The 70453-nt window shown below is 45.7% G+C and overlaps 3 protein-coding genes across 3 annotated transcripts; 2 read left to right on the forward strand and 1 right to left on the reverse strand.

Moving 5' to 3' along the window:
* Positions 1-9165: 9165 nt before the first annotated feature.
* Positions 9166-23484, forward strand: Vdac2 (voltage-dependent anion channel 2). The gene is made up of 10 exons (NM_011695.2): positions 9166-9272; positions 9456-9514; positions 10489-10557; positions 11406-11455; positions 15349-15501; positions 15596-15648; positions 15996-16223; positions 18024-18174; positions 21487-21544; positions 22751-23484. The coding sequence occupies exons 2-10, from the start codon at positions 9481-9483 to the stop codon at positions 22840-22842; spliced, it is 888 nt and encodes a 295-aa protein (NP_035825.1). The 5' UTR covers positions 9166-9272; positions 9456-9480; the 3' UTR covers positions 22843-23484.
* On the reverse strand, positions 23466-26515 carry Comtd1 (catechol-O-methyltransferase domain containing 1). Its single transcript, NM_026965.2, has 7 exons — positions 26384-26515; positions 26146-26273; positions 25815-25920; positions 25607-25725; positions 25478-25532; positions 25219-25352; positions 23466-25032 (listed from the first exon to the last, which is right to left on the reverse strand). The coding sequence occupies exons 1-7, from the start codon at positions 26475-26477 to the stop codon at positions 24880-24882; spliced, it is 789 nt and encodes a 262-aa protein (NP_081241.1). The 5' UTR covers positions 26478-26515; the 3' UTR covers positions 23466-24879.
* Positions 25183-34531, forward strand: A430057M04Rik (RIKEN cDNA A430057M04 gene). The gene is made up of 3 exons (NM_176925.3): positions 25183-26684; positions 27239-27342; positions 31439-34531. The coding sequence occupies exons 1-3, from the start codon at positions 26476-26478 to the stop codon at positions 31600-31602; spliced, it is 477 nt and encodes a 158-aa protein (NP_795899.2). The 5' UTR covers positions 25183-26475; the 3' UTR covers positions 31603-34531.
* The last annotated feature ends 35922 nt before the right edge of the window (positions 34532-70453 follow it).

Below are 70453 nucleotides of genomic sequence, written 5' to 3' on the forward strand. Positions count from 1 at the left end.
ACGCCTGCTGGCAACTCCGAGAAAATCCATGCTATTTGGAAGGGGTGAGGGATTTATCTCCAGTCCACTCTGACCACACCGGGGCCTCATGACTCTCATGTACTTTTAAGTTACATTTAAGATGGAAACCCTCAGGCTGGAGAGATGGCTCAGCGGTTAAGAGCACTGACTGCTCTTCTAGAGGTCTTGAGTTCAATGCCCAGCAAGCACATAGTGGCCCACCTTCTGTAATGGGATCTGATGCCTTCTTCTGGTGTGTCTGAAGACAGCTATAGTGTACTTATATACATAAAATAAATAAATCTTTTTTAAAAAGTAAAATGGAAACCCATACTCTTTGCTCCTACAATAAGGTGGGTTTCTTGAAACCCTACATCCTGCAGGGACTATATCACCAATGGCAGCTTTAGCAACTGAAGCTCAATGTGGGCTGGTGGGAGGGATGTCAGGTCACCTACTCCAAAGTGACCAGTCACCCACAGCTAGAAATAATGGCCCATTGTCCCTCTGCTTCCTCCTTCGTTTTGCTCTGTATGGATGTCCAGGCAGCCTGCCAAACTGCCCTTGTGACTTCCTGGGGCCCAGAATTCTCCCTCATCTTCCTTCCACTGCCTCCCACACCAACTGGAGAGACACAGGGCAGCCACAGGCAGCAGATACCGAAAGGCGTGGGCTGCAAGTCATAAGGCAGGCTCAGCAGTGAGCCAGTGAGGCCGGCTCTTGCTCCCTGCTTCATTTCTGTGGAGGTTCAGGCCTTCACCCAAAACTCAGAAGGAACGGTTAGGTAGGCAGCTATCTGTCAGAGGGCAAAAGCTACAGCTGGCCGAAAGCAGTCGACTTGTTTCTTTCTTATCAGTCTTCTCCAGTGGGTAAGGCTTTGAGTGTAGGTCACAGAGTGACTGGTGGTTAGGATAGTCTGCCTGACTCTAACAGAACTTGGCTAAGCTGTGTCTCCCTGACTTAGTGCACTCAGACCTGGGGACTTACGTTCTCTGAGGGCTGCTGTCAGAATGTAATGAAGAATCGGAACCTCTGAGAGCGAAGGAAGTGCCTGGCATGTGTTAATCACCATTGTTTTCATTATGTTCATAATTGATGTCTGTGTCAGGATTGCTACATATTGGCTGGGTGGGTGTAGCTGAGAAAGAAATAGCTCTCACAGCTAGAGAGCCGAATCTTTAAAAAGTCATATAGGTAAACTTTAATTGAAAAACACTTCTAAGTTAATATCAAACTTTAAAAAAAAATCTATTTTTTTAAGTACACTATAGCTGACTTCAGACACACCAGAAGAGGGTATCAGATCCTATGACAGATGGTTGTGAGCCACCATGTGGTTGCTGGGATTTGAACTCAGGACCTCCGGAGGAACAGTCAGTACTCTTAATCACCGAAGCATCTCTCCAGCCCCTAATATCAAACTCTTAATAATATGTCCACTATCTACTTAATCATCACAAACTAGACACTAAGCTAGTGTGGTAGTTTGAATGTAATTGGCCCCGGTAGGCCCATAAGGAGTGGCATTATTAGGAGGCATGGCCTTGCTAGAGTAGGTTCAGCCGGAAGTGTTTCACTCTGGGAATGGGCTTTGTAGTCTACCACATCTGGACAGCTTTCCTGAGCTTGGCACAAAATGGGGCTTTCTTAGTGGGGCTTTTTCTCTGCCTGATCTGGGGAGTCCAACCCCCACATCTATGTGAGGAATGTCACATAGTCTCTGGCAAAATTACAGGCTCAGCCTCCTCCCTCCAGATAAGAGCCTGCTCAGCAAGCGTCCGGGATTCCTGGGATGTCTTTCCACGTACATGAGGCATTACCAGGAAGTTAAGGTCCAGCCAGTGACTTACCTTCACCCTGAAGACCCCTTTTCCCACTGTCCACGGTTCAGAGCAGCCGTGTTGAACCCGAGTGAAGAGCACACGCTGTTTCATGAATATAGTCTAAGAGAGTCGTTTTACTAAGTACTATCTGAAAGAGATGTACCCCTAAAATCCTTGGAGAAGACCTTCTTTCCCTAGAACTCACTGCTGGACCAAGATCCTGCTGACCACCCCACTGTGCAGTCGTGCCTGAACACTCCAAGGGAGGAAGCTGACCACGGAACCAGAGTCTCCTTCTGCTACCTGTGGATCAAGATGTAGAACTCTCAGCTCCTTCTCCAGCACTGTGTCTGCCTGCCCACCACCATGCCCTACCATGATGATAATGGACTAAATCTCTGAAACTGTTGGCCCCAGTTACATCGTTTCTGTACGAGTTGCTGTGGTCGTGGTGTCTCTTCACAGCAACAGAAATCCTAAGACAGCTAGGAAGGGCCCAGCTCTGTTCTGATCTGGAAAGCTAAAGAACGATTGCCTTTCCTTAATTTGCCTTTGGAATGTGCCTGTCTCCATCAGTGCTTTTCATGCTGTAGTGTGCTTAAAAAACAAACAAACAAACAAACAAACAAACAAACCCCAGCATCCTGAGATTATAGACCTTAAACAAATCCATGCACGTTGTTCTACATGCACAACAGGAGTGGTTGTCACTGACTGAACTTTGGAGACCAGTTATTTCCAGCATATCCTTCACAGCTGACTGTAGGCATTAATGTCCTCAAATACAAGTGCCTGTGTGCATTTCCATCCTTCCCAGCTGTGCTGGCTAGTCTTCTGTCAGCTAGATACACAACTAAAGTCATCTGAAAGAAGGGAATCTCAACTGAGAAGATGCCTCCATAAGATCCAGCTGTAAGTTATTGTCTTAACTAGTGATTGATGTGGGGGGAGGGCCCAGCCCATGGTGGGTGGTGCCATCCCTGGGTTCTATAAGAAAGCAGACTGAGCAAGCCATGGGAAGCAAGACATTAAGAAAAACCCCTCCATGGCCCCTGCGTCAGCCTCCAGGTTCTTGCCGTGCTTGGGTTCCTGTCCTGACTTCTTTCAGTAATGAACAGTGATGTGGAAGTGTAAGCCAAACAAATCCTTTCCTCCTGTTGTAGTTAGGGTTTCTACTGCTGTGATAACCTTGACACTATTTTGTAGAGGAAAACATTTAATTTGGGCCTGGCTTGCAATTTCAGAGACTTAGCTCATTATCATTGTGGTGGCATGCAGCCCAACATGGTGCTGGAGAAGGAGCTGAGGGTTCTACCTCTTGACCTAAAGGCAGCAGCAGGAGACTGTGTGCCACACTGAATGTAGCTTGAGCATAGGAGACCTCAAATTCCACTCCCAGAGTGACACACTTTCTCCAACAAGGTCACCTTTACTCCAACAAGGCCACACTTCTTAATAGTGCCACTCTCTCTGGGCCAAGCATTCAAAGACATGAGCCTATGGGGGCCATTCCTATTCAAACCACCACATCTCCCCAACTTGCTTTTTGGTCCTGGTGTTTTGTCCCAGCAGCAGAAACCCTACCTAAGACACTAGCTTCCCACGCTGTCTGTGCTTCCTCCTCCTTGGTTTGAACTCCTACTATGGCCTCCCTGCCAAAGTATGCTCTATGCTCTCTGTGCTTTCTAAAACCTACACTGTGGCTGGAAACAAACGACCCGAGTCTTCAGCCGCTCCACTGAACGCTTTTCTTGTCCCCTCTCCCAGTCTCTACTCAATTTGTCATCGTGCCAACCCCCAGCCTGGCCTGTGGATGGAAGAGCACTTGATTTCCTCACACACAGTCCTACCAGACTGAGTTTATGCCGTCAGCTAGAGCATCTTCAACCTGTTCACCTACTTTTGTTTTTGCATGTGGTGCTGGGAGAGGATGAAGTCCAGGTCTTGCACATACCAGGCAATATCCTACAGCTGGACCACACCCTGAATTCAATTTTTTTATGACCCATTTGCCGATCACTCCTATTTAGTCACTGAGGACTTTGGCACCTGACTCAGGGTTGTCCTCGCCACTATCTATCTTATAACTCCCAGGTTACTCCAGTGTCTCTGCCAACAGCTTGTGCCAGTCCCACTACTGTGTGAGATGTGGAGATGCAGCTCACTCCAAAGTCCTGGCCTTACTCAGCCAGTGAGCTTCATAGGTTAGACTCTCCCCAGTAACTAAAGTAGCTCACTGTAATCCTAGTAGCCCTCTCCCTTGTTCTCTTTCTCACTCCCTCTAAGTTCTCAACTTCTATATTTTCCCCAACACCCATCCCACTTTGAAAACTACTGACCCCATTTGAATCCTTCTCAGCATGCCCATCCCTAAGAAAAATGGTATCTCAGGCCACAGTCTCCATATTTAGACCCTCTTCTATGCAGAAGCTTTCAGACGGGAGCTTCCGTTGAGCCTTCCCGAGCCTGCTGCTAGGTCTCAGTTTGTTTGTCCTGAGGATGATTGCGTTGCCAGTGTCACATCCATAAGCCCATGAAATAGCCAAGGGTCATGTAAATGTGAGAGGACAGAGCTTGAGTGTGGGCTGGGCTGGCCCTCTTCCACTGTGTCAGAGCCAGTGGCAGGAAGAGAAAGAGAGTGTGTAGGGCCAGCTCTTCTGACAGAACCTTTCTGAGCCCATGCAGGAGTAAGACTGACTTTACAGGGCTGGATTTCAGAATTGCTGTGGACCAAGGACTCTCGTTTCCCATCGTTTTGAGCAAGAATGTCCTTAAAACACTCCTGTGCATATTTCACTGTTACATGCTGGATGGGGGAAGGGCAGAGATACATTTACAGGAACTGTAGTCAGGGAATTAACAGCCTCAGTAGCCCTTCTCCGGTATGAAGATTAGATGGCTGGGGCTGTGTGTCTTTGAAGGGAGTAAACACACTTGCATACAAGAGTGTAAATGACTCTATGAGCAAATCAGGACTGTGGAGATTTAAAATATCCACATATTTACTGACACTTCTTTTGTAAGATGTAGTCTAACCCTCCACCCCCTATCCCTGCCCCTTGGTATAATTCGGTCTGAGCAATTAACTAGCTTTTAAGAAAAAAAGAGTCTAAAGTCAGGTGGTATGCCTTTAATCTCAGCACTCAGGAGACAAAGACAGGTGGGATCTCTGTAGATTCAAGGCCAGCCTGGTCTACAGAGCGAGTCCCAGGACAGCCAGGGCTACACAGAGAAACCCTGCATAAACAAACAAACAAACAAACAAACAAACAAACAGAGCCTAAGTTACCTAGGATGGTCTTCAGACTTTTGGTCCTTCTGCTTCTGCCTCCCAAATGCCAGGGTTATAGGTGTGTTCTGCCTTGCTCAGTTTAGTCACTTGGGTCTAGCAGAATAAGGCACACACACTACAAAGCGTTTTCTAAGACTAGATAAGTCACTGCAGCTTCAGTAGTCTTGTCAGACGTTTTTGTTGTTGTTTTCAATATCCTGGATTCAATATCATGCTTGTTGGAACAGGTTCTTCTGTAGCCCAGGCTGGCATCAAATCCCTGTGTGGCTGAGGATGACGCCTCACTGAGTCTCCTGCCTTCACTTTTCAAGTGCCGGGTTTTGGGGAGTGTGCCATCACTCTAAAGGAGTTTGAATATGGATACTCAGGTGGATTCACTAAATCCTGCTCAAAATGAAGGCCTTGAAACAGAGTTTCTCTTTGAACTGATCCTGCCCTGTCTTTGTTCTCCACCCAAGGAAAGCCAAGAAATTAGATTTTTTTTTAATCAGAAGCAAGTCATAGAAAAGTAAAACCCACTCCTCCTGCCCCCAAAGCCTCAAAGCTAAAAACACTCACTTTACCCTGCCATAAAGACATTCTCTGACCTGCCTTGATTAACAGATCATCAGACCTCTATTCTATCAGTTAATTGTGTGTGTATGCATATTGTATGCATATGCATTATCTGTGGTATATGTAGAGGGGGCCAAAGGAAGCCCTGGGTGAATGAAGTTCTGAGAGAATGCCTATTTTGACATGGGTACCACTATGTCAAGAATCCCAAGGCCTCCAACCCATGGGGCAGTTGGCAAAGCTGTTACCCATGTGGATCAGGCTCAAGAGCAGTGGTGGCGCTTCTCTTGGGAGGTATGAATGTTTGTAGAAGATTGATTGTTGCAAACCTAGCAACTGCAGCTTCTTCCTCCTGGATGTTCACAGTCTGAGGCTGCTGCCTACAGACACTTTCTACCAAGCTGGCAACCCCCCTACCTTTCTGTTGTACTTAATAAACACCTTGAGATTCTGGGTTGCTGTGGTAGCAATTAGAGAACCCTACCCGATCTCCCTTCTCTGTATGGGTGACTGTCTTTTCTTCATTCCTTCATTGTCTGTAGCCAGGGTTCCTGGATCACAGCTATGCTGGACAAGGAAATAACATATTTTTGCATGTGGGCACGTGTACACATGTGGGCATATGCATGTGTCTTCATTGATGGCTCTCTAATTCACTGAGGCAGAATCTCTCACTGAATCCAGAGCTTGCCAATTTCACCTAATTAAGCTAGCCATCTTGCCCCAGGAATACCATGTCTGTCTCCTGAGTGCTGGGCTGCCTGAGTCCTGCTTGGGCTGCCACACCTTGCCCAGCTTTTATGTGGGTTCTGGAGATCCGAACTCCTGATTTACACAGCAAGGACTTTATTGAGCCATCTTCCCAGTTCAAGACCTCCATGTTAGTGGGGTTTGGTGGTGCAGGCCTATAATATCAGCTACTTGGGGCAGGATGGTGGTGGTGGCTGAAAGAGGAAGATGAAAAGTTCAAGGCTTTCCTGGGCAATTTAGTGAGAGACCTGGTTTTGTAGAGTTAAAAAGGGGATCGGAGTTATAGCTCAGTGGTGTAATGCTGGTCTTACATTAGTTCAATTCCCAGCATTACACCAAGAAGACCACCCCCTTCTTTTTAGAAGGAGTTCTTATCCATAGCTGGGAGGATGGGCTACCTGGACAGACCCTGTGGGATCCTTACTCATTCTGTTATAAAGATTATACTCTTTTTGTTCATTTATATTCCTATCTGGCTGTCCATGCTTCAGTCAACCTAAGCACAAAAATCAATAATTCAAAAATAAAAATCAATAATTCACCTTGGATGTTTGGGCTCTTCAGTTTGGTGGCTTGTATATCATATAAAATCATGATCAAATAAATGAATTATACATTTCTCTTGCTAACCTGCCTTTTACATAGGAGTGTCAGCTGTGTCTTTATGATGGGAAGGAGTCACCATCTTTCCCACCCCTGTAATTCTTTGCTTAGGCTGGAGTTTGTCCCCAGTGGCCATTAAGCACCACCCACATACTTTACAGAGTAAAGCTTCCGACTTTTGTGTCAGAAAATGATGTCTCTGGAGATCAAAACTTGTGACAGGTAATACAGAATAGGAATAAGCCCTGCTATAGGCAATTGAGGTAACTAATTTAGCAGGCTGAGTTTTTCTGGAAGGCAGTGCTGAGGAGGCCAAACTCTACCACAAGCATCACACAGCTGGGGCAGACTGTCTCCCGTGGGCCAGGTCCATGGCAGACCAACCTGCCTGAGCTTGGATGAAGGGATGAGTCAGGTGCTGGAGCCCGATCTCATACACACAAAGACTCTTCCCATTTCACTTTTTACAACACAATTCCAGCTGTGAGCAGGTGAGGTTGCTGGCTAGCCTTGCTCCTGGGAGAGAAACATACCAGAGTGTAACTTTAAACTTGGGTGTTGGATTGGGGGGAGCCCACCTAGCCATCTTTCCTCCGGCTTAGGAGGAGAGTGATGACTTAACAGTACTTGAGTAGAGGAAGAGTTCAGAGACGATTGAGTCATGAGTGCATATGTGTGGGTGTCTTTGCTCTCAGTCCAACTGTATGTCTATTGAAGATTATTAAACAGCATCTTAGAGATGAGGGAATTGAGGTCCACAGGCTAAATTATTTGAGTTTATTGAGCTGAAGTGTCAGTTGTCTCCATTTTAAATCTTCTGTATGGCTGACGTGTGTGTGTGTGTGTGTTTTGAACAGTGTCTACTGCTCTTCACCTTTTACAGAATTTAGAGAACACGGTTTGCAGGCCAGGTTGACAGAGCCCCCGTGACCCTCTTGTTTCTATTTCTGGAACTACTACTGGCTTTTAATGTGGGTGTTGGGTGCTGGGGATCCGAGCTCAGGTCCCCTTGCATGCACAGCAAGATAAGGGTTCTTACTCACTGAGCCTCCGATTCTATCTTTATTATCCTGTTTGCCTCACCCTGTAGTTTAGCCTCAAACTGGTCTCTATTATTATTATTTCAAGACAGGGTTTTTCTGTATTGCCCTTGCTGTCCTGGAACTCTCTCTGTAGACCAGGCTGGCCTCGAATTCAGAAATCCACCTGCCTCTGCCTCCCAAGTGCTGGGATTAAAGGTGTGCACCACCACTATCCAGCGGTCTCTTATCTTTATTAACCTTTTGCCTCACTCTGTAGTTTAGCCTCAATCTGGTGTAATTTCTCTGCCGCCCAGATCTGGGACTACAGGTATAGGCATCAGGACTGGCTGCTCCCTCCCTCTTCTGGCATATCTAAAGAACTTGAGAGCAGCATTCTAATGACTGGTCAGCATGAATCCTACAGTTATTCCCTTGTCTCTCCAGGCCTCTCAACCAGGGGAAGCTTCTCTTCCTAGAGCAGGATGTGCTTCTGCGCGTGTGTGAACCCATACCATATATGGGTGAGACGGAGGCTGCAGGAGCGCAACCCTGAGGCTCCGAGAGAAATGCCCAGAGACTGGCTCAAGTTTGTTCCTTTGGAGCCCAGCCTAGTCCCAGCAGGGGAGGACATGGCGGTGGGCGGTGAACCGAGATGGGAAGAGCATGGAGGCTGCACTTGGGGAGAGTGTTTCATCCCCCTCAACCCGGACCTTAAGTTCAGACCTCCAGGCTGGGACTCAGGGAGGAGGCTGAGAGGGTGCACGTGACCCTGCGGGGCACATCGCCCCGCCCCGTCGCGACTCGCGTGGCCACTCCCATCCTGACCGCGCGGGTGCCGTTGCGCCGCCTCCGCCGTTCCCAGGTCCTCGCCTCTGGGGCTGTCCTGGACATTGCCTAACCCGAGGCCCCGCAGCTCCTGCTCGCCCCGTCCCCGCCGGACGGTCCGAGACCGCTCACCCAAGGAGACCGCCGTGCTCTCGACCCACGTGGTCACTCCGGAGCAGGTGGGAGTGGGCAGCGGGCGGAGCGGCAAGGACAGGCGCGGTAGACAGCCCGGGCGGCCGCGGCGGGGACCTGGCTGGGGGAGGCCAGGCTTGCGGCGGGGCGCAACGGTGTCTCCTTCACTTCGCCCTCCAGCCGCGGTGGCTGCAGCGCAACTTTCAGATAGCGGAGTGGCCTCAGCTGCGAGCCGAGCGGTGGCGGCAGCGCCCCTCAGGACACCCGCAGGTACTATGGTGCCCGCCTCTTGCCGACTCTGGGGCCTTAGGGCGGGCCGGCAGCCTGAGTGAACTCAGGGCGGCCCTGGTCCCCTAAGATGGCCGCAGCGGCCCCGGCCCCTTTCTCTAATGTCCGAGCTCCCCAGGGGACCCTTTGACTGTCCCCTGACCGCACTTCTTGTCCCTTTCACAGATCACCTTTTCCCCGCGACTTCGCCATGGCTGAGTGCTGTGTACCGGTATGCCCACGGCGTAAGTAGCACAAGAGGTGTTTGCGCGATGGGGCCATGGGGGCTGTGCTGTTCCTCTTTAGAGAACCATACCTTGTTCCGCCGTGGCCCACATGATGCCTGCAAAGACTTGGAAAGTTTGCTTCTTTGCGCGCCCCCTAAGTCTTACACTGCCACTCTGTTGACGGACGTGGTGCTGGGCTGTTGGGTTGCAGATAGGGGGGCTCGCGCCTGGGGCGTTGGTCCTTGGCCGCACCCACCCTTGGCTTTTGGATATGTTACTTACAAATCCGAAAGCAAAACACTTAGTTGTTGAATTCCATCTTGGGGTTCGGGGGGGGGGGGCGGAGAGTTAGAGCAGTCACTTTGCAAGAGGAAGTAGTTCGCTGTCTGCCTGCACAGGTCGAGTGCACTACAAGGTCATTACACGTGTTCCTAAGGGCGTGGATGTGCACTGGAGAATGAATGAGCTGCTCCTGGAGCTCGGATTCCTTGCCCTTAAGCCTCACGTTGTCGGAGGACTTGGGGGACCGTAGTAATGTGTTTAAAGTGCCATTTGATATTTAGTTGCTGTAGACATAGATGGTTGTATTTTTTGCCCGTGTCTCAATTGTGCCAGTTCCCAGAGTGTTGGTTTTGATTTTGGAAGTCCTTCCCAAAGGTTTGTTAGGGGAGAACGCCTAAGCTTAAATTTTGGTTTTTATCTCCGTTAAATCAGTCACCTTGAGTTTTGGCAACTGTGTAGGCAGTAGACACTTATGTTTAGGAATTAGAAAGGCTTCCCCCATTCTTAAAACTTGGTAGAAATGTCCCAGGTTTGTATTACCACATAGCTATTTAGAAATAAGTTTTTGTTATGGGTGGCTACTTTAGAATAACATTTATTGAAGTTCTAGTGGCATCAAAACCCACTCCGGTTGAACTGCTTGAATGTAAATGTTAGCAGTAGGTCCTAGTAGTAGCTCACATTAACTGTAGAATGTTTCTTTTGACTAGCGATGTGTATCCCTCCACCCTATGCTGACCTCGGCAAAGCTGCCAGAGACATTTTCAACAAAGGATTTGGTAAGGACTTTTTTCCCTTTTAAACATAAAAGAGAAAAATATATGCTTGGACCTCTTGAAAAAAGTTAATTGCTTTGCTTTTCTAGACTGAATACCCTGCTGCACTCATGCCTCTGCCAGCTGCATGTGTACCCCACTTTCTTAGCCTTTCTTCGGTCACAATTGAAAAGCTTGTTCTTTTTATTTTGTTGTTGTTTTTTGGTTTTGTTTCAAGACAGGCTTTCTCTCTGTAGTCCTGGCTGTCCTGGAACTCACTCTGTAGACCAGGCTGGCCTTGAACTCTCAGATCTACCTGCCTCTGCCTCCCAAGTGATGGGAGGCGAGTACCACCCCACTCCCCACCCCCTAGGGAGAGGGGAAAGCCTGTACTTTATTCTTTTAAGTGACAGTTCAGACCATGGTTGGATAGAGCTGCCTAGAATTACTGTTTTATTTTTGTGGTTATGACTCTGGGTAGGTGGAAACCTTAGAGTTTTGAGTCAATTTTTGTGCTTTCTTGAAAATTGATTGTTTTGCACATACCACTACCCCTTGCTCTTTGGTGATACCCTTTTGGGATAAAAGTCCTAAGTGTGTTGCCATAAACAGTAGGCCAGTCTGAGGAACTGATTTTTAATCTAACGTTTAAAAATGGCTTGAAAAGGGTGCGGCAGGAAGTGGAGCCAGTTATAGGACACTAGGCAGCGCTACTGTCACCTTAGCAGAGCTGACTGCTTGTAAATGTTCCTTCATGTGCTGTGCATTTGTCCATTTCTGTCCCGGACTTTGGGATTATGTTCACAGTACTTTGAGTGTGGGTATACGTCTTTTCTGCAGAAGAATCATATCTTTGCCCTCTCTTTTTGAAGGCTTTGGGCTGGTGAAGCTGGATGTGAAGACGAAGTCATGCAGCGGTGTGGTAAGTTATTGATTCGTTTTCACGAAGCTGTTAATTTCATAGCCCATAAATATCTACAGCTCTTTTCCCTTAAGGAGGCAGAAGCTAATTTGTTTTGAATGATTTATGTGTAGTCTGATTTATTGGCTTTGTATGTGATTTCTGCATTTCACATGGTTTTGTTATATTCCTTTATTATGTATGTTTTACCATGATTGCATGGAGAAGTTGGGAAAGCCATTGCTTATTTGGGACTGTCTACTCAGGTAGATGACAAGCATGAAGGCCGTGACTCCTGTAACCCTTTCTCTTAGTACCTGTCAGAGTTCTGGGCTCTGAGTAGTAACTTGGTTATTTGACTACAATGACCATTTAGTATAGTGGCTACATTCTAACAGCCATCCATGGAGATGTCTGCCTGTTTATCCTGACTGGAATGTCTCTACAGAATTTGCTATTTTCATATGTGTTGATCCTTCCCGACTGTTGTTAAAGAAGGGAGAAAGTAAAGCACTGTTCTCCTTCTTCTCTAGAAGTTTTTATTGTGAGATTGGAGATGGGTGTTTAATGTTCATGCTAAACTATGATTGCTCGGTACTGTGTGCATGCTGCTCTGCATGTAACTGGTATCTATTAAGTTGTTTGTGGTGCTGTTTCTTGATGCTTAGATCTGTTGCATTTGTGGCTTTTATATTTGTCTTGTCCTGTGGTTTCTTTGGTCTGTGAAGAAGTCTTAATTATTTGGTTATGGTTGAGTGACTGACTTGGATTAATAGATTATAGAGTATTAGGTGACTGTAAGTATTTTTTCTTTACTGTTGCTGGGCCTTGCATCTCTACTACTAATCTTTATTTTCAGCCTACTGAATTTTAAATGTGTTTGTGCATGTATGTTGTTTTAAACTAAAACACACCATCTTTGTCTTTAAAACGTTTACTTTAAGACTGGGAGTGTAACTTAGCAGTAGAGTGTTTACCCAGCTATGTATGAGGTCCAGTGTTGTAAAACAAACAAAAACACCCTTTCTATTGGAAAGACAAACTGTAAGTCGAAGATAATCAGAGAATTGGATCAAGCAGTAGATTTGTAAACTAAAAATTCTTGTTGGAAAGGAAAGGCTGATGGTAAACCAGAACTAGGAACAAGTTAGGAAGTGTAAGGTCTTGAAGGACATGTAGGACCTGGATTGAAGAGGGGATGCTCTGCTTATACTTGAGTAGAGTTGAGTCGTCATAGCACTGATGGTGTACTACGCAGACCTGCCCAGAATTAAGTCCTACTAAGGTCTTTTGATTTCTTGAACTGCAGGATGTGCAGGCTACCCAAAATGTAGAAGATGATGCTCCAGTGATGGAGAGGATTGGTCCTCTGGCCCTGTTGGCCTTGTGTCCTGAGCATTCCTTGGCACATGTTAGGCTGGTTCTTGATCTCAGGGACTGGTGGATGGTAGTAGGTGGCACTTGAGTAATTATTGTCATGCAGGATTAAAAACTGCTGCCCATACACATTTCCCATGTAAACTGTTTGTTGGAAGAAGAGCATACTTCATGTGTATTTAATGTCATCTCGATGTGCATGCAGAGCTCCAAAGCTTCCATGTTGTCAGTTCAGTTGGATTATCCTATAATAGGCTGCGCTGTTCCTTTGAAAAAACAAATCTACCTCCAAAATGTTATTTTGTTAGTTTTTCAAGACAGGGTTACTCTGTGTAGTGCTTGCTGTACTGGGACTGACTCTGTAGACCAGGCTGGCCTTGAACTCAGAAATCCACCTGCCTCTGCCTCCCAGTGCTGGGGTTAAAGGTGAGCGCTGCCACCACTGCTTGGCAGTGTTTGACATTTCTTAACTTTTCAGGTATCGAAATTTCTGATAAACTAAAAACCAACCAACCAAACAACAACAACAAATAATTTTAGACATAGCTTTAAAGTGACTAGATTGTAGAGGCATTGATATAGAAACCATAAATCAGAACTCAGACTGTTGTAAGAGTTACATTTTATCTTGGGATATTTTACCCACAGGCTGTGCTTGGTAAAGAAAGATACTTTGTTCCTCTAAAAAGTTCTAAGATACAGTCTCTGAGTTCCCGGTTTACCTGGTGTGCTACAGGGGAGTGGCAGGTCTTTTTGGAACAAAACCAAGGTTAAAACTTTTTTAAAAAGATTCACTTATTTTTAAAATAAAAATTTATTTGTTTATTTATTTTTGATTTTTTGAGACAGGGTTTCTCTGTATAGCCCTGGCTGTCCTGGAACTCACTCTGTAGACCAGGCTGGCCTTGAACTCAGAAATTCGCCTGCCTCTGTCTCCCAAGCGCATGCGCCACCACTTCCTGGCAAAATGTTTTTATTTTAGGTATCTGAGTGTTTGCTGCATGTTTGTCATGTGTGCTTAGTGCCAGTGCTGTCAGAGTCCCTGGAATTGGAGTTAGAGATGGTTGTGGGTGCTGGGACCAAGATTTGGGTCCTCTGTAAGAGCAGCAAGTGTGTCTACTCACTGGCCATTTTTTCAGTTCCAAGCCTAAGCTTTTTATGATACTTAATATTAATCCCTGTATTAATTATTTTCTCTGCTGACAGGTGATGTATGATACAAACCAAGTGTGAAGGAATCAATAAACTCCCACGCTTTTTTTTTTTTTAAGATTTATTTATTTTTATTATATATAAGTACACTGTAGCTGTCTTCAGACACTCCAGAAGAGGGAGTCAGAGCTCATTACGGATGGTTGTGAGCCACCATGTGGTTGCTGGGATTTGAACTTCGGACCTTCGGAAGAGCAGTCAGGTGCTCTTACCCACTGAGCCATCTCACCAGCCCAACTCCCACGCTTTTAAAAGAACTTAATTTTATTCCTGTATGGCTTTTGCCTCCATGTATATCTGCATCATGTTTATGTTGGACCCACAGAGACCCGAAGAGGGCGGTGGATACTGTGAAACTGAAGTTACAGACTTGTTAACCATCTTGTGGGCTGCTGGGAACCAAGCATAGGTCTGTACAGGAGAAACAGTGTTCTTACCTATTGAGCCATTTCTCCATCCCCTCCCACTGCTTTAAAACAAGGAAAATCTGGTGAGCTGGGTGAGATGTGTTGGCAGGTACGCACCTTTACGCCCAGCACTGGGGAGGCAGGCAGGTCAGCCAGCTTCTTTCTCTACAAGGAGAGGTCCAGGCACCCCATCTCCACATAAGGAGACAAAAACCAAACACAACAGCAAAAAGATGATAATATAAGTTATTTGGAAAGGCAAGAAACCTAGTGAAGACTCATCTAAAAAAAGCAGAGGGACTGGAGAGGCAGCTCAGCAGTTAAGAGAGGGTACTGCTCTTGTAGAGGATTCTAGTTCATGTCTCAGAACCCACAGGATGGCTCACAAACTGCCTATATCTCCAATTTCAGGGAAAACAGACTGTTCAGGCCTTCATGGGCCCCTGTACTTACATATACAATTAAAGGTAAATCTTCAGAAAGGGAAAAAGAAAAAATAGAATATGGACTATTGAAGAATTTAAATTTAACTTATTTAATGGTTTTCACAGTATCTTGTGTGTGGATTATGTGCGTGTGTAGGCACCTGTGTCACAGTGCACATGTGCAGGTTAGATGACAACTTGCTGGACTCTGTTCTCTCCACCATGTGGGCTTTAAAGATGGAGGTTAGGATCAGACTTGCAGCAAGCCTTTATACCCACTGAGCCACCTCACCAGTCCTGTGTACTTAATTCTTATTGACTCATTGGGCATGTAAGGGACATTCTGGTGGCAGTCACTTGGTCAGAGGCCGGCTTGTCACTGTTAGGTTTGCTTAGGAAAAGCACAGTGGAGAGCTGTAAGGGCTGTATTAGCTGGGCAGTGGATTCTTCAGGCTTAGGAGAAGGTTCATGAAGCTGTTTGTTGTCTTGTTAGGAATTTTCAACATCTGGCTCATCTAATACAGACACTGGTAAAGTTAGCGGGACCTTGGAGACCAAGTACAAATGGTGTGAGTATGGTCTGACTTTCACAGAGAAGTGGAACACCGATAACACTCTGGGGACAGAGATTGCAATTGAAGACCAGGTAGCGTTTCCAGACTTGCGTTTGTGTTACTCTTTATTTTCATATTCCAGAAAGGAGATATCACTGAACATGAATTCTTTTTCCTCTGAAATAGATTTGTCAAGGTTTGAAACTGACTTTTGACACCACCTTTTCACCGAACACAGGGTAAGTGCTGGTGTTTGGTGTGCATTGAGCTTACAGGCCTTGTCTGCGCTTACAGCGGCATCAATTCTGCCTTTGACCACTGCTCGACACTGCCAGGGCCTTGCTTTCAGAATGAACTCTCATTGTGGCCACGCTTCCTACCGTTTCTGAGGCCGTTGTGATTGCAAGTTGTACACAGCACAGCTCAGTCCTGTTAGCCCATGTGGGTTGTTTTCTTTAATTTATTTGGCTGTTTTTAACCCTGTAATTGTCACAGTGCAGTTTGTTTAAATCTGTTTCATGCCAACCATGCAGTTATATGTATAAATCTTTGTCACCTGTTTCAAATAAGTGTCTTCTTTTTCCAGAAAGAAAAGTGGTAAAATCAAGTCTGCTTACAAGAGGGAGTGTATAAACCTCGGCTGTGATGTTGACTTTGATTTTGCTGGACCTGCCATCCATGGGTCAGCTGTCTTTGGTTACGAGGGCTGGCTTGCTGGGTACCAAATGACCTTTGACAGTGCCAAGTCAAAGCTGACAAGGAGTAACTTTGCAGTCGGCTACAGGACTGGGGACTTCCAGCTACACACAAATGTGTAAGTTCCTTACGAGCTGTTGAGGTGCAGGTTCTCAGAGGATGGTGTGTGACACCATGTCTTTTGATGAGTGTTTAGTTTGAAGGATTTCTCTTGCCGTGGGTGGCCCTCAGAAGCATGTGCTGTGGATGCTTGTGCCGCTCATGCTGTCAGGCTTGGGTTTATGCCTTTTGTAGAGGTGTTAGCCTTGGCAGTCTGCCATCAGTGCCTTCTCTGACAGAATGACCTGTGGGATGTGGGATCCTGGGTTGATAGGACGATCTTAACATCCTCACTCATGCTGTTCGGTGAGTTGTGGAGCCTCACACCTTTAATCCTAATTTGGAAGGCAGTGGCAGCTGTATCTTTCAGAGATTGAGGTCATGTTAGTCTACATAGTGAGTTTAGGTTGGCTAGAGCTACATAGTTCCTTTCTTAAAAGAGGGGGCAGGGTATGACATTTTTACCCAACTCAAGTTAGATACTATAGAAAGGACTTAACTGTTTTTTCTTTGACAAAACTGTATACTTTTAAAAGATTTATTTATTTTATGTATATGCGTGGTCTATCTACATATATACCCGATTACCAGAAGAGGGGGCATCAGATCACATAGATGGTTGTGAGCCACCAGTGTGGTTGCTGGGAATTGAACTCAGGACTTGGAAGAACAGCCAGTGTTCTTAACTGCTGAACCATCCCAGCCTTGACAAAATAGTATACTAGTAAATAACGGGAGCACAAAAGAAAACTTTCTCATAATCCTACCAGATAGACACATAATTTAAACATTTTTTGTATGTGTTTATCTGTTTGTTAGGGCACATATGTAGAGATTAGTGGGGAATTGAGTGTCCCAGGGATTGAGCTCAGGTCCTTAGGCTTGGTGGCAAGGTCCTAAAGACCCTATAAGACACCTCTCTACTCCTAGATAACATGTGGCGCCCCCCCCCCCCCCCCAGGGTTTCTCTGTGTAGCCCTGGCTGTCCTGGAACTCGCTCTGTAGACCAAGCTGGCCTCGAACTCAGAAATCTGCCTGCCTCTGCCTCCCAAGTGCTGGGATTAAAGGCGGGCGCCACCACTGCCTGGCCGATAACATAGCTTTTTGTTTTTTTTAAAGTCTCTTGTGTGGCCCTTCCTGACCTGAAACTCACTGCCTAGATATATATAATCTTATTTATATTTTGCTGTTCACTTTTGTGTGTGTGCACAAGTATGTGTGTGGTGCTGCTTGGGAGTTGAATGCAGGGATTCATCTGGATAGGCAGAATTCAGTCATTGAACCACAACCTCAATGTGTGTGTGAGTGAGTGAGTGAGTGAACCTCAATGTGTGTGTGTGTGTGTGTGTGTGTGTGAGTGAGTGAGTGAGTGAGTGAGTGAGCAAGCGAGCGTTCCATACCCTTAATCCCAGCACTCCTGAGACAGAGGAGGACGGATCTCACTCTACATAGTGAGTTCCAGGACAGCAGGACCATATAAAGAGACCCTGTCTTAAAAAAAAAAAATAAGGGGGTTGGGGAACAGAAGGATTGTGGGGAAGGAGTCTAGCCTGGGCTACAGAGTAAGACTCACCCTGTCTCAGCCACACCAGAAAAGACTTGACAGTTTTCAGTGGAGCTTCATAGACTAGCATGAGTGATGCCACCCTTCCCTACCCTCAGCTCTATTGAAGGAACCCAGGGTTTCTGGCACACTAGGCAAGCACTGTGCCTGTGTTACCTGCTCAGTTCTAGTAGTAGCTACACCTGCTACAGTATTGCCCAGTACCTTAGAAGTGGTTACTGTCTATTTTAGATTCTAATTCAAAATATCTTATAGAAATAATGGGACAGAATTTGGAGGATCAATTTATCAGAAAGTATGTGAAGATTTTGACACTTCAGTAAACCTCGCTTGGACATCAGGTACCAACTGCACTCGTTTTGGCATTGCAGCTAAATACCAGTTGGATCCTACTGCTTCTATCTCTGTGAGTACCTCTTGGGCTTAGGATGGGGCTTTCTGGTTGTGGGAATTACTCTGGGATGATGTAGAAACCTTCCCTGGGATTCATGCAGTCCCATGTTTACTGATGGGATTGGAATTGGAATACTCCTTTTCCTATGGAAACTGCGATAGAGGTTTGACTTGCAAGCTAGATCTCTGGTGATTTGGATGAAAATGGTGTGCCCCCCCCCCCCCCCATGCACTGTCTCCACTTGGTGAGAATGTATTAAGAGGTGTGACCTTGTTGCAAGAGATTGGGGTAGATTTTGAGGTTTCAAAAGCCTCATGTTTATGGATCAGATGTAAGCTCAGCTACTTCTCCAGCACCCTGCCTGCCTGCCTGCCTGCTGCCATGCTTCCTTCCCGCCATGATGGTCACGGACTCACCCTCTTGAATCAGGAGCCCCAAATTTAAGTGCTTTCTTCATAAGCTACCTTGGTCATGGTGTCTGACCACAGTAATAGAAAAATAACTAATAATCACAGAATAATAATTGATAAATAAAATAGAAAAATAATAATGGGGCTGGAGAGATGGCTCAGCAGTTAAGAGCACTGACTGCTCTTCCAAAGGTTGTGAGTTTAAATCCCAGCAACCACGTGGTGGCTCACAACCATCCGTAATGAGATCTGATGCCCCCTTCTGGGGTGTCTGATGACAGCTACAGTGTACTTACATATAAATAAATAAATCTTTAAAAAAAAAAGAAAAATAATAACAATCACAGAAGTTCACTTACTTAGAGAGCTGATTGAGTTAGTTTTGCTAATATGCCTAAGCTCCAGGTAACCAGCATGTGGAGCCTTGCTTGGGTGGCTTGTATTTTTGTTGGAGAATAATAGTACTTTCTTTGACTTTGTCTTTTTATAGTTTATAAAGTACCTTTAGATTTTATCTGAGAAGTCACTAGTCTAACACCATTTTTACAGGTGAAGAGACTCTAGTTTGACCGAAAGAGAGGACTAAATATTACGTTTGGTGGTGGGGTGGCGTGGCGTAAGTAAAGCCAGGACTAGACCTAATGTTTTGACCTTAATCCTGTCTAGGGCGAGTAGAATATCTTACTGGGAGGGACTGTTGCCTAAAACCCTGACCTCCAGGACTTCCTCCCCTCTGCTAAGGGCAAAATGAGATGGCCACTCTTGTCTGAATCTTGGCCCTTTTCTCCTGTTTCTGTCTTTAGTCACAGTGGGTTGAGATAGAAGTGCTGTGAGGGGCAGAGAATCGGCTTCCAGTTCTGGTAGCTCATCAGCTGTTCCTGTGTGTCAGGAACGGTCTGTACTGTATGTGCTAGGATGATGGGAAGTTAAAGTCAGGCAAGTTACTTCCGTTACATAAAGTACTCTTGAACTCCAAGGACAGTATGTTTTGATACCTTTTAAAAAGTTATTTATTTTATGCATGAGTGCTCTTATGTGCATGTACACCTGCATGCCAGAAGAGGGCATCAGATCTCATTATAGATGGTTATGAGCCCACCATGTGGTTGCTGGGAATTGAACTCAGGACTTCTGGAAGAGCAGCCAGTGCTCTTAACTGCTGAGCCATCTCTCCAGTCTCGAGTTTTGAAGCTTTAAGCAGTTATATTTTAGCCCTATCTTTTGCTTTATGTTTAAAGATTTATAAGCAGAGATAGTGTGAAAAGTACCCAGAATGCTTTTCTCTTTTACCAGTCAGTGGTGCATCTGTGACTGGTACACTCTTCTCAGCACAGTGGTCTCTTTTACATTAAGTGTTCTTGTCAGATGTATGCTTGTGGCACTATGACAGATGGTATGCCAGCCATCAGAAACACCTTTCAGCTCACAGTCCTTGTGGAAATAAATACAGCATTTCACACCCAAGTAGAGCAGCGCCAGAAGCACTGGTTTTATCTTGTGTATGACAGGACTAGAGTCACTGAATCACTGCATATCCACTCACACAGCACGCTGCTGCTGCTCCCTTTATACCTGTAGCCCCAGGATGCTGAGGAGCTAGCTCTGGGGTTGAGGGGAGGGGAGTGGGCTCCCCCAGCCTCTTCCCCCCCCCCCCCCCGCTTACCTGTGCATCCTGTGGCTTGCAGGCTATTTGTGTTCTGTATTTGTAGGTGAAGATGTAACAGTTTGGATACCTCTGTTAGCATGAAGGTGGCTTAGTGGAGATGTTAGCTGAGGTCGTGGAGACTGACATTAGAAGGAATGTGGGTCGTGCATGTTCCTGCCCAGCAGCCCTTTGGCTTGAAGAGTGAAAGACACACACCAACAAATTTTGATATGCCTTGACTAGCTCAATGGCTGGGCATTTCTAATCCTCCCTGTGGCTAGCACACATTTTCCTTCCAGTATTCCTGGCTTTACACCTTCTAAATCTATGTTTTACTTTTGTTGTCCTGTTACCATCTGGGCAGCATCTCCTCCCTCCCCGGCCCCCCCCCCCCCCACACACACACACAGAGGGCTGCTTTCCCTTTCCACCTACATTGCTGGATGGTTTTTCCTCTGTGGCTCTTAAATCTCATTCCTCTCTCTGGAGTCATGGTGATTCTCTTCTCCCCTCGGTCCCTTGCCTTCACAGTCTAAAAGTCCTGTCCCATCTCCTTGCCCAGCCATTGGCTGTATGGTAGTTCTTTATTATCAGTCGAAGGCAGCTGGGAGCAGGAACTCTTAGTGCTGGGAGCACGGCTTTTGGGAGCCAAAATAAGACAAGGCATTAGAACCAGTTCCCAGCATGCCGCTTAACATACTTGCTCTCCAGCGCTCCTCTGGGCTCTGGAAGGCCTGGGACCGCCATCCTAAATTGTCAGGGAGATAAGGAGTTGATAAACCATGCTCCTCGTCAAGCCTCAACTAGTTAAAGCCAAGTCCAGCAGCTTAGCGGTCAGAGTGTGAGGAAGGAAGGAAGCCAGCCAGCCAGCCAGCCAGCCAGCCAGCCGTGAGGATGGAGGAAGTAGTGATGCTGAGCTCATAAACTTCCTACTATGTATTCAAAGATGGCTCTCACCTCTAGTGAGTCTGACAGGTGCCATCAGTGACATAGTTACTTGTTTTTGTGAGTTTTTTTAGTGTATTTTTTAGGCTGTGGATTATGTCAGGAGCTGTATACACATCCTAAGGTGTGTAAAGAATATCAGGTTCTGCTGACGATTGGATTTTGAATTCATATCTAATGTTCAAGTGGCACTTGGTGTTTACTTAGTACATAATAATATTTTAGTATCTCATTGACCTAAAGGCACAGGCTTCACAGTTCCATGATGGGGAAATTTCCAAGAACTTTGTCTCCCTTCAGAAATGTTTTTTTCTCTCTTTCTAGGCAAAGGTCAACAACTCTAGTTTAATTGGAGTGGGCTATACTCAGACTCTGAGGCCTGGTAAGTATCTTTGATAAATAAGTTTTGTTTTACAGCTCCCTCTCAAATCCCTTTAAAAAGATTCATTTATTTAAGTTTATGTATGTTTTGTCTGTTGGTATATCTGCACACTAGAAGAGGGCATCTGATCCCATGGGATTACAGATACAGAAGGGTGGGTGATGGGAATTGAACTCAGGACCTCTGGTAGAGCAGCCAGTGCTCTTAACTGCTGAGCCGTTTCTCCATTTGTACGTTATTTTCAAAATTACATTTTTTTTTTTTTCCTGAGACAGGGTTTGTCTGTGTATCTGGCTGTCCTGGAACTCACTCTGTAGACCAGGCTGGCCTTGAACTCAGAAATCCACCTCCCCTGCCTCCCAAGTGCTGGGATTAATGGTGTGTGCCACCACTTCCTGGCTTCAAAATTACATTTTTAGTTTATTATTTTGTGACCCTTTTAAGCCTCATAGCTTATCACACCTGCCCCTCCCCCTTACTCCTTATTTAAGTGCCTGCTCTGAATAAGCACTGCTGCCTCATTGTAAAAAGCCCCACTCTTCACTGTTTTACCATTATGTAGTTCCTCACTGGTGTCTACTGTCTCAGGTCAAAGGTTAGTTCCCTTCAGGTAACAGATACCAGAGCAGCTCCAAACTTGGGCGTGGTCTGGGTCATATGCAGCTTCCCACCTTGTAGGTCTGAGATGGAGAATTTTGTATTTCTAATGGGCTCTGGAGCTCACAGCTGCTTAGAGCAGTTGATCAACAAGGTCCAAAAGCCCTGGTATCCCAACTTTCCTAATGGGGCACCTGCTTCCCCCACCTACATTTTATCTAGACTTTTAAAACCTAAAGAAAATGAAAGTGAACACTGAAGGGGCCAGTTCCCGACGTGCTATCTCAGACGAGCACTAACTTACCTACTGTGTCCTGTGTCCCTGGGTGCCTCTTTTAGGCTTCAGTTGTGATCTGGTCTCCAGTGTTAATTTAGTCTGAGTAGTCCAGTGAAGACGGTTTTTAGAACATGGCTTTTAGGGCATTTTGAACTTGTTATTTATTACTAACCTCCCTGTGCCCTCAGATGGTGTTGACCATCAGTTTTTAGCACCACTGTTGATCTAGGTGCTCTCTGCTGGCTGGAGTCAGTGTGGAGGCTGCGTGCTGAGGAAGGGCCGGCAGGGTGGAGTGCTCTCAGGCCCATCATGGTGGTTTGCTTTGTTCACAGGTGTGAAGCTTACACTGTCTGCTCTGGTAGACGGGAAGAGCTTTAATGCTGGAGGCCACAAACTTGGGCTTGCCTTGGAATTGGAGGCTTAATCCAGTTAAAAGAAACCTCTGGGAACGAATATCAGAAGATTTGGCCTTAATATATTTCCATGCGACCAGCAGGCTCCCCTTCCTTCCCCCAGAAGGTGATCACATCAAAGGATGATGAAGCAAGAGCTGTATTTTAAATATTTAGACAGTCACTGTTGGCTGGTTCCTAGTTGGATGGTTATCAGTGCTGCCGTGGTGCGGCCCCCTATACATTATTTAAATGTATTTAACTGTTAAATGTGCTACCCACCAATGATGAAATAGACGTTTATGAAAACCGTGCCATGGTGTGCATGTTTGTTTTATGTTCCTTTTAACATTGACTATTGTACTGAATGAGATGGATCAGTGGCTGTTTTAAGATGAGGTAAAAGATTTTTTTTTGTTATATTCACCCATCATTAGAATTACTTTGGTAACCCCAAACATGACAAATTATGAATAAAACAAGTGTACATAACTAATGGCTCACGTATGTGCAGTTACAGATTGCCAGCCTAGGGTCTAATCTTCTTGGCAAATACTTTTTTCTGGTGAGCATTTTGCTCTTTACCTAAACCTGTGCAACCAAATTCCTTGTGTCCCTAGCATAATCCACGAGGTCTTTGAGATTACAATAAAATACAAGGATACATACTTTAATACTCTGCAGTTTCTAAGTTTGTGCAAAGTTAGAGTGAATCACTGTTAACCCATGGATGATGAAGGGAGATGCAGGGGTGGTGCTGAGTGGCTAAATAGGCATGCATCCCCTTCCTTCTGAGCCACGCTACAGAAAGTGGAGCCTGGGTAGATGGAAGCAACAGGCCAAGAGAGGAGAAAGTGGGCACCATTCTCTTCTATTGACAGCGTTGAAAAGCTGAGCTGGGGTCTGGACCAGGCAGCCCCCTTCGCCATCACCTGGGTGATATGTATTACCTAGTGATCCTGGTTGGAAAAGTAGGACCGTGCCAGCTTCCCTGGGGAGGTGGTGTGTCACAGGTGAGAGGTGAGTGTCACTTCTGAGGTGTAGTTTAAACTTGAGAGGACAGCTAAGAAAATGGGTACTTTGGGACTTACCCAATAGAAATGGTGCATGTTACTGCCCTGTGACCCTCAGCTAACAAGTGTTCTTCATGCTGGCTCTGCTGAGCGAGTGGACTCATGTGGGCTACCAGTGCATCAAAGGCACTTCAAAATGGATTGGACCAGGTCCCCTGTGTGCACCTCAGTATGTACTTGTGACTTGTGAAGAAGGGGTAGGGCACAGCTAGTCCCCAGAGGGTTGGTGGTGTGTGGCAGGGACTCAGTTGTGGGCTCACACATCTGTACTTGTAGCAGCTGCTAAGTGCACATCACTTGGGCCTTTCTTACCCCAGAGTGGCAAACCTGTGGTGTCCCAGAAACTGTCCTTTCTGCCTCAGTACAAAGAACTTTACCTTTCTTCTAGAGCAGCAAAGCACCAGGCCTCAGGTCAATAAAGGTTGGCTCCTTATAGTGTCCCCCAAAAGGACAGTGCTGCAAAAGCTTCAAGTTCCTGAGGTTTCTTGAATGAGGTTGGCTTCCCACTCTGTCTGCTTTGCACCTTGGCCATCAGTCTCCTCCCTTAGGACTTAAGGGGATGAGGGAGCAGATAGAAATGCCAGCCAACCTTAGGTCCTGTAGTCTGGGCTTCCACTGCACACAAGTTAGGCTGGGGAGGCTTCAGCCCTGTGAAAACATGAGTAGACTGCCAGCTATAAAAGGCCCTATCTCGACATCTCTGTGGCATGTGGCTGGGAGGCCAGAGACAGATAGGGTCTTCCCTTATATCCAAGCCTGTTGGAACTCTACTCAGTGAGTACAGCTAGGACAATTTATTAAAACTATGCGGTCAGATAAGGCCACAAGCCTTGGTGCCAGGGAGACCTGCAGGGAGGGAACCCTCCACCAAGTGAACGCTGGAAGAGGATGCTCAGAAGGTCGCGTGTCCAGTACCTTTATTGTCAGGTTTAAAAGTCAGGTCACTGGCTGGGGGTCTTAGGTTCTCACACCCAGGCCCTAAGCTTCGTGTTAACCCTAGATCTTAAAGGCCAAGGAGAGGCCATCATCCAGGGGCAGGAGGCTGATGTAGACCCTGGCGTCCCTCAGGATGCGTTCGTTCAGGTTCCGCACACATTCAACAGTCTTGTTCCTGGGCTGAGGCTGCAGCACTTCTCCGCGCCACAGGACCTACAGATGGAGGGGCGGGGCCGTCGGAAGTGGGGGGTAGCCGACCCAGAGCTTTAGCCAGGAGGGGCGGGACCTATGATACTCTGGGTGGGCTTTGGGGCGGGGCTGGGGGGTGGGGTGGGAAGAGCTGAGAAGAGTGGGTACCCAGCCACAAGAAGCAGCAGTTTTGCCTTAGCTAGTCCTTACTCTGAGTACAGCGAGCACGCCTCCGGGACGTAGGAGCTGCAGACAGCGCTCGTAGTAGGCGGTACAGTTCTCTTTGTCCGCGTCCACCACGGCTATGTCGAAGGTTCCGGCCTCGCCCGCCGCTAGGAGCTCATCTTAACAGGGACAGAGGGCATGTGCCGCTGGCTGAGCTAGGGTCTCAGCGGGCTGCTCAGGGTCGCCAGTTTTGTTCCCCGGGGTTGGACAGTGCTGTCTGGGTCCCTCCCGCACTGGTGCTCACCCAATGTCTGCAGGGCGGGCTGCAGCCGAAGGTCGATCTTCTGCTCCACTTCTGCCTGCGGAAGGAGGCCGGTCAGGCCGGCACGCCCCCGAGCCGGAGCCCGAACGGCCGCAGGTGTGGGGCTCTCACCTGCTTCCACATGGGCCGTCCCAGCTTCGGGGGCTCTGCGTCAACCTCGCAGGTCACCACGCGGCCAGCCTCCGGAAGCGCCAAGGCTAGGGCCAGGGCCGAGTAGCCCGTGAAAGTACCTGTGGAAGGGGACACTGTCAAGCTCAGTTCAGGGTGCAGGGCTGCCCTGTGACCCTGGTTTCCAGAGACCATGGCTGCGTGTTCCTACCCAGATCCAGAGCTTTCTTGGCCTTAATGAGCCGCGCCAGGTTGGCCAGAAGCTGGGCCTGTTCACAGGTCATCATGGAATCCCCCTGCGGCTGCTCCAGGGTCAGCTGTGTGGGGAGAGGGAGGTGCCATTCATACCAGTCACCCCCCCCACCTCCCCCCTGAGGTTTTGAATCATTCAGGGGCTCGGTGGCGGGTGTGGCCTAGAGGGGACAGGTCTCAGGGAACCCGGAAGCCCAGAGAGGGTTTCTGCCTAGCTCAAGGTCACACAGCCACGTGAGGTCCACCACGCTGGAAGTGGGGAGCCGGTTCTCGGTCCCAGTCCTACTGACCAGTCGCAGGCTCCGCAGCGCCGGGTGCTCTCTCATGGAGCGGCTCAGCAGATACTGCCACAGGGGATTGTCCTCAGGTGGCAGCAGGCGCTCTTGCCGCCTGGACCCCCATGGAGGCCACCGTTTCCCTGCCGGGGAGAGGGTGCCGAGTCAGGGCCTGCATTTCTGACCGGGTTCTCCGGCTCTTCTCCGCGCCCTCCTCCCATTCCCCGGACTGCAGCAGCCCAGCCCAGCTCACCCAGCAAGAGACCAGTAGCGAAGGCGGCGCCCAGCGCGGCCGAGCCCAGGGCCAGTGCGGCTGGGATAGATAGCCGAGGGACGGGCTGAGCCATGGTGCAGGTTAGCAGCGGCGGCGGAGGTCACGTGTGCTGGAGTAGCGAGGATGGGACTGGGACCAGTAAGCCGACAGGGCTCCACCTTGTCCGGGCCCTGCCCACAGAGCCGCGTCCTCGGGCACCATCTGGTGACACATGGCCGTATTGCAAGGTCAGGCTGAGAACATCTCGCCACCCGGTGGCTGCATGCGGAACTGCGTCGGGGTATGGAGTCATCTCTGCACCAGGGCTCTTGTGAGCATGGGGAGAGGGGATAAAGTGAGTGTGGCTAATGGAGGAATCCAAAGAGACTCGGGAATGCTTGCTGGAGGGGTGCCCAAGTTAAAGGAACCAAGAACCTGGTTTAGAGTCACCTGGTTTCCAAGACAGTATCCTTAGTGGCTGGGATGCTGGGTGTAGCTTTTTTGTGTGACGGTCCGTCTTTCCGAGTCTGTTTCTTTTCTGTAAAGCAGGTATTACAGCCTTACTACGATAGGCACGGGATTCCTCGCATAGTAGGTGCTCAATAGTGGTACTTGCTGTTATGGTCATTGGCTAGAGAGGGTTCCTTGGGAAGCGGTAGCATCTTGGCAGGCAGCAGCTGAGTTCCCCTTGCAAGGCTATCTGCTAGACCGGTGTTCCCTAGACATTTATTGAATATCTACTATATGCTGAACTCTGGTGGAAGCAAAAGACTGTGGTAGTTTATGACTTGGAAACAACTGGACAGGTACAACTGGAATGCAGTTCAAGTGTTACTGTCCCTCTTTTTTCTACAGTGAAATCCTTTCTAGACTTCGCTCACAGGAGACTCTGCTGACCTGCCCTCAGGGACCTAGCAATTGCTTAAGGCATCACCTGCCCCGCCCCCCACGTACGACAGGTATGTGCCACAGATAAAAAGACCCCCACCCCACTCCAGTCCTTTGGCCCCCTTCCCCCCTCCCCTGGCTTCATTCCCATCTGTCTGTCTACATAGCCACTTGCCAGCCTCTAGTCCTCTTCTCCCAGTAAACCCCCTTTATACCAGAACTGTTGCACAGTGTAATTTCTCAGGGGTGCACCTTGCCTCGGGCCACCAAGAATACTGTCTTGCAGAGTTATATTTCACAACACTCACTGCACACAACACCCGATGGAGTTCCGGTTGAAAACACCCGCACAGTGTGCCTCACACACAGGCTTAGTAGGCTATTGGTGCTGTCTTTAAGAGCTGGAGTCCACAGGGCCTCAGAGGTGGTTGCCCTGGAAGTCTGTTTCTTAACAACACTGGCCAGGCCCGGAGACCCTCCGGAGGCAGGCAGACAGGTGCAGGATCAGTGAGAGAGCCCTAGACCTGGCCAACTGAAGCCAATGCTGCTAGAATCCCGGGCCTCGGAGGTGAGGGCAGGTCTCCAATCACAATCAGGGTAGACTGGCTTCTTGACCTATCAGCATCTGTGCAGGGTGCAGGCAAACAGGAGGGGAACCTACTTTCTCTAGGGGCAGGGCGGGATCTCAGCTGCTTCTCCTAACTGCTCCTGGAACAGGCCCCTTAGACAAGCTCTTTCTTCTTGTTGACTCTCAATGACTTGAGAGTCCTGAAAATATCTCTGAGTTTGAGTCATGCTCTCCAGGTAAGGCCCGAAGAAATGTGAGTTCCTTTAGGGCTGAGCACACAGCAGGCACTAAATACGTGCTGGCGGGGCCACACTGCGGCCAGTGATAACAACGGGGCCACACTGCGGCCAGTGATAACAACGTGACAACCGGAAGCTGTTACTTAGCACCTGCTGGGTACCAGGTGCTCAACACCCAGCCATCCCTTGAAGCAGCGGTGTTGTTCCAATTTTCAAGAGAAGGAAAGTCCTGAATTGATCATCTCTCCGAGCTCACTGCCTAGCGCCTTGCCCTCCTAAATTTCCACCGTCTTTATCAGTACCTCCCTGGGACGCACACAGAGGGAAGAGGCAGCCGTGTCCCCGCTAGGCCTCTTCAGCGGGCTTGTGGCACCGAGTCCTTGTCCTTAGCCGGAGCCCTCTTCCCCATATCTGGGGACCGGGATGGCTTGCAAGTTCTCAGTGCATCTCACAGCCTTCCTCCTGCAACCTGGCTCCAGGCAGGAGCGGTGGAGGTGGGGGAAGCGGGCGAGGAGGGAGCCATGTCACCATATATCCCAGTCAGATTAAAAAACTAATTTGAAAAGATTAATGCCTTCCATTCCTGTTACGCTGGCTCTGATACCTCTGGGCCTGTGGCCGCTCTGCCTCCTGATTATTGAATTTTTATGGCCTGGTAATTAATTGCAGATTCCCTGTTTTGTTCTATTTCTTTTTCTCTGACATTTTAATTTCAACAGAAAGCACTGGTCTCTATGCAGATTCTCTCTGGAGACCCTAATGGTCTATAAAACAGAATGACTTATTCACGTGGCACCCACTTCAGCTGGCGAGCGATTGTTTGAAACCTTGCTGATCACGCAAAATTTAATTTTCCCACCTCCCTCTCCTTTTGGTCTTCATCTCTTGTCTCTTCCTATGCAGGGACAGTGCCTCTCGATCTTTTGCAGGGCCTTGTTGTAGGAGGCTGAGTCTAAAGTCAAGGCAGGGTTTGATCCCTTTCTTTGGCAGTGGGTTCGGAACTGGGTGCATGCAGATAAATGGGCATGTCTGGCCAAATTGGGTCATAGCTGTTCATAGACACAGGGCTGGGACAGACCCTTGTGCTTCTGCCCCATGCCTTCCGAATTCTGCTTCTTCCAGCCCTGCTGACATCAGGTGGGCTTGTCTCCTTCAGAGCCAGCGCCCTACCCCGCAGTAGCCTGGCTAGGACAGGGCACCAAGTGAAGGCAGAAGGTTCAATTGAACCGGAGGACTGGGAACTTGTGTCTCCAGGAGCCAGGCTGGTGAGACAAGTCAGGGGAGGGCGATAGGGCCCCATGGGGGCTGTCACTACAGTGCTCATGTTCCACCAGAGGATACCGGAGCCACTCAGTACTCACTGCGAGATAGAAAGATGGCCCAGTGTGGCCGGGGCTTCTGGGTCTTTGTTTGAATTCTTACAAACATCTGGGTTTGTTGTTTTAAACATTGTCAGTCAACCTATTTGAACTGTGACTGATTCAGCTCACAGGGGCTCCTACTCATTCCTAGTGCAAAGAGAAGTCACAGCGCGAAGTAGAATCCCTCAGGGTTGCTGGCTTCCCGTCCCTCTGTGGCCCCCAGGAACCTTCTTCGTCCCTCTGGGCCCTCCAGGGCCCTTTCCATATTTGGTTAGTTTCCCTTTATCCTGGGCTGTGAAGATATTCTTGGGTGGATTCCCAGGGCGTCCTGCCCCTGTTTCTCAGAGAAGCTTGCAGCTTGGCTTCCCCATGTCCGGGCCGGGACTGCCAGATTCTGAAGGGAAAGTTGGGAAAGTAACGCATCTTAATTTGAGGCTTTGGGAGGTCAGGCTGAGCCTCTGGGGAACCCTAGTGGACTGAGGAGGGAGGTAGACCATAGAACGGGTTTCTTGGGTTCCTCAAATTGACCGGGGAGGAACCCAGCAACTGGGGCACCTTCTGTGCTTGGATACTGGGCAGCTGGCACTGGCAACACCCAAAGTGCTTCAGTTTCCTCCTCGTTTGAGAGGCCAGATAGGGAAGCAGTAACGGACTCCAGAGTTAGATAGACCTAGGTTCAACTGTGGGACCCCAGTGACCCCAGCCTGCCTGAGCTCAGAACCTCTCAGATGGATAAAATGGGATTGTGACGGTTTGGCTCTTAGAGCTGCCTGTGTTTGGGGATACTGAAGGTGGAGCTTAGTTACAGAAAGCTGGGTCATTGTGGGTGTGGCAAGGAAGCGAATATTGGGACCCACCTTTCCTTCTGTTTCTGCTTCCCATTCTTCACGAAGTAAACAGCCTGTGGCAACTCCCCCTGCCACCACGAGGCACAGGGCCAGCATGTCCACACACAGCACCTTGCTGAATGACTATGGACCCAGAACTCTGAAATCTGACCCCCTTTCAAGATGGCCTCTCCCTGTATATCCCAGGCTATCCTTGATCTTCTGTTCTTCTCACCTTAGACTCTCAAGTGTCGGAATTACAGGGTCCATCACCATGCTGCTTTCGCTAACTTGGTTTTTTACATGTATTGTCACTGACTGCCGTGGGTATGGCGTTTTCTATTGCTGTATTATGAATATCCACAAACCCAGTAGCTTAAAAATACCAGTGCATGGACCTGAGTCTGTGAGGGAAGGAACCCTTGTGAGGTCAGCACTGTATACTCAGGATCTCCCGAGGATGGCAGTTCTCAGAGTGAGGGGGGCCTCTCCTCTAAGCGCGGGAGTTGTCTGCACAACTCACGTCCTTCTTTTGAGAGTTATCCACCTTGGAGGCCAGTCATGGCGTCTTCTGATGCCTCTGATTTCTCTGCCTTCTCCTTTGCTTCCAGGGACTCATGTGAAGTCTTCGTTATCTCCCCGTTTTCAGGTGAGCTGGCTAGGAACTTTAGCATCTTTTGCCGGTTAAGATAATGATCCAAAGAGTAACATCGACGGTAGAAGCCTTGGGGTCAGATTTTTGCCTGGCCCAAACTCCAGGCTTCCCCGAATGGTTATAAGGAGGCTGGCCTCCCCTTGCCTCTTTCCTCCAATGAGCAGATTCAGAAAGGACAGTGTGCCAGGCAGGGTCTTCTGATAACAAGCCACAGCGCCACCTTGTGGCAAACATCAGGTTCGACTTTACTACAAACAACAGAAGTCTCTCCAAATAGCACGTGGAAGAGGCCCAGAGGCTCAGGCTGGGATGTCCTACCATAAGATTGCTCTAATTAAAACCCAGCGCCTACCACAGCCCTCATAGCTCCGGGAGATTCCACCACAACCACCGCCGAACATTCACATTCCCCTTCTCCTGGATCACCACTTGACAGGTCTTCCACGTTTGCTGGCATCTGTAGCCAGCTCCCGTGCCTGTAGGAGTTTCTGAGAAAAGTGTCTGTCGTCTTTTCTAGGAAGGAAGACGCAGGCAGAGGCCAGCATCATCTCAGCGTGGAGAGAGGAGCTGCGGGGAGGCTTCAATGCTACTGCGCTAAGCCCCCCAGGAAGTATTGCCCACTCAAAGTGCCCACCCAAAACCAGCCACTCTAGGGGTGGCTGCAACTTGGCACCGGAATGAGCCAGTCTAGAAAGAGGAGCATGCACGCCCCCTGCTGGCAACTGCTCCAGTTACGGTTTTCCTTTTCCTTTTTCTTCTCTAGTCCTGATTGTCCCCTTCTACCCTCTCTCATCTCTCATCTGAGACAGGGTTTTACTGTGTAATCCAGGTTAGCCTCGAATTCACAGAGAGCCACCTGCTTCTGCTTCCTGCTTACAGTGTGTGCCACCACGCCGGCAAGGGTCCTTGATATTTCTTTTTCCCTTGCAGAGAAAGCTGCTTCTACCCTAGCTGGACCTCACAATATCCCTGGCAAGGTTTCTGAAGTGGAACTTCACAGCGGTCCAGGGAATCCTGCCAGGTGTGTAAACAGGACAAAGCAGTTAATACTTACCGCGTCCCCATCACTCCTTAGGATTTCCTATTGGCCCCTTTAATCCTCATACCGTTAGTCTACAGGGACAGGTACCATTTTAGCCCCATCTCATAGATGTGAGAGCCGAAACACAGACGGGTAAAGCAGCTTGTCCCACATTGCACAGCGTATAAGTAGCAGAGTAAGGATTTGAACTCAGATGTTTTAGTTTCAGGACTTAACAATTTTTTAAGGACCACACTATCCTGCAGGAAATGCCTTCCTCATCACGTGGCTTCTCTTTGGGGCAAGATAGCTGCTTGAGCTCCGGCCATTACAAATTATCTTCCTCAGATAATCAGGAAATAGGAAGGGACAAAACGGGACTCACTTCCTTCTTTTCATAAACAGAACAACATTCTGAAGGGTCCCTATAGACCTCTACTATTCCTCTTCTGACCACAGCCACATGGTCATACTTCTGCCAACAAATTGTTTTTATGTTTGTAATTATGACAAATCACTTGCAAAGTTAAAGGAAAGAATAGTTACTGGGAACATCTAGCATACACACACACACACACACACACACACACACACACACAAAGATACTGAAGACTCAGAAAGGCCAGTAATTATCTGAAGGTCACAAAGCTGGGAAAGGGTGGAGGTTAGATGTGTTGTTCCTGGATGAAACAGGTATCGCCCCAGAGACATGCTCAGTGGAGTGCTCAGAGGGAAGGACCTCTCATTAGACTTCCCGACCTCTAGGACCACCCAGGGCCACTGGTCAGATCTCCAGTGTCTTCCAGTCCCAGCCACCTCTCTGGCCCAGAACCAGTATCATGGTACCAGGCATGGCCAGCACCGACTTCATCCATCCCACTAAAGCCCACATCAGCTGTGCTCCCTGAATTTCTGTGGCTGACTCCTGAGAACTGAATAATTCAAGCCTATGTAATGGGCTAATGAATTTACTGACAAGCCAACGTGGTCGCAGTACTTGCAGTATAGAAATACTGAGTCCCAGGCAGGCAGGCAGGCAGGCAGGCAGGCCTAACATGAAGCTGTTGCCCCAGCCCTCCCTAGGGAACTTGGCCTGATGGAGTAGAAAGCCCACGTCAGCCTCACTGGTTCTTCCTCCTGCTGAGGAGCATGGTCAGGGGAAGAGGGCTGGTGGGACTTTTGATGGGAAGTAGAACCCGATAGAGCAGCAGACGTGGGTAGGAACACCCAACCCCTTCCCCACGTGCCCAAGTACCACGGTTCTTTATGAGGTAAATCAGGTTGAGGCACTGTAGCCCTGTCGCTGTTCTGTGTTGGGAATTTTGGGGTGGCTGTGAGCCCCTGGGGAGGAGACCAGCTTCCTTCCTCCTAACTTGCTCACCTGTAGAAGGTTCCTGCCGATGGCTTGCACAAGTCCCTCCCTGGAGATAACCAACTACAACCCCTCTCAACCCTGGCAGACATGACTGGAGAGGGGTTGGAATGGCTGAGGGGCAGGTCTCTAGCCTGGAGTAGAATTGAGTCCTGTGAAGCTCTTCAGCTGTGAGACCCCCCGCCCTCCTGTGTTCAGGCTCACCCCTCCCTCTCTGCCTCCTGCCTGGAGAGCTGCATTGCACAAAGACACTTACTTTCCCTTGGCCCTGGCTCTGCTATGTGTCAGGAAGTCTTGTCAGCAATGGGCCTCAGTTTCCCATCTGTATGCTGGTGAGAGGAGGCTCTCAGAGTCTCTTCTGACTCAAAAGAAATGACCCGAGGGGCAGGAAGCTCTCTCTGACCCTGCCCAGCCCTGCATCACTCCCTCTCAGGCCTCTTCCTGGGAACTCCAGAGACGCCTCATTGCTCCCTGCCTGTCAGCAGTGTGACAGACGAGGGGCCAGGAGAAGATTCCACAAAGGCACAGATCTGAGGGAGCCACAGCTGAGGTTTGTAGGGGGCAGTAGCCTTGTTACACACTCTAGCCCCAAGCCCCTGGAGATTATTGCTGTACTTGTGTGGGGAGCCTTCTCTGAGAGACTAGGGACTCTGGATAAGGAGAGGGCATGTGGGCCTTTGACTCGGGATGGAAGTAATGGCTTTGTCAGGCACAGAGGCCTAGCTTGCCCCTCTGTCACCGTTGAGCAGAGGCAGAGGTAGGCCAGGGCTGACCAGCTCAGGCATTATCTGTGCCCAGGTCCAGGGCAGTACCTCATGATTTTGGAACCGTGAAAGGCAGCCTGTTTTCTGGTGGAGCTAGGTTTAAACCCTGGGAGACCTAGCAGGTGTTCCTGCAAGGTACAGGAGTTTGCCACGCCCCTAGGCACTAGGCTCCTGACACACAGGAGCCCTCAGCTCTCCATAATTCTGTGACCATCAGTCATGTAGGGCAATGCCCCAAGCGCCTCCACAGGTAGAGGATGTGACTACAGATCACAGAGTCTCAAGACAGATCTCCATTTTAATGAGGTACCTAAAGGGCTGAAGGGCTTAGCCAATTAAACTCTCCTTCCCAGACACTCCTCCCTGCAAAAGGTATTTAACCTCAGGCCTGCCCTGAGAAAGTGGGGTATGATTTCACTCATCACAACTCTCGGCCATGACAATAAACGCTTTAAAAACATGGGCTGAATTCTCATTGGGATCCGCCATGCTGGAGCAATGGAGCAGATTCCTCTAAAGAGCTGCGTGTCTAATCTCCCGTAGGAGGCCTCTGCGTTCTCAGCCACGGTCACCACCAAGCCAAGCAGCCAGAGGCATTCTCTCCTCCTGCCCTTTTCCCTTTTGGCCTTGGCCCAGCGGCCCAGGGCCTACGTTCTCAGCTCTTCCGCAGCATCCAGTGGTATTTGCGGTGCCTAAGACCTTGTGAATCCGTGTGGCCCAAGGACCCATGAGCCCAGCTTTAATAGGTAGTTCCCTGGGGACACCAGACTGTGCTTCCCCACCCCTGGAGTGGGGTCCTGCGGCTTAGACGCCCACCCGGTGGCATGGGGTATGTGCAGTCAATCTTCCTGCGTCTTGCCTCCATCAGCCCACGTGCGGCCCTAGCCCTGTGGCAGACCGGAGGCGGAACACTATTTTAACCCATGCGTGATAGTGCTGGACCACATCAGGATGAGGTGCTGGTGGCTGAAGGACAGAGCAGGTGGTTTCTCCTGTAGTAGCCAGGAAGCTCAGGCTGGGCCAGGAGAGCTACGTTAGTCCTTGGAGCCTGCCTGCTTCCGTGTCCCTGGTTCCAGGCCGGGAGGCTTTGCTCTCTTAGAATGTTCCTTGTTTCAAGCCCACCACAATAGCTGGAATGGGGCCTCTGGCTTAGGAGCTAAATGATCTAAGATAGCCTTTTTTACTCTGGTCAGCCATCTAGGATAGAGGTTGTAAATTGAACACGGGGCAGCGATGCTGAGAGACCCCAGGGTGTGTTAGAAAAGGTCTCCATGGGCACAGATACATGGGCTAAGAGATGCTCGGACAGCCCCAGCTGCTTCTGTTAGACACGTACATCGGGAGCCTCTGCAGTGCCTCCTCTCTCCATCAAATGCCTGCAGAGCATGATGGAGTCAGAGGGGGAGGTGCCTAAGAGTCCAGTAGCCTCCAGGTTGAACAAAACATGGTGTATTTGGGTCCATGGGTTTCCTAGGTAACTCATGATGGGGGAGACAGAAACTTAGTGGCACTAAGTCGCTGGGACCAGTGCTGGAATCATGGTCTTGGAAAGGAGTCCTGGGGAACAGTCTGCTACTGGCCTCTCCCTCAGCTTGGATGTTTTGGGCCATGCTTGGCACCTCTGGCTTGTAGTGTTCTTTCCATGTGATACCTTTTACACTGGGCTTTCTTGTGTCCAGATTTCCCTTCCCTTACCAGTCATCTAACTTGGATTTTGGGGCTAAGAGGGGTGGGTGTCCTCTTCTGGCCTGCCACCTTTTAACTTAATGACATTTACAATGACTTTATTTTGACATAAGGTCACATTTTAAAGTAGTGTGTAGAACTTCAAGCTATCTCATTGTGGGACATGGTTCAACTCGTGACAACCCATCATTTAAAGCCACTTGCTATGTAGCGATGGTTGTTTAGAGCATTAGAATTATGGGATGGCTGGAGCTGCAACTAAAACACCATTGAAAATGTAATGAGATGGAAAGTATTTTCCAGACCATCTCTCTAGGAGACTGCTGCATGTGGTCACAATTACTGATTTATTAGGAAGCTTGGGGCTGCAACGGGGTCTAGACCTTCTCCCAAAGTATGGATGTTCCAGTAACAAAATGAACAAATAAAAACAGGCTGCCTCCATAATGCCTCCTGAGGTAGGAAATCAACTTGGGTTTTCCTTTGTGGGGATATTCCTTCCCTTCAAATAAATGTTGGCAACTTGAAGACAGTCGGAGCTTTAGATTGTTCTGGCTTTGTGTGCTTGCTTGCCTGCGACATTGTTTACCTTCAGACAGAACAAGACTGACTGTGAGTGATGAGTCCTGATTGAGTGTCTGGCTTCCTTGGAGACTTTATACAACTTTGGGGGCAGAAACAGACTCTAGCTTATTTTCTATCAAATCCTCAGCACAGTTCTTGCCACACAGTAGGTGCCTCATAGCTATCATCTCAAAGTATGAACACTGGGGAAAAAAAGGTATATTAAACATCTATAGACTGACTAAGGATTTAAAGGTCGATTAGCTTCAGAGCATGACACAATGTTAGGGACAATGCTGAAATCCTCTTTTTTTTGTTTTTTGTTTTTTTCGAGACAGGGTTTCTCTGTGTAGCCCTGGCTGTCCTGGAACTCACTTTGTAGTTCAGGCTGGCCTCAAACTCAGAAATCCGCCTGCTTCTGCCTCCCAAGAGCTGGGATTAAAGGCGTGCGCCACCACGCCTGGCTGAAGTCCTCTTTTGTTGATGGAGAGAGTCTGTAAGAGACAGAATTACTAGAGGCCAGGAACAGATTAAAATTATTGTTACCAGGAAATAAGTAATTCTCTGGGCAGCCTAGAACTTCTGCAACTTGAATATCTGTACATAGCAAAGAGGTAAAGATTACAAAAACCACCAGGAAGATCTGACAAACAGATTTAAATTAATTTCATATGAAAAACTTAAACAGGAAACAGAATAGACACAGCTGGAGATGGAATTTAAAAAGTGAAAGGTTTGGAAAATTATTGCAAGCACAGATGAAAATCTACAAGAGTTAAGAGATATTAAAGTTATCCGGGTGGTGGTGGCACATGCCTTTAATCCCAGCACTTGGGAGGCAGAGGCAGACGGATTTCTGAGTTTGATGCTAGCCTGGTCTACAAAGTGAGTTCCAGGACAGCCAGGGCTACACAGAGAAACCCTGTCTAGAAAAAAAAAAAAACAAAACAAAAACCAAAAACCAAAACCAAAAAAACCAAAAACCAAAAACAAAAAAACCAAAACCAAAACAAACAAACAAAAAAGATATTAAAGTTAAAATTCAAAGCTTAAAGATGTATCTAATTAAATTATTTGAAAGAGATTATAGAAATAATGGGAAAGAGGAAATATTTAAAATGACAGTAGCTCACAATTTTCCAGATTATTTAAAAAAAATGTAAGTCTGGTCTGGGGAGATAACTTATTGGGTATGGTGTTTGGCACACTAGCTTGATCCCAAATTTGGGTCCCTAGAAGCTATGTAAAAGGCAGATGTTGTAGCATACACCTATATAATTCCAGGCCCCTATGGGAAAATGGGAGCTACAGATGGGAGACTTCACTATAGTTTGATGGCTGCGTGCAGAGCTCAATGAGAAAACACCCAGTTTCAAACAAAGTTAAAAGTGAAGGTTGACACCCAAGTTTGTCTTCTGACCTCTACACATACACCATGGCATGTGTATTCCTACACTCATACATATGAACACACACATACACATGCACACACATACACATGCACAACAAAACACAAAGCAAATACCATGAAACCCCCCATAAGTCTTAACTTTGTGTGATGCTTGTAATCCCAACACTTGGGAGGTAGAGGCAGAAGGATTAGGAGTTCAGGTCAGCTTCAGTGATATGTTTTACCCAAGGCCATTCTAAACTACATGAGACTCTGACTCAAGAAAGGTCCTCATCTGCAGGAATTCCAGTGATTTCAAGCGAGCTGGATGAAAATAAATTCATATGTGGACATATCATAGTTGCATAGAAGAATACCAGAATATAGAAGATCTTTAAAGAATGAGAAAAAAATGTTTATAACTTTTATGATTAGAAGAGATTAGACTAAGGGCTGAATAATAATATCTATTGTAACAATGAAAACATATTGACATTGAAACAAACAAATGTATATCTATTCTATGTGCATGAGTATTTGTATGGATATGTACCATATGTGTACAGTGCTTGCAGAGACCAGAAGAGCGTGTTGGCTCTCTGTTACTGGAGTTACAGAGTTGTGAACTGCCATGTGGGCTCTGGGAACTAAACCTAGGTCCTCCGCAGGAATAGCAAGTGCTCTCAACCATTGAGCCATCTCTCCAACCTCAGAATATTAACTTTGAAATATGCTTTTTTTTTTCCTTCTAAAGTGATGTTAAGCCAGGAATAGTGGTACAGGTCTTTCATCCCAGCTCTTGGGAGGCAGAGGCAAGAGGATCTCTGTGAGTTTGAGACCAGTCTAGTCTACACATTGAATTCTAGGCTAATCAGGAGTAAACAGTGAGACCTTGTATTAACAAAGCAAAACAACAAAAACAAAACCACAACAAAATGAAGTTAATCCAATAGACAAGTGCACTGAAAATATGTTATCTATGCACAATAAAATATTACTCATCCATAAAGGTGTGAAATTCTGTCATCTGTGGCACCATGAATGGAACAAGACACTGTGTTAAGCGAAATAAGCCAGGAACAGAACAATAAACATTCCCACTCTCATTTATGGGACCTAAAAATGTTGATTAAGGCATATCAACAAACATATATCAAATGATCTGATTTCAAATCTGGGTCGACGAGGGTTGGGAGTACAATGCTTGCTTAACATGCAAGAGACCATTGGTTTAACTCCGAATACCACTAAACAAATAAATAAATTGAAAAGAAATAAATTGGGGGGGGGCAAATAATCTGAATAGACATACCCCAGAAGATACACAAATCACAAATAGATGCAGGAAATGCTCCCCATCACTGATCACAAAGGGAATGAGAGTTAAACCCATGGGTGATCACCTTACCCTGTCTCATCGACTCTTACCAAAAAGACGAGAAGTAAGGGAGGCTGGCAGGATGCTGAGGAACGGACACTCTCACATCTGCACCGTTGGTGAGAATGTGCGTTAGGCCATCTTGGGAACACTAAGGAGGTTCTTTACAAATATGAAGCTAGCTGGGTGTGGTGGTACAGGTTTTTAATTCCAGTACTCAAGAGAATGAGGCAGGAGGATTGGGCATTTGAGGCTAGCTCAGGTTAAATAACAAGGTGGTCTCAAACAAATGAAAATTCAAAATAGAATTCCCACTTGATCTACCAACTGCACTTCTGGGCATATATACAAAGGAAATTAATCATTACACCCACATGCGTGTGGTTTTTGTTTTTGTTTTTTGTTTTGTTTTTGCAGTGCTATTGACAATAGTCAAGACAGAGTCAACCAAGATGCCAGTGGACGAATGGATTAGAAATGAGATGTGTACGTACAATGGGAATTTTACTCCTCTATAAAAGCTAGTGAGAATTTGTCATTTGTGTATGTGTAAAATATTTAGAACAAGACACTATGTTAAGTGAACTAAGTCAGACATAGAGATTTAAATAGTATATGTCTGTCCTAATTTATGGAGCCAAAACCATTGATCCAACAGAGGCCAGAGATAGGTACCAAACACAAAGACAGAAGAGTTTCTAATGCTACCATAGCACAACGGGGCAGTTACAGTTTATAATAGTTACATACTTTAAAGCTACCAAAGACCTAGGATGTTCTCAGCACATAGAAATGATGACAATTATATCTGGGAGCATTATTACCTAGAATTGAATAATAAATAATGATGTCAATTTTTAAAAAAAATGCAATTCAGAGTTTTAACCACAATAAAACTATCTTTAAAGAATAAAAATAGAGTTCAAGAGAATTGAAAACATTTCTCCACATGAAGACATATTTGAATGTTAACATTATTTACAATGGCAGAAATGACTCAAATGGCCTTTAGTTGTGTGAGACCCTGGGTTTGATCATCAGCAATGGCAACAAAAGCCCTTCAACTCCTCAGTCCTTCACCTAACTCTTACATTTGGGTCCCCATGCTCAGTCCAGTGGTTGACTGCAAGAATCCACAACTGTATTAGTCAGCCACCCATCTCAAAAATACTAACTCAGAATTGCTCCTGTCTAAAGGAAATGCAGGGACAAAAGAGTAGAGCAGAGACCATCCAGAGACTGCCCCACCTAGGGATCCATCCCATCTTCAGACACCAAATCCAGACACTGTTGCTGATGGCAAGAAGTGCTTATTGATAGGAGCCTGGTATAGCTATCCCCTGAGAGAGAGACTCTGCCAGCGTCTGACCAATACAGATGCGGATGCTCCTAGTAACTTCCCAAGCTGATAAAGTTAATAGATCAAGGTTAACTACCTCTTCAGATTCTGGTTGCAAATAGAGAAATCCTATTCTGCAGGTTGTAATTTATCATATTCATCTTATCCTTTTTTATTTTGATTATTCATTACTTTAATTATCTGTCTGTGTGGGTCTGTACATGTGACCTGCTTGGGCAGGTCAGAGGCATCAGATTCCCTGCAGCTGGAGTCACAGGCAGTTGTGAAACCACCCAGCATTCTGGAATCAAACTTGGGTCCTCTGCAAGAGCAGTAATTGCTCTTAATTGCTGAGCCATCTCTCCATCTTCTGTATTTTCATTTTATTGATATAGTCCTTAAAACCAGAAATTCAATTAAAATTATTTTGTTGCTCATTCTTTTGGAGCCATAGATAAGAACTGTATTAAACTCCAAGATTATAAAAATTAACCTTTCTCTTTTCTTCCTTCTTGCCTGCTGCCTGTCTTCCTTTCCTTTTCTTTCTTTGTTCCATGCCCTCTGTCTGTCTGTCTGTCGTCTGTCTGTCTGTCTGTGCTCTGGGTCTTATGTAACACAGGTTGGGCTCAAACTCACTATGCGATGGAGGACCTTGAAAGTGTGTCTACCTTCTGAGAGATGAGATTACAGGTGTGCATCACCCAGCTTATGTTCTGCTGGGGCCTGAACCCAGGGCCTCATGCATGCTAGAGAAGTGTTCTGCTGAGCTCAATACTCAGTTCCTTCTTGTTATTTCTTCTATTTGGAACAAAGTCTCACTATCTAGCCTAGCCTAGCTTCAAATCTGAACTCTTTCCCGCAAGTGCTAGCATTACAGGCATGGACCGGCTATGTTTTTCTCTAAGAGTTTTGTGTTGAGATCTTTGATCCATCTTGAGCTAACCTTTATCTATCCATTGCTTTCTGTCAAGTGCCAACTCCGCTTTCTAGATTATTGTTGTTTCAGAGCAAGTCGGGGAATCCTTGTCAGTTCTCACACTTGGCTTCTTTTAAGGCCTGTTTCTGCTGAACCAGGCTCTCAGCACAGGCATCTGAATTTTACAACCAGCCTTTGCCGACTACTGCAAAGAATCCATGATCTGACGGTATCTCACTGGATCTGCACTCCAGTCTTTGTGGAGTGAGTACACCTTCAGCTAGCTGGTCATCATGGATGCTCAGAATGGTTTGGTGTGGCTGTCACTGGGACTGAATGTATGGTAAGAGTCTAGATGGCTGAAATGGAAGCCCAAGGGTTCCAGGCATGCCCAGTGGGTCTCCCGTGGGCTTCAGGAAGATGCAGAAAGCCCAGGAGAGGTACATATGTGGCTCAACACAGAGTCGTAAGGTTAGATAAAACATGGGAGTGATGTACGTATGTATGTATCTCAATTGCATGATTTTCAAACATGAACTCTGTAGAGGACATCGTGTTGCCATGTTGAAAGGGTGGATATGCTTACAAGACCTTTCTAAGGTTCTTGTGTGACCCTAGCAATGGGTGATCTTAGGTTGGGTGGCCCACAGAGCAGATGTGAGACCAGGATTGTATGAAAGCAGTTATGTGGTGACAATGCAGAGTGATGTTGGCAGGGGCACTGGGTCTTGAGCCAGGCAGGGTGGAGCAGTGGAAAGAGTGTGATGAACAGGACAGTTACATGCTCTAGGGCTCTACCCTTTAGGGACCCCCAGGAGAGGATGTGACAGGAATTCTCCCCCATTCCCACTACTGACAGCTCATCTCTTGGTTGTCAGGGAGGCTATCCTGGTCACTGCAGGGTGTTAGCACCATCCTGGCCTCCGCCTCAGGTGCCAACACAAAGGTCTCTACCATGCTCAGTCAGATGGTTGGCTGTGAGCATCCGCATCTGTATTGGTCAGACGCTGGCAGAGTCTCTCTCTCAGGGGATAGCTATACCAGGCTCCTATCAATAAGCACTTCTTGCCATCAGCAACAGTGTCTGGATTTGGTGTCTGAAAATGGGATGGATCCCTAGGTGGGGCAGTCTCTGGATGGTCTCTGCTCTACTCTTTTGTCCCTGCATTTCCTTTAGACAGGAGCAATTCTGAGTTAGTATTTTTGAGATGGGTGGCTGACCAATACAGATGTGGATTCTTGCAGTCAACCATTGGACTGAGCATGGGGACCCAAATGTAAGAGTTAGGTGAAGGACTGAAGGAGCTGAAGGGATTTGCAACCCATGGGAAGAACAACAATATCAACCAACCAGACCCCGCCAGAGCTCCCAGGGACTAAACCACAAACCAAAGAGGAACCCATGGCTCTAGCTGCATATGTAGCAGAGGATTGATTGTCTTATCTGGCATCAATGGGAGGAGAGGCCTTTGGTACTATGGAGGCTCAATGCCCCAGTGTAGGGCAATACTAGGGCGGTGAGGTGGGAGTGGCTGGGTGGGGGAGCACCCTCATAGAAGCAGGGGGAAGGGCGATGGGGTAGGGGAGGGAAAATCAGGAAGGGGGACATTTGAAATGTAAATAAATAAAACAGCAACAACAAAAAGGTCTCTAATAAATGTTTCCCATGCGAGCAGAGCCATTCCTAGCCAAGGCATGGTAGGGTATGTCTCAGAATCACCCTACCCAAAAGCCAAGATGTTCTTCATCATTTTTTGCTTGTTTTTAGAGACAGGACTTCTCTGTGTAGCCCTGGCTGTTCTAGATCTCACTCTGTGGACCAAGCTGACCTTGAACTCAAGAGATCTGCCTGTCTCTGCCTCTGATTAAAGGCGTGTGCCACCCCTACCTGGCTCTCCATCATTATTTTAGGGTTGCTCCTGAGGACTTTCAAGACACTATGCTTCTAAACTATCCTGAGAGTCAATTAAACATGGTCTTCACCAGGAGAAAGTGTCTAAACAGTACTTCAGCTGCACAGGGAGAGAAGATCACAGCTCAGTGGCAGTTAGATGTGTTGAGGGGAAGGGACCATCTACTCTGAGGGTGAGTGGACCCTACCACTGTGGAAGCCCATGTTCCTGGGACATTGTAAAAGTACTTCAAAGGCCAGGGAGGCTACACAGAGAGCAGACCACCCAGAGCCAGGCTGTGGCCCTCAGCTCTGTTCTGAGTTCCTTACTGTGTCACAGCCCTGGCCCAATACCCACAGGAGAGGGAAAAATGGCAGGAGATTGAAAATACAGTGGAAGACATGTTTTCCCTGATAGCTGCTGAGCAAAAGGCTGTGCCCACAGGCCAGCTCTGCTTCCTGTATCCACCTGCAGCCTTTTGGGATGCTGTTCTTTTCCAGTGTGCTGTGTGACTCTGACAAAGCCACATGTCCTCTCTGGTCCTCAGTTTGTTTTCTGTGAATCTAAAGTGGCCTTGAAAAGTCCTTACAACCCCAGTGGCTGCTGGGATCCCAGGGCGGCAGTGAGAGCCTTCAGGTAGTGAGGAGGAGCAGTCCAGCCAGAAAGCACCATTTCTGACAGCCTGGCCCCTCATGGTGCTGCTGGCCTCTGATCTCTGAGCGTTTCCACTGCATGTCTGACACCAGGCCTGGTCACAGGCCTGCTTGGCCCCTTGCTCACTCACGAACATCTGTTACAGCATTTTTACCACGTTAATAGATTCTCTCTGAGAACCAGGCAGGTGTTCACCATCCAAGCCAGAAAACATCAAAATCACATGCTCTCCAGGCCTGTCTGCAGCGGGCAATCGGGTTTAGAATGACTCATACAGTCTAACAGATAATAAAACACACATAACATTTGCTTTAGGGGACAGGTGAGGGCATTTTGTCCCGTGCATGGGAGAAACAAAAACTCGGTCTATTTGGGAGTCAGGTAATTGAATACAGATGGGCAGAGGTAAATGAAAGAATTTAGCAAATATCTCTGTGGAATAGCTAATGGGAATGAGACAGAATAGGAAATTAAAAATTATTCGAAGCAGATGGACCATTCTTTTGAGTTTTTAAAAATTTATTAGGGCCGAGGAAAAATGTGTCTGTTTATTTTCTATGGCCATGAAATTAATGGCTTGGTGAGTTTTGCTTGGGCAACTTTATGACTGCCGTGTCATCTGTCATAATTTGGGGGCCGTTTGATATGGATTTATGAATGTCTCCACCCCTCACCCTCCCTGATTTATGGGTGTGACTCACATGTGAGTGAGGGCTGTCTTATTTGGAGAGTTCCATGCCAGTGGTAGCTTAGCCTGGCAGAGCCTGGGTGGGCAGGGTCTTCAGGGGTCTCTCAACCCCGATGTGAGTGGAGAGGCGTCGGATCATGCTAGGGCTGTGGGAAGTGGACCCAGCCTGGCCTAACTTCTGCTATGGGGTGACCTCCACTCTGCCAGCGCTGGAGAGGAGGTGTGGGGCCAGAAAGGCCAGCCCACACTGCTGGTGTGCTAGGCTGGGAACTTAGGGATGCCAGTCTCTGTCTAGAGCCTTGGGCCCTTCCACTGACTGTAGTCATCCTCGGCCTTAAGGTCTGAAGTTTAGGGGGAAGAGGAAAACATTTCTCATTACTTAGGGATCTTTGTGTGTCTGGCTTGGCGTTGGCGGTGCCAGTGTAGGGGGGCAAAAACTGGGTTTTACAACTGGCAGACTTGGGCCATTTTTATTGCAGTCCTCCTTAGGTGTATGTCTTTGGGCTGGCTACCTTCCCTCTCTGGCCGCTTACTTTCCTTCTCTCTGACGATGGAGCCCTCTCACGTTAGAATGGTTTTGGGGACCAGATAAGGTAAGGGAACATTCCCACCCTCACCCTGACCACGAACTCAGCAGAGACCTGCGAAGTGGTAAGAAACAATCTGATAGCCTCAGCAAGTGGACTTCAGCATTTCCCCTGACAGATGGGGAAATTGAGGCACAGGACTGTTAAGTGACTCTTTGAAGTCATATGCATAGAGTTAAAGGGTTAGAGTTAGGTTTTGTTGTTGTTTCAAGACAAGGTTTCTCTGTGTAGCCCTAGAACTCCCTGAACAGCACCTGGGACACAACAGGCATGGTCTCTGCTCCACCAAAATATCATTTCTATCAGTTCAGTGACAGGTAGTCCACAAACTCATTGCCCTCTACTGTGGTAGGTAGTTTTAGGGTTTTGGAAAAAAATAAAAGTGGGATAAAAGGCACAGAGGGATGGGGAGGTAGGTGGTAAAGGAAGGCCTGTCTGTGAGGGTGCCATCAAGCTGTAGATGTTTGGGGAGTTTTCAGAGATGGGCTCATGGAACAGTAAGTGCAAAGACCCTAAGGTAGGAGTAAATCTGGAACAAACAAGGTTGGCCAGAGCCCAGGAAGCAAGGAGGAAAATAACTTTGAAGGCTATTATCTCCTTTAATCTTTACTTCCATTTATTAATTCTGGTTTTACTAATTTGGACACTGAGGCTCAGAGAGATCAAATCATTTGGCCCAACGTTCCCGTGGGTATCACTCTGGGCCTGGTCTTGAAGATCACTGTCTTAGGGTTTCTATTGCTGTGAACAGACACCGTGACTACTGCAACTCTTATAAAGGAAAGCATTTAATTTGGGCTTGCTTATGGTTTCACTTTAATCCATTACCTTCATGTTAGGGAACTTGGTGGCATGCAGGCAGACATGGCAGCTGATAGTTCTGCCATCTGGATCCACAGGCAGCAGGAAGAGAGAAGACACAGTGGGCCTGGCTTGGACTTTTGAAACCCCAAAGCCCACCCCAAGTGGCACCCTTCTTTCAACAAGACCACACCTCCTAATCCCTCTCAGTGCCATTCCCCGATGACTAAGCATTTGAACCTGTGAGACTATGAAGGTCTTCTATTTATTTTTTATTTTTTTATTTTTCGGTAATGTTTCTTGTACTTTCATCAATTTCTGTCCTATCTCTCCCCCACTCCCCACCCTCCCGAGACAGGGTTTCTCTGTGTAGTCCTGACTGCTCTGAAACTCACTCTGTAGACCAGGCTGGCCTCGAATTCTGAGATCCACCTGCCTCTGCCTCCCAAGTGCTGGGATTAACGGTGTGTACACCATCATCTGGCAAATGAAGGTCATTCTTATTCAAACCATGAAAACCATCCTCCATTATTCCAGTCCTGAAATATTCTTACGCTAAGCATACCACTTCTCTAGATGTTACATGTGGGTTCTAACTCCAGCAGAGCAAGAACAAATCTCCCAGATGGATGAGGGCAGGAGAAGGTAGCAAGGACTCTGCTAGTCCCTGCTGCTATCTGCAGAGGAGATTGGCTTTGCAGTCAAATCGTTACCACAGAGCTCTGATCATAGGGAATGTAGGGTGGGGCTCTGACCAGGCCAGGTAGAGGTGAGTTCAAGGTGGACTCTACCCCAGACACATTTATTGTTGGTTTGCATTCATGTTGTTCCTAGGAAGGTAAGGTTTAAAAACTGGTTTCCCTGGAGAGAGAGAGAGAGAGAGAGAGAGAGAGAGAGAGAGAGAGAGAGAGAGAGAGAGAGGATCCTGGGTGGCCAGCAGTGGAAATGGTTTGTTTTCAAGCAAAAGAAACTAGAGATCTCTGTAGGCTCTGGACTGAGCTGAGCCTAAAGGGTGGGCAAGAGACACAGGATGGGCATAGGCCTGGCGGCAGGAACCTCTGAGTTTCGGGGCCCAGCTGGGTGTTTTCACCTCCATTGCCTCTCTATCCACTACTGAGTGAGAAAGGGTTCCTTTGGGTCCCAGCTTCATCTCCTAGGCCTTTGTTGTTCTGGTTTACTCTGGAAGATTGTCATCCATTATTCCACAGTGCAGGGATCAGTGAGGAAATGATCCATGAGTTTTCTCTCCTTAAGGAAGGCATCAAAGATGCAGGATCTCCTAGGAGAGAAAGAACAAAGATCTGTGATATGAAGACAGTGGAGTGTGGGCATCAGATAGAGAGTTTGAGGGGAGAGAATTTATAATTCAAAGATAGCCTTTTCTACAAATAGACACTTTGCAGAGTATTGGATATTCTGCTCTACCATTCTTTACTGTATTCCTTTGAGACAGGGTCTCTCTTTAAATCTGGAGCTAGGCTGGTGACCAAGAGACTAATGATCCTCCTGTCTCTGCTGGAGTTGTAGGTGTGTGGACCTGCCTGGCCTTTTATGTGGGAGCTGGGGATTTGAACTCAGGTCTTTATGCTTGAGTAGCAAGTGCTGTTACCCCCATCCTCCTGAGTCATCTCTCCAGCCTGCTTTATTTTTTTGAGGCAGTGTCTCACTATGGTAGATTACAAGCCTGAGTCACCTCACATAGATGCAATGTGTATTTTAAATAGGTAAGTTGTTGCTATGCTCACTTGCACACTACCCTGCAGGGCACCCCAGCTTCTCTGCCTTTGTCCAAGCAATCTTTTGGCTGAGTCACCCACTTCCCATCTCTAGAAAGAAGTCCACTGGCTTTGCCAAGGACCCTAGTTTTATTCCTAGCATCCATATTAGGTAGCTCACAACCACCTCAGGTCCAGGGGATTCAAGGTTCTCTTCTGACCTACATGGACTCTATACTTACATGCCCAAATTTCTGTTCTTAAACACATATATACATAATTTATTTTTTAAGTTTTAAAGGAATGTTTGAAAAGATAGTAAAATAAAATACATTGTGTAAAATACAACCCATGGTGTAGCATTTTCTTCATTTCATTTCTAATGTATATACATTAGAAACATGCCATTCAATATATATATACTACATTTTGCCTACACATTTTTCTGTCAATCAATGCTTGGGTGGCTTTCAGCTTTTGGCTTTTGTGATCACTGTTCCTATAAACTAGGCATGTGGATATTTCTTGGGTGAATTGTCCTTTGAGAACATGTGTTTATCCTTGCATCTGCTAATGGAGGTTTGGGTTACCTCATGTCTATCACAGCCATCTACACAGCTATATAAAGATATGCACCATCACTTGCCTTGGGCATGTACTCATGGGTAGACAGATCATGGCATCACATGTATGCTCCATCTTCTAAGGAGACTAGCCAACTATTTTACATTCCGGGCAGCAGTAGATCTAGGTTCTCCCCAACTGTTCCTGCATGTAGCATGATCAATCTTTTTAATTTTGACTCTCTTAATTGGGTTGGGATGGTGTCCCATGTTCTGTTTTTTTGAGACAGAATTTCCCTGTGTCACTCTGGCTGTCCTGATACTTTCTCTGTAGACCAGGTTGTCCTGGAACTCAGAGATCCACCTGCCTCTGCCTCCTGAGTGCTGGGATTAAAGGCGTGTGGCACAGCATTGTGGTTTTAATTTGTATTTTTTGATAGACTCTCCCCCAGCTTTTGGCTGGAGACAGTGCCAGATGTTGCCCTCAGTCACTTGCCACCTTGTTTTTCAAGTGCCTCTCTGGGAATCTTACTATAGGCTATTGATTAGACTGGGCTGGTTGGTCAGCGGGCCTTTAGAATCCTTCTGTTTCCACACCCACAGTTTTGGGACTACAGGCTCGTGCTACTCCTCCTGGCTTTGTTCAGGTGCTGGGGATCCATCTTGGGTCCTCATACTTGCAAAGCAGGCACATAACTGATTGCCCGCTCCTCAGTTCCAGTAGGCTTATAATGTGCATCTTGTTTGGTAGAGGCAGGGGTAAGGCTTTTTTCTGACTCCTATTGAATTTGTTCCCATAGTGAGTCCGCAGGTCTTTATTCGTTCCACATATATGGTTTGAAAACATCTTTTCTGTGGCTTGTCTTTTCTATTGTAGGATGCTTAGTCTTGTTACAGTTCTTCACTTTTTCTTTATATATCATGACTTCATCTTGTCTCTAAGAAAGCTTTGCCCGAACGAAGGGTATCAGGTTTCCCCCTAGAATTGTTATAGCTCTAAAGGTTTTCTTGTGTGCTTTTATCTTGATGTGTCTATGTGCATGTATGTGCACATGCATATCTGTGCGTGGGATCAAAGTAAGAGCCTTGAGCATGCTACAGCTCTATCCCTGAGCTAAACCCATCACCTTTTTAGTTTTCAGGTTTAAAGTCTGTGGTCCAGGGCTGGGATTAAAGATCAGTGGTTAGAGCTCATCTTACACTTTTGTGGTCTTGTGTTCAACCACCAGCATTACACACACACACACACACACACACACACACACACACACACACACACAGCTTGTGGACTATTTTAGGCTAATATTTTGAGTAGAGAATGTAGTATGGATTAAACATCCCCTCTGCCTTTTTTTTTTTTTTTTTTTTTTTTTTTTGACAGGATCTGTTACATACATAGATAGCTCAAGCTGGCCTTGAACTCGACATTCTCCTGCCTCTGCCTCAGTCTATCTGGACTGGGATTACAGGTCTGCACTAAGCCTGGCTGGGCATCTTTTATTTGTGTGTGTGTTTTTTTTCCAATATCTTTTGTTGATAAGCATCCTTTCTGTACTGAATTGCCTTTGCAATTTGTTAAAAATTAAAATCATTTGTTTTATTACTCCTCATCTTAATGCCAAAACCCAACTATTTGCATACCTTTTGATAATAAGTCTAAAGTCACTTTTATCACATTTTATTTGCCTGTGTGCAGGTAGATATGTGTGTTGAGGGTGTGTGTGTGGTGTAGTGTGTTATAGCATATGTGTGGGGGTTCATCTTTCAGGAGTCATTTTTCTCTTTCTATGGCGTGGGTCTTGGGTTTGGGGCTCTTGGTCATTAGGCTTGGTGACAAGTATCTTTACTCAGTGAGCCATTACTACCATCCCCATTTTATTACTTTATTTTATGCAAGTGTAAAGTTTTGAAAGGTAGTGTCAGAACTCACATTTTATTTCTTTGTGTTCAAAATTGTTTTCTCTGAAGTCTTTAGTCTTAGTTTTAGAAATTTTAGTCCATTTCTACAAAAAAAGAAAAAAAAAACCCAATCAGTTTAACGTGCTTGTATTTGTGAGGCCCTGGGTTCAATCCCCTTCCTAGGGAAAGAAAAGCCTGCTAGAATTGTTGATACTATCCATCAGTTTAAGAAGTTACAGGCTAACAGCCTGATCTTTGAACAGACAGTACCTCTCCATTTCTGTAGATATTTCTCTTTTTATTGGTTGAGAATCTCATAGATGCATATAATAGAGTTTCATTGTTGGTTTTTGAGGCAAGGTCCCACTGTGTAACCTTGACTAAAATTCACTATGTAGGCCAGGCTGCCTTCAAATATACAGAGATTCATCTGCTTCTGCCTCCTGATGCTGGGATTAAAGGATCATGCTATATGACATATGTTCACCAAATCCCCTCTTCTTTCTTCTCTAATTCCTCCCCTGTCCCACAACACCTTTTCTTCCAACTTCATGTACTTAAACACACACACACACACACACACACACACACACACACACACACACACACACACACACACAAACAAATAGCAGAGTCCACTCAGTGCTACCCATATGTATAAGGGTGTAGCACCATCTACTAGAGCATAGTCAACCTCTCAGAGCCTTCAACTCTGGAGAGTAGCCATCAATTGCCAAGAGCTCTTCAGCCAGAAGCAGGACTTCAAGACGCCCCCTGGCCCCATCCTTGTTGGGACTTAGACAAGCTTAATCTTATCTGGGTCTTGTGCATGCAGTCACAGTTGCTGGGAGTTCATGTGTGCAATGGCACTACTATGCCCACCAAATATTGTTTCACTGTTGAGGTCTTCCCCCTCCTTTGTGATTATTCCTGGGCTTTGGGGAGAGTGGTTTATGATATAGCTATGCCCACTTAGAAGCAAGCACTCCATCATCTCTTATTTTCTGCCTGTTGACCAGTTGTGGGTCTCTGTATTAATTACCATCTTCTCTGATAAGAGTTGAGAGATGAACTCATCTAGGGATATAAAGACCAGAACCAGGGTGGGGCAGGGAGTTTATCACTATGTACATGTAGGAGAATAATAGTATGATGTTCTCCCTTAGGGACTATTACCGAAGTCATCCACTGGGTCTTATGAGCTCTGTCTTTTGGGGAAGGCTTTAAATCCCATCAGAAAATAGGTCACTCCCATAGCATTCATGCCACTATTGCAACCAATGGGCATAGCCTGCCAGGCCAATTGCTAATGTAACTTGCAGAGTTCACATCTAGGTAAAGTTACTGATTATTTTTGTCCTCAGTGGCATGCCTATGAAAGGTAGTCACTGTGGACTGTACATATTTGACTCTTCTATGTCTTATGATCCAAATATGTGGTATCTTCAGTGACTGGGTATTAGCATCAGGTTCTGGAGGGTAACCAAGAACAATGGCAATAACCTGTAATTGTGTGTGTGTGTGTGTGTGTGTATACAAGTGTACAGTGGGGTGCAGATAGTGGGTGCACCTGTTCAATCCCAATGACCAGCAATTCCAAAAGAGGTAACCTGTACCTGGTACTGAGATTTTTATTTGATTGGCTATGGTATCTGAGAGAGGCTTTGCTCCCTCATTAAAAGGTAACTCTATTTTAACTTTTTATGTATGTATATTATATTGGTCAAGGTTTTCTAGGGTTACAGAACTTACAAAATGAATCTCTCTCTGCATCTCTATCTATCTATCTATCTATCTATCTATCTATCTGAGATTTGCTAGAGTTATGTACAAGCTGTGGTCCAGATAATCCAGCAATGGCTACCTATGAACAGAAGGTCCAAGAATCCAGTAGTTGCTCAGTCTAGGAGGCCGAATGCCTCAGCTGCTAGTCAGTATACGCTAGAACTCTGAAGAAGTAGACTCCAACGCCAGTGAAGGAGTGTCCTTGTTAGTGAGGTGAGAGCAAGCAGGTGAAGGGCAAAAGCTTCCTTATTCCATGTCCTTATATAGGCTTCCAGTAAAATGCATTGCTAGACTAGAGGTGGGGTTTCCCTGTGCAAAAGATCTGAGTTAAAGGTGTGTGTTTCACCCTCAAGATTCAGTTAGAAGTAGATCTTCCCATTTCAAGTTATTCAAAAAAAAATCCCTCACAGATGGGCCCTTCCATTTTTCAGTTTTAGTTAATTCTAGATATAGTCAAGTTGACAACCAAGAATAGCCACCATGTATATGTATATATTTTAGGAAGCCTCTCCAATAGTAGATTCCAATACAGCTTTTCAAAGGTCTTTAGTGTCAATTAACCTTTCGCAGACTCCCTTTCCTACTGTGTCCCTCTCTCTCTCTCTCACACCACTAGTCTCTTGACTTGTATTGATCATCCAATTTAGAGTCACAAATCTATAGATTCAAATCTGGCATCTACATATGAGTGAAACCTGGTGCCAGTCTTTTTAGTCTGGGTTACCTCACACAGAATATGATTATTTCCAGCTCTCTCCATTTACCTATGAATCTCCTAAGTATATTTTTTCTTGATAGCTGAATAATATTCCATTTTGTACTATATGTCCGCTATCCACTCATCAGTTGATGGACATCTAGGCTATCTCCGTGTCCTGGTCATTGTGAGCAGAGCAGCAGTGAGTATGGATTAGCAGGTATTGCAGTGGTAGGATATAAGATGTGTTGGGAATGTGCTTAGGGGCGGGATAGCTGGATTATATGGTAGATCTACTTCTAGCCTTTTGAGGAACCTCCATGCGGATTTCCACAGTGGCCACACCAAGTTACACTGCTACCAACGGGGAGTAAGTGTTCCCCTTCCCCCATATCTATACCAGAATTAGAATTTGTTGTCATTAAAAAATTAATCTTAGCCATTTTGACTGGGATAAGATGAAAACTCAAGGTAGTTTTAATTTGCATTTCCTTCAATGGCTAAGGATGTTAAACCCTGAAAAATACTTCTCAGCCATGTGTATTTTTCCATCTGAGAATTCTCTGTTCAGTTCCAGGTCCCAGTTTAACTGAGCTTATTTAATTGGTGTTTAATATTTTGAATTCTTTGTATATTGTAGACACTAACCCTATCATATATATCTGGGGAAGATTTCTCCTACCCCATGGGCTGTCTCTTTGCTTGAGTGATGGTATCCTTTGTTGTAATAAGCTTTTTAGTTCCATGTGGTCCCAGCATTCAGTTGTTGATTTTAATGCCTGGACTGCTGAGGTCCTGTTCAGAAAGTCCCTTCCCATGCCTGTAAGGTGATGCATAGTCCCTGATTTTTCTTCTAATGCGTCCAGGGTCAGGCCTTATATTTCATTCCCTGGTCTTTGGGAGTTGAGTGTTATGCAGGTTGAGAGATAAGGATCTAGTGTCATTCATGAAGTTACCAGCTTGACCAGCACCATTTGTTGAAGATGCTGCCTTTTCTTCAATATGTATTTTTGGCCTCTTGGAAAAAAATCAAACAACTGTAGGACATGGTACTTAATTCTATTCAATTGATCAATAAGTTGATTTTATCCCTGTATCATGCTGTTTTTAGTAATATAACTGTAGTGTAACTTGAAATTTGAGTTCCTCTAGCAGTGTTTTCATTGTCCAGGATTGTTTGACCATCTAGGGTATTTTGTGATTCTGTACGAATTTTGAGATTACTTTTCAATTTCTGTGGAGAAATTGGTTGGAATTTTGATGGGGGTTGTATTGAATCTGTAGATAGCTTTTAGTAGGATGGCCATTTTTACAATGTTAATCTTACTGATCCCTGAGCATGGGAGAGCTTTCTTCTGGAAACCCTAACCCTGAGTTTGTTTCTTCAGTGTCTTAAGCTTTTTCACTGTTTAAGTCTATCACTTCTTTTATTATATTTATTCCAAGAGGATTTTTTGACGCTATTGAGAATGGGAGTTTCCCTAATTTCTTTTGCAGTGAGTTTGTTTGTGGTGTACAGAAAGACTTGATTTTTATCTGTTAATTTTGTATCCTATTATTCTGCTGAGTGTGTTTATCAGCTGTAGGGTTTTTAAATTTTTTTTGGGGGGGTTTTTAAATTTTTGTGGAGTCTTTAATGTTTTAGGTCATAACTACAAATAATGATACTTGGATTTTGTTTTCTTATTTGTATCACCTTTATCTCTTCTTCTTGTCTTACTGCTAAGACTTCCAGTGCTAAACCGAGCAGTAGAGGGTATGAGCATCTTGTTTTGTTCCTGATTCTGATGAGAATTCTCTGTCTTTTTTGTTTTCCTCTTTAGTGTGGTGCTGGCTGTGGACTTGTGTTTTACCTTTGTTATGTTGAGATATGTCTCTTGAATCACTAAATTCTCCAGGACACTTATCATGAAGAGATGTCGGGTTTTATCAAAGGCCTTCTTGGCATCTAATGAGATGATTATGTTGTTTCTGACCCTAAGTCCATTTATGTGCTGGATTACATTATTAGTTTTTGTATGTTGAATCACCCCTGACTCTTTGGGATGAATCTTGATAATTTTTTTAGTGTGTTCTTTGATTCAGCTTACAAATATTTTACTAAGAATTTTTGCCTCTATGTTCACCAGGGAGATTGGCCCCAACATTTCCTTTTTTGTTTTATTTTGTTTTGGTGCCAGTATATACCAGTATATTAGGTATGTTTCGCTTGCTGTGATGATGCAATATGATCAGGGCAACTTATAGAAGAAAGGGGTTTGGTTTATAGTCCCAGGGGGACAAGAGTCCATGATGGCCCAGGAGGGGTAGCAGGTGGCAGTTCTTGCAGCCAGAACAACAACTGAGAACTTACACATTGAATCACAGTAGAGAAGATGCACAAAAGCGGCATTGTGTGGTGGTTTGAATATGCTTGACCTATGGGAAGTGTCACTATTAGGCCATGTGGCCTTGTTGGAGTAGGTGTGTCTTGTTGGAGGAAGTGTGTCACTGTAGGGATGGGCTTTGTTGGAGACACTATTAGGAGGTGTGGCCTTGTTGGAGTAGGTGTGCCCTTGTTGTGGAGGAAGTATATCATGTGGGGGTGGGTTTTGTTGGAGGAAGCGTGTCACTGTTGGTGTGGGCTTTGAGACCCTCTCCTAGCTTCCTGAAAGTCAGTCTTTCTTCTGGATGCAGTCAGATCAAGATGCAGAACTCTCAGCCCCTTCTCCAACACTGTGACTGCCTAGAGGCCGCCATGCTTCCTGTCATGATGATAATCAACTTAACTCTGAACCTGTAAGCCAGCCCCAATTAGATGTTGTTTCTTATAAGAGTGGCCTTGGTCATGGTGTCTCTTCATAGCAATGGAAATCCTAAGTAAGACAGCATGGATTTTTAAACTCTCAAAGTCCATCCCAGTAACATACTTCCTCTATTGGGCATTACCTCCTTAACCTGTCCAAACAGTGCTACCAAGTGGAGACCAAGTATTCAAATACATGAGACTATGGGAGACATCTTATTCAAACCATCAAACTAGCTTCATAAAAGGAGATTGGAAGTGCAACAGGAGAGATGGCTCAGCAGTTAACAGCACTTGCTACTCTTATAAAGGACCCAAGTTTGACTCCCAGCACCTACATGGTGTCTCACAACTATCTGTAATTCCAGCTCTAAGAGATTCTATATCTTCTGGCTTTTAAAGGCATTAGCCATATACATGGTACACAGATGTACATACAGGCAAAATTCTCATACACTTAAAATTAAAAAAATATATTTATTAAAAGATTTAGAATTGTTCCTTCCTTTTCTATTTTATTGAGTAATTATGTATGTTAGTTATTCTTTGAAGGTCTGATAGAATTCTTCACAAAATCCACCTGGCCCTGGAAATTTTTTAGTAGGGGGATATCTAGTTACTGCTTTTATTTTATTGGTTGTTATGGATCTGTTTAAATTATTTACTTCATATTAACTTTGATAGGCTATATACATCTAGAAATTCATCTATTTATTTTAGATTTTCCAGTTTGATGAAACATAGCTTTCTTTCTTTTTTTTCCCATTTTTTATTAGGTATTTAGCTCATTTACATTTCCAATGCTATACCAAAAGTCCCCCATACCCACCCACCCCCACTCCCCTACCCACCCACTCCCCCTTTTTGGCCCTGGCGTTCCCCTGTACTGGGGCATATAAAGTTTGCGTGTCCAATGGGCCTCTCTTTGCAGTGATGGCCGACTAGGCCATCTTTTGATACATATGCAGCTAGAGTCAAGAGCTCCGGGGTACTGGTTAGTTCATAATGTTGTTCCACCTATAGGGTTGCAGATCCCTTTAGCTCCTTGGGTACTTTCTCTAGCTCCTCCATTGGGAGCCCTGTGATCCATCCATTAGCTGACTGTGAGCATCCACTTCTGTGTTTGCTAGGCCCCGGCATAGTCTCACAAGAGACAGCTACATCTGGGTCCTTTCGATAAAATCTTGCTAGTGTATGCAATGGTGTCAGCGTTTGGATGCTGATTATGGGGTGGATCCCTGGATATGGCAGTATCTACATGGTCCATCCTTTCATCTCAGCTCCAAACTTTGTCTCTGTAACTCCTTCCATGGGTGTTTTGTTCCCACTTCTAAGGAGGGGCATAGTGTCCACACTTCAGTCTTCATTTTTCTTGAGTTTCATGTGTTTAGGAAATTGTATCTTATATCTTGGGTATCCTAGGTTTTGGGCTAATATCCACTTATCAGTGAGTACATATTGTGTGAGTTCCTTTGTGAATGTGTTACCTCACTCAGGATGATGCCCTCCAGGTCCATCCATTTGGCTAGGAATTTCATAAATTCATTCTTTTTAATAGCTGAGTAGTACTCCATTGTGTAGATGTACCACATTTTCTGTATCCATTCCTCTGTTGAGGGGCATCTGGGTTCTTTCCAGCTTCTGGCTATTATAAGTAAGGCTGCTATGAACATAGTGGAGCATGTGTCCTTCTTACCAGTTGGGGCATCTTCTGGATATATGCCCAGGAGAGGTATTGCTGGATCCTCCGGTAGTACTATGTCCAATTTTCTGAGGAACCGCCAGACTGATTTCCAGAGTGGTTGTATAAGCCTGCAATCCCACCAACAATGGAGGAGTGTTCTTCTTTCTCCACATCCACGCCAGCATCTGCTGTCACCTGAATTTTTGATCTTAGCCACTCTGACTGGTGTGAGGTGGAATCTCAGGGTTTTTTTGATTTGCATTTCCCTGATGATTAAGGATGTTGAACATTTTTTCAGGTGCTTCTCTGCCATTCGGTATTCCTCAGGTGAGAATTCTTTGTTCAGTTCTGAGCCCCATTTTTTAATGGGGTTATTTGATTTTCTGAAGTCCACCTTCTTGAGTTCTTTATATATGTTGGATATTAGTCCCCTATCTGATTTAGGATAGGTAAAGATCCTTTCCCAATCTGTTGGTGGTCTTTTTGTCTTATTGACGGTGTCTTTTGCCTTGCAGAAACTTTGGAGTTTCATTAGGTCCCATTTGTCAATTCTCGATCTTACAGCACAAGCCATTGCTGTTCTGTTCAGGAATTTTTCCCCTGTGCCCATATCTTCAAGGCTTTTCCCCACTTTCTCCTCTATAAGTTCAGTGTCTCTGGTTTTATGTGAAGTTCCTTGATCCACTTAGATTTGACCTTAGTACAAGGAGATAAGTATGGATCGATTCGCATTCTTCTACATGATAACAACCAGTTGTGCCAGTACCAATTGTTGAAAATGCTGTCTTTCTTCCACTGGATGGTTTTAGCTCCCTTGTCGAAGATCAAGTGACCATAGGTGTGTGGGTTCATTTCTGGGTCTTCAATTCTATTCCATTGGTCTACTTGTCTGTCTCTATACCAGTACCATGCAGTTTTTATCACAATTGCTCTGTAGTAAAGCTTTAGGTCAGGCATGGTGATTCCACCAGAGGTTCTTTTATCCTTGAGAAGAGTTTTTGCTATCCTAGGTTTTTTGTTATTCCAGATGAATTTGCAAATTGCTCCTTCTAATTCATTGAAGAATTGAGTTGGAATTTTGATGGGGATTGCATTGAATCTGTAGATTGCTTTTGGCAAGATAGCCATTTTTACAATGTTGATCCTGCCAATCCATGAGCATGGGAGATCTTTCCATCTTCTGAGATCTTCTTTAATTTCTTTCTTCAGAGACTTGAAGTTTTTATCATACAGATCTTTCACTTCCTTAGTTAGAGTCACGCCGAGATATTTTGTATTATTTGTGACTATTGAGAAGGGCGTTGTTTCCCTAATTTCTTTCTCAGCCTGTTTATTCTTTGTGTAGAGAAAGGCCATTGACTTGTTTGAGTTAATTTTATATCCAGCTACTTCACCGAAGCTGTTTATCAGGTTTAGGAGTTCTCTGGTGGAATTTTTAGGGTCACTTATATATATTATCATATCATCTGCAAAAAGTGATATTTTGACTTCCTCTTTTCCAATTTGTATCCCCTTGATCTCCTTTTGTTGTTGAATTGCTGTGGCTAATACTTCAAGTACTATGTTGAAAAGGTAGGGAGAAAGTGGGCAGCCTTGTCTAGTCCCTGATTTTAGTGGGATTGCTTCCAGCTTCTCTCCATTTACTTTGATGTTGGCTACTGGTTTGCTGTAGATTGCTTTTATTATGTTTAGGTATGGGCCTTGAATTCCTGATCTTTCCAAAACTTTTATCATGAATGGGTGTTGGATCTTATCAAATGCTTTTTCTGCATCTAACGAGATGATCATGTGGTTTTTGTCTTTGAGTTTGTTTATATAATGGATTACATTGATGGATTTTTGTATATTAAACCATCCCTGCATCCCTGGAATAAAACCTACTTGGTCAGGATGGATGATTGCTTTAATGTGTTCTTGGATTCGGTTAGCGAGAATTTTATTGAGGATTTTTGCATCGATATTCATAAGAGAAATTGGTCTGAAGTTCTCTATCTTTGTTGGATCTTTCTGTGGTTTAGGTATCAGAGTAATAGTGGCTTCATAAAATGAGTTGGGTAGAGTACCTTCTACTTCTATTTTGTGAAATAGTTTGTGCAGAACTGGAATTAGATCTTCTTTGAAGGTCTGATAGAACTCTGCACTAAACCCGTCTGGTCCTGGGCTTTTTTTGGCTGGGAGACTATTAATAACTGCTTCTATTTCTTTAGGGGATATGGGACTGTTTAGATGGTCAACTTGATCCTGATTCAACTTTGGTACCTGGTGTCTGTCCAGAAATTTGTCCATTTCGTCCAGGTTTTCCAGTTTTGTTGAGTATAGCCTTTTGTAGAAGGATCTGATGGTGTTTTGGATTTCTTCAGGATCTGTTGTTATGTCTCCCTTTTCATTTCTGATTTTGTTAATTAGGATTTTGTCCCTGTGCCCTCTAGTGAGTCTAGCTAAGGGTTTATCTATCTTGTTGATTTTCTCAAAGAACCAACTCCTCGTTTGGTTAATTCTTTGAATAGTTCTTCTTGTTTCCACTTGGTTGATTTCACTCCTGAGTTTGATTATTTCCTGCCGTCTACTCCTCTTGGGTGAATTTGCTTCCATTTTTTCTAGAGCTTTTAGATGTGTTGTCAAGCTGCTAGTATGTGCTCTCTCCCGTTTCTTCTTGGAGGCACTCAGAGCTATGAGTTTCCCTCTTAGAAATGCTTTCATTGTGTCCCATAGGTTTGGGTACGTTGTGGCTTCATTTTCATTAAACTCTAAAAAGTCTTTAATTTCTTTCTTTATTCCTTCCTTGACCAAGGTATCATTGAGAAGAGTGTTGTTCAGTTTCCATGTGAATGTTGGCTTTCCATTATTTATGTTGTTATCGAAGATCAGTCTTAGGCCATGGTGGTCTGATAGGATACATGGGACAATTTCAATATTTTTGTATCTGTTGAGGCCTGTTTTGTGACCAATTATATGGTCAATTTTGGAGAAGGTCCCGTGAGGTGCTGAGAAGAAGGTATATCCTTTTGTTTTAGGATAAAATGTTCTGTAGATATCTGTCAGGTCCATTTGTTTCATAACTTCTGTTAGTTTCACTGTGTCCCTGTTTAGTTTCTGTTTCCACGATCTGTCCATTGATGAAAGTGGTGTGTTGAAGTCTCCCACTATTATTGTGTGAGGTGCAATGTGTGCTTTGAGCTTTACTAAAGTGTCTTTAATGAATGTGGCTGCCCTTGCATTTGGAGCATAGATATTCAGAATTGAAAGTTCCTTTTGGAGGATTTTACCTTTGATGAGTATGAAGTGTCCCTCCTTGTCTTTTTTGATAACTTTGGGTTGGAAGTCGATTTTATCCGATATTAGAATGGCTACTCCAGCTTGTTTCTTCAGACCATTTGCTTGGAAAATTGTTTTCCAGCCTTTCACTCTGAGGTAGTGTCTGTTTTTTTCCCTGAGATGGGTTTCCTGTAAGCAGCAGAATGTTGGGTCCTGTTTGTGTAGCCAGTCTGTTAGTCTATGTCTTTTTATTGGGGAATTGAGTCCATTGATATTAAGAGATATTAAGGAAAAGTAATTGTTGCTTCCTTTTATTTTTGTTGTTAGAGTTGGCATTCTGTTCTTGTGGCTGTCTTCTTTTTGGTTTGTTGAGGGATTACTTTCTTGCTTGTTCTAGGGCGTGATTTCCATCCTTGTATTGCTTCTTTTCTGTTATTATCCTTTGAAGGGCTGGATTCATGGAAAGATATTGTGTGAATTTGGTTTTGTCGTGGAATACTTTGGTTTCTCCATGTATGGTAATTGAGAGTTTGGCCGGGTATGGTAGCCTGGGCTGGCATTTGTGTTCTCTTAGTGTCTGTATAACATCTGTCCAGGCTCTTCTGGCTTTCATAGTCTCTGGTGAAAAGTCTGGTGTAATTCTGATAGGCCTTCCTTTATATGTTACTTGACCTTTCTCCCTTACTGCTTTTAATATTCTATCTTTATTTAGTGCATTTTTTGTCCTGATTATTATGTGTCGGGAGGAATTTCTTTTCTGGTCCAGTCTATTTGGAGTTCTGTAGGCTTCTTGTATGATCATGGGCATCTCTTTCTTTATGTTTGGGAAGTTTTCTTCTATTATTTTGTTGAAGATATTTGCTGGCCCTTTAAGTTGAAAATCTTCATTCTCATCAATTCCTATTATCTGTAGGTTTGGTCTTCTCATTGTGTCCTGGATTTCCTGGATGTTTTGAGTTAGGATCCTTTTGCATTTTGTATTTTCTTTGACTGTTGTGTCGATGTTCTCTATGGAATCTTCTGCACCTGAGATTCTCTCTTCCATTTCTTGTATTCTGTTCCTGATGCTCGCATCTATGGTTCCAGATCTCTTTCCTAGGGTTTCTATCTCCAGCGTTGTCTCGCTTTGGGTTTTCTTTATTGTGTCTACTTCCCTTTTTAGTTCTAGTATGTTTTTGTTCATTTCCATCACCTGTTTGGATGTATTTTCCTGTTTTTCTTTAAGGACTTCTACCTGTTTGGTTGTGTTTTCCTGCTTTTCTTTAAGGGCCTGTAACTCTTTAGCAGTGCTCTCCTGTAATTCTTTAAGTGGCTTATGAAAGTCCTTCTTGATGTCCTCTATCATCATCATGAGAAATGTTTTTAAATCTGGGTCTAGATTTTCGGTTGTGTTGGGGTGCCCAGGACTAGGTGGGGTGGGAGTGCTGCGTTCTGATGATGGTGAGTAGTCTTGATTTCTGTTAGTAGGATTCTTACGTTTGCCTTTCGCCATCTGGTAATCTCTGAAGCTAGCTGTTATAGTTGTCTCTGTTAAGAGCTTGTTCTTCAGGTGACTCTGTTAGCCTCTATAAGCAGACCTGGGATGGTAGCTCTCTCCTTAGTTTCAGTGGGCAGAGTATTCTCTGCAGGCAAGCTCTCTTCTTGTAGGGAAGGTACCCAGATATCTGGTGTTCGAACTGGACTCCTGGCAGAAGTTGTGTTCCACTCACTAGAGGTCTTAGGATCCCGTGTGGAATCCTGTGTGGGCCCTTGCGGGTGTTGTGCGCCTCCGCTGGCAAGGTACCCCGGGGCTCAAGTGGAGCGGAAGGGACTTGTGCCCCAGGTCAGGTCCGGGTAGTCTGCTTCCCTATTTACCGCAGTCTCAGGTTCCGTGCGATTGGATTGGGGCAGGCGCTGTGTTCCACTCACCAGAGGTCTTAGGATCCCGTGGGGAATCCTGTGTGGGCCCTTGCGGGTGTCGGGTGACTCCACTGGCAAGGTACCCCGGGGCTCGAGTCGAAACATAGCTTTCTAAAGTATGACCTTACAATTCTCAGAATTTTCTTAAATATCTTCGGTAATGTCTCATTTTTCATCTTTAATTTTATTAATTTGGGTTCTAACTTTTTTCTTTTGGTTATTTTGGCTAGTATTTGTGTCTTAGTTTGGGTTTCTTTCTTTTTTTTTAAGATTTATTTATTTTATTTATATGAGTATACTGTAGCTGTAGACACACCAGAAGAGGATGTCAGATCCCTTTATAGATTGTTGTGAGCCACCATGTGCTTTCTGGGAATTGAACTCAGGACCCTTGGGAGAGCACTCAGTGCTCTTAACCACTGAGCCATCTCTCCAGCCCTTAGTTTAGGTTTCTATGGCTGTGAAGAGATACATAGTTTTGTTTCAAGCTTCATTTCGATTATTTCTTCACATCTAATGTTGGGGGAATGCTGTTTGTTCTTGTTTTTTTTTCTTCAAGGTTTTCAGATGCATCACAAAACTATTAATTTTAAATCTCAAAAAAAATGTATGTAGGCACTTAGCACTACATATTTCCAACTTACGACTGCCTTCATTTTATCTAGTAGATTTGAAATGTTGTGTTTTCATTTTTACCCAATTCTAGGAATTCAAAGTTCTTCTTGATTTCTTCTTCTCCCCACTTACTGTTCACTAGTATGTTGTCTGGTCTCCATGATCTTGTGTAGCTTCTGTAGTTTCCATTGCTGTTGGTATTTATTATGTTATTTTCTTGTGGTCACATAGGAGGTAGATTGTGATTTGCCTTTTTATATGTTTATTGAGTCACACTGTAGGTCCTAATATGGGGTCAATTTTGGAGAAAGTTCCATGGGCTGCTGCTAAGAATGTGCACTCTCTAGTGTTTGGGTTTCAGTGTTCTGTAGATGTAGAGCCACCATGTGGGTTCTGGGAGCTGAACCTGGGTCCTCAGCGAGCAAGAACTGAAGGTGCTTTGAAGCCATTTTTTCAGCCCTTTCTATTGTTGTTGCTTTTTATTGTTTCTGGCCTCCTTTGGTGAATTGTTCTGGATTTGTTTGTTTCCTATGACCTCTTGGGTGTATCTAACCTCTTTACACTGAAGTGTACATTCCAGGATCGTCTGTAGAGCTGGTCCTCCAACCTGTAGGTTTTTTTTTTAATTAAATTTAACAGGTAGTATTTATTTTATCTTCAATTTTAGATAGTTTTGTTGTGTGTTATGGTCTGGTTTGACACTTTATTCTTTCAGAACTTAGACTGTATCTTTCCAGGCCCTTAGGGAGCTAAACTTCTACTGAATAATCACGCATTACTCTGATGGGTCTGCGTTTGTGACTGGATGTTCACCTCTTGCAGCTTTCAATACCCTTTCTTTATTCTGTGTTATAACTACATTATGTTTTAAGGAAGTTTCTTTTCTGGTCCTGTCTATTTGGTGTTCTGTAGGCCTCTTGTCGCTTTTCTCCTCCTTCTCCTTCTTTCTCCTCCTCCTCCTTTTTCTCCTTCCTCCTCTTTTCTTCTTCTTCTTCTTCTTCTTCTTCTTCTTCTTCTTCTTCTTCTTCTTCTTCTTCTTCTTCTTCTTTTCTCCTCCTCCTCCTCCTCCTCCTCCTCCTCCTCCTCCTCCTCCTCCTCCTCCTCCTCCTTCTTCTTCTTCTTTTGGTTTTTTGAGACAGGGTTTCTCTGTATAGCTCTGGCTATCCTGGAACTCACTCTGAAGACCAGGCTGGCCTTGAACTCAGAAATCCACCTGCCTCTGCCTCCCAAGTGCTGGGATTAAAGGCCTGTGCCACCACTGCCTGGCCTATTTTTTCTTCTATTTCCATAATCTGAGGGGTAGGCATTTTGAAGGTGTGGTGGTTTGAATAAGAATGGCCCCCAGTCTTATTTATATATTTGAATATGAATATTCATACATTTGAATGCTTGATCATTAGGGAGTGGAGCTACTTGACAGGGATTAGGAGGTATGTGTCACTGGGGGTGGGCTTTGAAGTTTAAAAAAGCCTAACCAGGCCCAGTGTCTCTCTCTTCCTGCTGCCTGTATACTAGGATGCAGAACTGTAAACTTCTCCAACGCCATGTCTGCTTGCACTATCATGCTACCTGATGATAATGCCATGATGATAATGGACTAAATCTCTGAAGCTGTAAGCCAGCCCCAACTAAATGCTTTCTTTCATGAGAGTCACCAAGGTCATGGCGCCTCTTTACAGCAACAGAACACTGACTAAGGCATATGGTATCCTAGATTCTCCCATGTTTTGCTCATATATTATTAATGGTATGGACATTTATGGCCTGTGCAAACTAGATGCCTTAAAAATCCTTTTCTTGTCTTGCTGGAGTAGCTATAACCTTTAGTACAATGTTAAGTAAAGGCTACAAGAAAGGATATTCGCATCCTCGTCCTGCTCCTAAGGGAAAAGCAGGCAGTCGTTCATTCTCCAGTGTGATGTCAGTAGACAGTGTCACAGGTTCCATAGCAGGTCACTTCCTCTTAGTTATAGTTTAAGGACTTTCATCAGGGACTAAGCATTGGATTTCACCAAGGATTTGTTCTCTATCTATTGAGACAATCATTTGCTTTCAGCCTTTCCTTTTATAAATGTGGCACATTGCATAATTGATTTTGATTTCTCTTTTCCCATGGTAGTTGTTTTTCCCCCTGGCCTTGGGCAGCAATCTCATGTATACCTCTAGCTGAATGGTACTCTTCCAGATGCTTCAGGGACCCTCCCCAGTGCTCTCCTCCATGGATGCTGATGCCTTGGCTGGCTTGGATTCCTAGCTTTACTCCTTGCACTTAGTTAGCCAATCCTGCTTGGGATTCCTCTTAGTTTTGCCATATCTTGGAAACCTTCTCAGGGCCCTAAGTTTGGAACAGGATGTGTTTCACCTTGTTGCACCCCCACCTTTTTTTTTTTTTTTTTTGGTTTAGGGGATTGAAACCAGAGCCTCATGCTTGCTGGAAAATGCTCCACCACCAAGTAGAACCCAGTACCTGATTTCTTTTGTGTTGCTTGATGTTCAGCATCTTGGGAGTCATTTCAAGGATGTCATTTGCTTTCTTAGTTGTTTCAGATGGGCAGCAGATCCAATCCCACCTTGTGGAAGTAGAAGGCTGTCTCCTTTGCTTTTTGGCTTTCATCCACAGCAATGTTAAAAGACGTTTATAGTTAGGCAAGTCTTCACTACTGAGGTATGATCCAACTTTTCAATTAGCAGATCTAGGGGACACAGGTGTTTGGTGGGACTGGCTGGATGAAGAAGCTGATATGAGAATGTGCCAACAGTTGTGCATCTGTCACCTTCTGTTGTACATTTCTGTGCATCTTTGTATACATCTATGCATCTATCTGCTATTCTATCTGCCCATCTGTCTGCATGTCTGAATGCATTTCTCTGGAGTCTGGAGAGCTGTCTATAGCTGCCCTCTAGAACAAGGTCTTTTATTTTTTTCTGTTCAGATGAAGTTACAGGTTGCTTTCAGAGTCTATATCCACACCCAAGTCCATCAGACAGGCTGATGGGGAGCCAGGCAGACATTTGCTTTTTGTAGTTCTGTTGGGGTAGAAGAGTCTTATTGTTGAGTTTGCTATGCTGATCTGGGGCCCTGATTCCTCTTCTTCCTTGGCAATGACTCCAAGAGATAGGCTCCAGAACCCTTCAGTGTCTCTTGCTTTCATGCTGTCTCCCTTAGCACGGAAGACGGGCTAGGCTTATGGCCTAATGCTTGAAAAGTGGACATTCCTAAGGTCTACAGGAGAACCACCACAACCAGGAGGCTCCATATGTAACTTTTCCTCCCACTATGGCATCCTTTACCCATGCTAGGGAGTGGGCAAAGGCAGACATCGTTTCGACCCCTCCAGAATGCCCAGCCCAGCCTTTGTCTTTCCAAGAGTGGACAGTGGTACACGGGTGATTTTGCAACAGGAGCAAAGCTTCCCACAATGCCTGGGAGGCCCATGTCTTAACCACTCAGGTTGTTGTAACAAAATACCAACAGACTGAAGGGCTTATCAATAATAGAAACTTTATCTCTCACAGTCCAAGGTCAAGGTGCTGGCAGGCTCATGTCCACTGATGACAATCCATTCTCTTGTATAGCTATCTCCTTATAACTTCATATGGCTAAAGGGGCAGTGGGTCTCAGTAAAGCCCCTTTCATGAGGGTTTTACATCTCAAATCACCTCGTTTTCATAGACTTGGGGATTAGAATTTCAACCCATGAGTAATACACACACACACACACACACACACACACACGTGCAAACAACATATATATATGTATATGTATATCTATATCTATATAAAATTAAGTCTATGCAAGACAGGAGAAAGTTTGTATTTATTTTTACTGTGTATCTAACTATGTATACAAGTATCCATATATGCATGCATGCATGCATGCTTGTGGAGGCCAGAGGCTAACTTCAGAATGCCTCTCACTGGTGTGGGGCTTGCTGATCTGACTAGGCTCACTGCCATCAGACTCCAGAGGTTGTCTCATGTCTACTTTCCTGTCACCGGGGTTACAAGCACACACCACCACGCCTGTCTTTTTAAGCTTGGGATCTAACTCAGGATCTCATGCCTTCAAGGTCAATACTACTGACTGACCTATTTCCCCACCTCCAAGAAGTGGGCTAGCAAGAGAAGAGGGCCCAGGGGGTAAAGGCACTTGCCAGAAAGTCAGAGGACCTGAATTCTATCACCAGGACCTTTGTGACAGGAGGCAGCACACTCCCATAAGTTGTCCTCTGACGTCGCATACGTATCATGGTACATGCACACACATACAAAGTAATGTAAACAACAATAAAAAAGCAAGATTCGTCCTGTTACGTCTCTAAGTCCATTTATAGGAAATAGGGTGGCTGCTCACTGTGGGTTGTATGGCTGATGTGGAGGTAGAAGCAATGTGGCTTATCCCCCATCTGTGGTGATGAGAAGCAGGCTGGAGAAGCCCTTGCTCTGTCATGTCTCACATCCCACAGGTATCTCCTGACTCGGCTTCTGAGATCCTCTGATGGGAAGATAAGTGGTCTGTGATGCTAGGGGGAGGCTCAGCTTGTTCCAGAATGGAATTCCATCTCCTTAGTGATGATTGTGGGGGATTAGGTATTCCGGCGTACATATGTATGTTGATATTTGCATTTGGGAGAAATGTTATATATTCATTCATTCACTCATAAATCACATACCGTGGGCACAGCTCCAAGGCAGGCCTGCAGATACAGTGGCTGTGGCTTTCGTGGTGCCTTCACAGTCTAATGGGGGAAATGGATATTAGACAAAGAAGCACATGTTATCACAAGTGGTAATTCTGAGAAAATAAATCAGTGTTTGTGAGATAGAGCGAAGGTAGGACCCAGCTTAAGGTTCATGGAAGGTAGGTAAAGGAAGACCTGGAATTTCAGGAGGACCTGAATGCTGAGTGGAAAGTGGGTGAGGGAAGAAACAGGCCTAGGTAGCAGGTCTGAATGTGGGGAGGTCAGCAAGAACTCAACCCCTTCTAGGATCTGCCCTGCCTGGCTGGAGGAGAGGAGGCTGGGAACATGTGGAGCCAAATGCTTGAGAAGGTGACCCTGTGATTTATCACCCAGACTAGTAACAGTTGAGAGTGGAAAGACACTGCATTAATAATAATGTTGGGGTGACAAGTCACCTACTAGTAGGTCAAGGTGTAGAGCTGTTATTCTCAGGGGTATGCATAAAGAATTTGGGAGCCCATCAGAGCACGGCTCCCAACTTGGCCTTTGTCCCTGACATGACTTTGGGTACCTTGACCTTGTGAACCTCAGTTTCTTCAGCTGCAAAAAGGAGGCAGTGGTGACAGTTACTCATGGGGTTGGTGGAAGGCAATGGGGTTAAGAAACACACAGTATTGCATAGAAAGCAGCTGGCAGTGAGTCAGCTCTCCTTCCTCTTTGGGAGCTCCCATGGACCAGCCCAGCCTGGAAGACTTCCTTTTCTTGTGTAACCAAATATCCAACTAGCAGTAGTTAAAGGGAGGAAGGGTTTATTTTGGCTTTGAAGATACAGCCCATCATGATGAGCAAGTCATGGCCGCAGCAGCTGGTCATATTGTACCCACATCTAGGAAAGAGAGAGAGAGAGGGAGGGAAAGAAAGAGAGAGAGAGAGAGAGAGAGAGAGAGAGAGGGAGAGAGAGAGAGATGCTCAGATTTCTGAAGTTGGGGAGGGCCCACAGAATGGTGTCTCTTACATTTAGGGTGGATTGGCCCACCTCAATTAACCTAATCTAGATAATGCCTCCCAGGCACACCCACAGGTTTATCTCCTGGATGATTCTAGATCCTGTCAACTTGACAGTCTATCACATATCCCTCTGGGCCTACCTGTCAGGTTGCACGGATCTTGAGAGTTTCTGGTACCCTTTCTGCCAGAAGGCAGCTTGTATTATGAAAGCCTGAGTTTTGAATGAAGTGTCAAATATAATTTGGCAATACTAAGAATTCATTATTAGAAAAGCCAGGAGCCTAGCTCTGAGTGTGAAAGTGATGTCTACTCACTGGGAGGGGCCTTCACAGGTACCCCAGGCTTATGTAACAGATTCGGGGAGGCCAGAGATTTGCATGTCCACTGTGGATCCTGGGACCTCGGAGTCAAGGCTCTTTGAGGAGTGCCCAGAGGTGGGTGTGAAGGAGGGAGAAGAAAGCCTTCCCTGAGGTCTGCTCTACCCAGGGTGGGGATGGGAGGTAGGGTGGGGTGGGGGAGGAGATGTCCTGCAGTCTGTCTATTGCAGACACACATGCGGCTGTTGTCTGTCCTTCTCCTTTAAGTGAAGTAAAGAAGTTCCTGCTAGAGTGGTGGTGGAGAAGGAGAGATGCAGGCCGGAGGGGAGGCCACATTTGTCTCTTTGACAAGCCAAGGACAAACGCCCAGCCTGGAGCATTCCGGAGCAGGGCCAGCAGGCCCCTTAGTCCTTTAGCTTTAGGGACCTGAGTGTGTTTGAGAGGAGAGCTGTGTGTGGGGAGGGAGCAGCTGGACATGGAAAACGGGGAAAACAACCCAAGTCCACAGCCCCCAAACCTATCGTGGGCCTCTACTGCCCTCTTGGAGGAGTCTGGGTTTAATTTTTCTGGTCAGCGTGACAAGGAGGAGGAGCAGGAGAAGAAAGGAGTGAGTTGAAGCTCTAATTCGGTCGGCTGGGATCTGTCACTCAGCGAACAGCCGCTGACTACTCCAGGCAGCCTCAGCTGTAAGCAGCCCATGATTTATGGACACAGAGTGAACTCCTGCGGCAGAAACCAGCCTGGAGAGCAGACCAGCAAGAGGGATTTTTTTTTTTTTTTTTTTTTTTTTTTTGGGCAGGAGACAGGGTCTGCATTTCCCTCATTCATGGCAAACTGCTTTGCACGGCAATTAGCTCTGTCCTCGTTTAGTCTCCAGTCCCAAAGGGTAATGGAGGTCATATATCATCTTCAAGACTGCTAATTATCGAGCTCCTTTCCAGGTAGCTTTGTAACTGTGAGAAGGGCCTGTCGACCTGATATTTATTACTCCTCCAATAAGTAAGCAAAGAGGGGGGCCAGGGAGCTGGGGGACAGGGAGAGAGGAAGGAGGACAGGAGGGGGAGAGAAACAACTTTTTTGAAAGACCGCCCAACCCTAGCCCAGGGATCTCTGACAGCGGTCTGCCAACGTGCTCATCAGTGGGCAGACGTCTTTATTCTGTAGAGTTATTTTTCATGCTGTAGGAATCGGTGTGTCTGTATGGTCCAGAAGGGTGAGGTGAGGGCCTGTGGAGGGAACAGGCCAAGGGTGGGGAAGGGGACAAGGCGAAGTGATATGGAGGAGAGGACAAAAGGAGAGTAGAACAGAAACAGAAGGAATTGTCAGAAGGTGGTGGCACATGCTTTTAATCCCAGCACTTGGGAGGCAGAGGCAGGTGAATCTCTGAGTTCAAGGCCAGCCTGGTCTACAGAGTGTGTTCCAGGATAAACAGGGCTACACAGAGAAACCCTGTCTTGAAAAAAAAAAAAGATGGAAAAAAGAATCCTTTACCTCTACCCAGCTCCAGAATTTTCTTCTGTGGTTTCTGGCCTACTGTGTGGGTATGGGAGGGGAGAGTGAGGACTTGGGGCTGGG

This window comes from Mus musculus, chromosome 14 (genome assembly GCF_000001635.26).
Source record: "Mus musculus strain C57BL/6J chromosome 14, GRCm38.p6 C57BL/6J".
NCBI classification, from domain to species: domain Eukaryota; kingdom Metazoa; phylum Chordata; class Mammalia; order Rodentia; family Muridae; genus Mus; species Mus musculus.

Excerpts from the sequence above, each read along its gene's own strand:
- A430057M04Rik (NM_176925.3), top strand. The coding sequence starts at position 26,476 with ATGGTGCAGGTTAGCAGCGGCGGCGGAGGTCACGTGTGCTGGAGTAGC. Across the intron at positions 26,685-27,238 it reads GCATGCGGAACTGCGTCGGG|TGAAATCCTTTCTAGACTTC; the intron begins GTATGGAGTCAT and ends TTTTTTCTACAG. Across the intron at positions 27,343-31,438 it reads CCGCCCCCCACGTACGACAG|GAAGGAAGACGCAGGCAGAG; the intron begins GTATGTGCCACA and ends CGTCTTTTCTAG.
- Comtd1 (NM_026965.2), bottom strand. The coding sequence starts at position 26,477 with ATGGCTCAGCCCGTCCCTCGGCTATCTATCCCAGCCGCACTGGCCCTG. Across the intron at positions 25,726-25,814 it reads CAAGAAAGCTCTGGATCTGG|GTACTTTCACGGGCTACTCG; the intron begins GTAGGAACACGC and ends CCCCTTCCACAG. Across the intron at positions 25,353-25,477 it reads GCCCGCCCTGCAGACATTGG|ATGAGCTCCTAGCGGCGGGC; the intron begins GTGAGCACCAGT and ends GTCCCTGTTAAG.
- Vdac2 (NM_011695.2), top strand. The coding sequence starts at position 9,481 with ATGGCTGAGTGCTGTGTACCGGTATGCCCACGGC. Across the intron at positions 9,515-10,488 it reads TGTACCGGTATGCCCACGGC|CGATGTGTATCCCTCCACCC; the intron begins GTAAGTAGCACA and ends TCTTTTGACTAG. Across the intron at positions 16,224-18,023 it reads TTCCAGCTACACACAAATGT|AAATAATGGGACAGAATTTG; the intron begins GTAAGTTCCTTA and ends AATATCTTATAG.